We start from the raw sequence: 60,948 nt of genomic DNA on the forward strand, positions 1-60,948 counted from the left end.
CAATCACATATATGTTAAAATCTTACGTAGCATTAGTTCAAAAGCATATGCTGTGCAATGCGCACCCTAGGTCACAGACAATCGGCTACATCACTCAATTCGTCACGCTTAATCTATTCAAGTATCGTCAGCAAAATGACTTAATAGCATCATATTTACAATGACATCCGGTATAGCGATTCTCAATCTACTCTATAGTCTATGTCACTAGTCAAAAGTTATTCGAGTATATCGAATTTGCAGTATCGAGGTAACCTATTATTTTAACCCAGTGGTCACCAACACGCGGCCAGCGGGCTGCATGCGGCCCGCGATCTGATTTGAGAGAAAAAACGATTAGTGAAGCATTCTGAAATAGAAAAATATGGATTTCTGTTTAAAAATAATGTTGTGGTGCAAAATAAGATATTCTCCTGTGGCGAACATCACTCGTCACTAGCTGTAACAGCTTCGGCGATGGCAACAGCCTTCCACCGAGGGAAAACCAGCTGATATTAATGTCACAGACACTGCCAAGCGACCGAGACGCCTAAAACGGCTTGGGGCTTCCTCACAAATTCAATAATTGCGAGCTGATAGTCTTCCAGAGTTCCAAGTCTCGATAGCCCCAATATCGATTCTTCAGTCGCTGAAAGGCGTTGTCAGGTATCGTGCGAGGCACATAGTTCAAAATAAAAGTGTCGATCATGATACTTTTTGTTGTATTTGTATTTCTTTATTAGAATATTATTTCTTTTGTGGTAACTGTGCCCGTCGCTCATGTTTGAGAGCACAGCGTTGTACTGACGTAAAGTTTTTAAAAACGATGTGGCCTATTTTTGTCGCAACATTGCATTCTTGCACCCCGCGCCCTTTATACTAAATTTGAAAAGTGGCCGTGTGCCGTTTTGGGTCGGCAACCCCTGGTTTAACCCATGCGAAAATATATTCATGTGATTGGAGTCCACATGGCCAAGGAGTGATAGTTATATATTCCGAAGTTACCAGTCAGTGAGCTAGTGAATGGTACGTGAAGGCAGTTGGGTTCATCGATTAAGACCATAGGTCTGATGAGAATCGACCAGGGACATCCATGGGATCCTCGCACAGAATTAATCGTACCTTGTGGCAAAGCCCATCGACCAGCTGAAAGCTGACTAAATACTGCAACGCAAGAAGCGAGAATATCAGCTACTGTTCTAGCTATAGCTACGTCATGTACGGGTTAAATGAACGACAGCAACCGGTAGTGGTCGACATTTTACTAGACGTCGGTTTCTCAACGTCATAGATCCGGTCAAAAGAAACCAACTTCATAACGGTGAGGCATAATGATCTATCAGTAACATACGTCTAGTTGAGTAACTTCGCCCTCATATTGCTAAGCAGTTTCACTGGTACGCAGTCACAGAAGTGCTATATTGACAGTAATTATTTTTTCTTACAATGGATTTCAATGAAGAGATTTTCGCTTTTCGTAGCAGTCTATACCTAGATGTTTTACGATTATGGCTGTACGCAATCGCGCATTTAGACATATCAAGGAAGTGGACGTCCTCGCTCATGGTTAATCATATGCGATAGGTTCATCGAAAGGGAGTGACAGTTCAATAGATAAACTTCCAATAGAAATGATCGCGATTCTCCGAAATTGTGATTTCAATAGTCACGGCATTCGTAAATCGGACGAAGGTTATTAATCCACCCTGACTGGATATGCGAGGTCAAAACGAGATATGGATAAATATATAGGATGGGTATATAAATACATACGATAAGGAGATATAGTCAGCATACGTACCAATCTTTGTAGGTGTAAAATGAGATTTGAGCAACGAAAAAATAATCAGATTTAAAGTAGCATATTTGATATATCAAGTACAGAATATTTGATCTTGCAGAAATGTAGACATCTACATTTGCAAACATGACTTACTGCTTTGAAAGATTGGCCGTAGAATAATATTGATATGTCAAAATTGGTTACACAGAGTCATACAATTGAATGAAATATAACCACTGAGTTGGGAGCGGATATAGTTTTACGTCTCGTGGTATTGCTCGAACTTTACTTTAGTCTAGTATTTTGCCAAATCTATTACGCCTGTGTTTTGATGAATACGCGAATTTTGTAAGTCCGCAACGCTATAAGTATCATATCGAAGTGTCAATAGTCATATTGAAAGCTATGACCGCATTAATATCGCATTTCTCTCCCTACCCTCCGAGTCAAATCATTTTATTTGCATTTCATACGGAAGATCGTTATGCGACATAGTACACACCATGCCTGTACAATGTACAATGTGCTAGGGATGGTGTGAACGTGAGGTTCACGTTGGCGTTCTGTGGGTGAATCTCAGAAATTTAAAGGTTCACGTTCGCAAACGAACCTTCGTCGGTTCTGCACTCTGAACCTTTTTTATATATTACAATTTTCACTTCATTATAACATCTTTGTTGAAATTTATTGCATTTTAATTGCAAGCCACTCTATCAATGGGCTGGCAGCATGAAAATCAACACTCAACTAGCATTTACTTTGACAATCGAAAAAATTTTACTTGAGTGTGTTACAAACGTTTGCTCGAAGTATCCAGCTTTCCGTTTGTGAATATTTAAAGACTCTCTGCTGTGAGCTTGACCCGCAATCACACAACATCAAGAGCGAAATACACTGCATGCAGGTAGTCATCAGATGACGCTCATTCAACCAATCAATGAAGTTGAAATCGTTGTCTGATGTAAAAATTGTAACAGGCGTACGGGGTCAATCTTGATTTCATAACTATTGTATGATAAAAACCAAATCCGTGCGATTGGGGTGTTGGTACTGCTGTAAAACTTGTGAATGTGGAATTATCGGTAGCAAGTATAGAGACCCGTTTTACACTCTGCTCAATATCATCGTAGCAATACGCAAACGCCATAAACATTGTCCGGTCCGGCCTGGACCGTTAGGGCGTAAGTTTATATTCCCTTACAAGCGATGGAAGATATTGATTTTATAACATTTGATTGCCCCAGTTTGTACATTTGGCGACGTCGCTAGGTATCGTTTAAATCAGTGGTTCCCAACGTGGGCGATATCCCCCCCCCCCTTCCCCAGTGGGCGATTTGGCGGTCTAGGGGGGCGAAAATAACGAAGGGGGCGAAAGGGAGGCGAAAACGGACGAAGGGGCGATAGTGGGCGAAAACAACGAAGGGGGCGATGCCTCGTTAAAACAGCTATATTGGAGTCAAGAACGTAACTGCCGCACCCCAAACCCCCAATTGGGGGGGCCGAACTCGAAGGGGGCCCAAAATTATTTCGTGACTTAACATAAATTATAGAGTATTTTATTAGGAATTCATGAAACTTTTTTAAAAAATTTCGCGCTGCGCGCGATTTAATATTGTCACGTATCTTGATTTTGGGGTACCCTTCACCCAACAAAAATACGCATGATTTATGGAAATGGAGACTTCGGCGTCGACGCACCAATACATATGAAGGTATAGACCATGTAACATGCAACTCCGAGAAGTGTGCCAGAACGATCAGCAGCGAGAAGACCTTGGACGAAAAGGAATGCCCTTGTGCTGACCGAATACTTCGATATACATATATGTTTAATTGTCCTTATGCGCGCGTTTAGCGCGTTTAGGCGAAGTACGATTTCTCATCAAACAGTACATGAATTAGGGTATAGCTGATATGTAACGACAAAGAGCCCACTAGTTGAGGGGGACTGGAGTTTGGTTATCACCCTATCGGGGTCCAAGACCAAGGTTTTTTTTATGGGGGGGGGGGGCTGACGAAGTGCTGCTACGGTCCTGATGGGAGTCAAGTCGGAGAAATGACCTTTTTTTAGTCAACTCACGAACTTTTAGCTGTAGAAGTGTAATTTCGAGGTCGAGTCGAAAAGTTGACATTTTTTTATTAGTCAACTCGCCGTTAATCCCAGATTGTATGCCCATTTTTTAATTCCAATATTTGGGGGGGGGGGTGATCGGCGTGGAGCTTCAAAAGGGGGCGATGAGACGAAAAAGGTTGGGAACCAATGGTTTAAATTAATATAGGCTATTAATTCACTGAAATGTAGGATTGGAACTTGCAATATGACGTCACTGGACGTCATGAGGTGTACGTTCGCGTTCACACCTTCACACCAAAAAGAAACATTATATCTAGATCTGGGCTAACCAACACGCGGCCCGCGACGTAATATTCTTCGGCCCGCGACATGACTTGACGTTGATAAAGAACGCTTAGTAAAGCATTTCAAAATGCTGAAATAAGCTGTAATTTAAAAAAATTGTTGTTCTATAAAAGAAGCTATTCTTCTGCGCCAAACAACACGATTCCTCATTTTCTGATACGGCTTCGGCGGTGGTAATAGCTTTCTATGAAAGTTGACGGGGCACATTAACTTGACGTGCAATATCCCAGACACTGCCAAGACTACGCGTAGAAAACAACCTGAGGCTTCTGCACGAGGTCAAGCCTTACAAAGAGATAGTTTTCCAGCAAGTATACCGTGCCTAGCTAACCCCGATCTAGATTCTTTAGTCGCTGAAAAGTTCTTTCAGGTATTTTGCGCAGCTCATAGAATAACATAGAATGACAGAATTGATCATGATATTTTCGTTGGATTAGTTAATAAAATAATATTTTTTGTGGTAATTATGCCCTTCGCCCATGTTAGAGAACACAGCGTTGAGTCGAAGTAAAGTTGTAAAATAGTAGTTGTTAGACTATGTATGGCCTATTTTATCCCGATATTGAATTCATGCGGCCCGCGACCTATACTACAAGATTTTAAAAGTGACCCCTGTTCTAGACGTTGGCCTCATGCACAATGCACATCATAATATTCCTGCTTATAAAATTATTGGTTTGATTACTGAAATAGTCATAACACGTCACCAATGTTGAAGCCAGACTTGGACAACTAGATAATTCTAGTTGTCTAATTTCACTAAATTAGAGCGAAATGCCAGTAATCTAATTCTAATCGAATTTGTGAATTGTTCTTATGCTCCAATTGTAATTCTAATCTAATTTGTGAATTGTTCTTATGCTCTAATTCTAATTCTAATCTAATTTGTGGATTGTTCTTATGCTCTAATTCTAATTCTAATCTAATTTGTTAAATGTTCTTATGCTCTAGTTCTAATTCTAATCTAACTTGTGAATTGTTCTTATGCTCTAGTTCTAATTCTAATCTAATTTGTGAATTGTTCTTATGCTCTAATTCTAATTCTAATCTAATTTGTGGATTGTTCTTATGCTCTAGTTCTAATTCTAATCTAATTCGTGAATTGTTCTTATGCTCTAGTTCTAATTCTAATCTAATTTGTGAAATGTTCTTATGCTCTAATTCTAATTCTAATCTAATTATTCGTTATCCTTCAAGTGCCTGTTTGACCTAGGTATTTTGCAGCGAGTTAACAAGAATATTTCTCATGCACAGTAAAATAAAGTGCCAAGCCGCCATCGCATTACTTACACCGCTCAGAATTAGCAGTTATTGTGGGACGCATAATAACCATGCTATCATATAGTAGCTTGTTTGTTGGCTTTATTGAACAATTGTGACGCTTATCGCCTAATCATGTTGTTTGCGCCATGATAATGAATGATGTAATATGCATTGATCATTATTCGCGTTCTTCCAAATTCACAGATCAGATCGCTGGCAGCAAAATATGACCTCGCGGGTCGCGTGTTGATGACCCCTGGTATTGTGCAAAACGAGCAAAGCTTGGTATACAGACGTTAATCATTCTCATGGTTACGAGACTCCATTGTGATTTGATAGTAACTGAAATTTTTGCTGTATTTATTTCTAATTCACAATTTCATTCAATTTCCAAGTTTTTCCGAATTCAGTAATTCTGATTCTAATCGTAATCTAATTTGAAAAAAGCTGTAGCTGTAGCTCTAATTCTAATCTAATTCGAAAAAGCTCAATTTTTTTAGTTGTCCAAGTCTGGTTGAAGCAATCTGATTTCAGGCAATTCAATTACTAAAGCATGGTGAATGATACAATTCACGGTACCGTTCATTCTTTATTCCAATGTGCAAGTATCGACTTGGTTGATGTTGATTTTTGGCTATATTGCTAAATCACGAATCATATATATAGGCCTATATGCAGGCCGTGTTATTTTTGGCATTTCAGGAGCCAGATGCCAAAACTGCCAAAAATAAAAATTTGAAAATGCCAAAAATAAACAATTTTTGGCATATGCCAAAAATAAAACGGCCTGCCAAATAGTGTATTTCGTTCATGGTGTTGTGTTAACAGGACCGCGTTACAAGCGAGAAGAGCGTTTGTGAAAGGCAGGTTTCTTAATCTGGGTCCAGCCCACCCATTAGGGGTGAAAGCATGGTGTCATAAATGGTGTGGGCATAGCGAGATTGAACGGCTGACTGCATTTGGTTTACCTCATACTTTCCATTTGTCCAAAGGCTATTTTACGACCATTTTTGACCGGCTTGTCTAGCGCTAAATTTGATAAAACGGGTATCAATGAGAAGCTGCCGCATTAATGATTATTAAAATATAAATTATATTCTGCTCATGGAACTGAAACCCCCAAAATCAACCACGATTTTTGCATTGTGATCGAGTTGAACATTGTGACGCAACAAACTGTCTGGCTATTTCTGAGCTGAATAGTCTCGTTTTGCCAGACAGTCTTGTTGCGTCAATGTTCTTAAACCAGCTAACCTTCCCAGGACTCTTCCATGCGAGTTTGTAATATTAAAGCCACCTGAAGTGAATATATCAGTAGACTGAAGGAGAAATGATATTCGGGCTACTAAATAGAATGTGTTGAGAGACAACACAGGAAACTCCTGGAAAAGGATCGGGAAGACAATTAATTCCGCGACGAGATCGATGGCACTGGCGAAGTGATCTCATTTCATGATGCATGGAAGCCGGTTCGGCCCTCCAAAGATTTTGAAGCTCTGAAAACCTTTTGTGGGTGACTGGCAACATTCTTTCCCTAAACGGCTACTGCTGAAACCGACATTTCCCAGATTCTCTGGGCGAGAAATGAATTTAGGAGAAACTTAGCTGACCTGAGTTTGGAAGCACTGTTACAGTGCAAACGATTTAAGTCTATTCAACAGTTGTAACAATCAGCTGTTGAGCGCGTTTGTTAGGCTTTTCTTTCTTTTTTTTTTCGCTTATTGGCACCGATTCCGATGAATCTGCACTTTTTATGGTCTGAATCTGCACTTACTGCACATTTTGTGGTTTTGTTTGATATTATTAACCTATGAAATCGTTAGGTTTTTTCTTCTTCCTATTGTATGTTGGCACTGATTATAAGTGGATGCTGCACATTTTGTGGTGTCTTTTGACAAACTAGCCCAAATAAAGCGTTTTTGTGACTAATTCGAGGCTGAAACTATCTATTTAGAGGACGATGCCAAAACTGCCAAAACTAAAAATCGAAAAATGCCGAAAATAAGTTATTTTTGGCGGTTTTGGCATATGCCAAAAATAACACGGCCTGCCTATATGCGATTTGTTATCGCTAAGATAGGGTTGCCATACGTCCGGAATTTCCCGGACATGTCCGGAATTTCACTGAAAAATCTGCGTCCGGGAGGAATTTCTAAAATATGCCTAAATGTCCGGAATTTTGAAGGCTTGAAGCAGGCTCAAAAGTTTTTCGTAAATCAACATAAACAATATTATTTTCAAGCACATATATGCTATTCAAAATTGTTCTTCGCGCCCCGCGCGAGTTCTTGCGACGTATTATGATATTAGTATATGCACCAGGCACCACCCTAGCCAAAAATGTAATCAAAATAAATATAAATAACCATCACTTACTGAAATAAGTCTGATTGTAATCGCAATTTTAAGCTAACGGTCTATTCCTAGAGTTGGTTAAGACCGATTGGATGCTTCAATCACAGACAGTGGTTCCAAATCTTGAGGTCGTTCGCCTTTATCTGGTGATTGCGATGATGTTGGACGTAATTAGTTTCCTAGGCCGTGAGTAAGTTTGGGCAAGCTGAATTTTTTTATTAATCATGCAGCTGATCAAGATTTGAGCTTTGCGACGGAACATTTTGTAGTCGACAAACGCCATGAATACCCCACACAAACAAAACAAACAATACATAGTAACGAAGTGACCACTGATCATTCTTGAGAATAGCATAAAAGCCTATTATTCAAGTAGTAATTGGGAAGACTTTTATTTATTCAAAGCGAATTCTGAAGCTAAATATATTGAAATACTTGGTGGTGTCTTACAAATCTGCGCTTTCGATTTGATTTAAACGAGTGTTGAAAATCTGTCTCCACAAACAGAGGTGGTGGCAAATGTAATAATAACGCGTAACGCTTGCGACGACAGATTTGGGTACGATCGCAACAAATAGGGCATCAAAATTGAAAAACTAATTTATTTCATTGAACATATAACGCCAGGCCTGGACATTTCCATCAAGCAGCTCATATTGAAACTATTATGGAAAACAGTTATGGTTATCACAGTAGAAAATGGATTTTTATAAACATTACGAAGTCACCGTGATTGTTGAATCCAACTTTTTAATTTTACACAATCCCTAACAAATCACCTCTATACAGCAAAATATTTGTATCAGTAGGATATTGACAATTTAGCAACTAAATTGAGTCAGCACAGTAGGATATGTCATCTCAGACGGCCATTCTGTTCATGTGAGTTCTACTAGTAATGAAGCGAAACAGCCTCGTGATTTTCCTAATTAAAAATAAAAATGAGGTTATCAACTATTTTGTAAATTTAGAGGCTTCGCGGACCCCCGGTTGAGAACCCTTTGTGTATGTGACGTCATATTGACGGACAATGTGTCAACCCTCATTTTAAAAGCCGCTAGTGGGCGCTAAAGAGTGTCCGGAATTTGATTCACAAAAATATGGTAACCCTACGCTAAGAAAAGTAGGATATCTTAGAAACGAAGACTAATATATACAATGAATAACAATACACGATAAGAATGTGCTGTTAACAATGACAGGAAGTATTGTGCCTAATGCAGGATAATATTTCTCCGCAATAATATATCTTGTATGTTCCACTCAATAATTATATTCCCAAGGTGGCGCTCGCGGATCAATTGCGCATCGTGGTTAATTTTTATCAGACATATTAAGTATGGTTACCATACGTCCTCTTTTAAGAGGATTTGTCCTCTATTTGACTTTTTTGAAAGCGTCCTCGGAGGACTCCCCTTGTTTTCTCTTTTGAGAATTTTGGTCGAATTCGCGGCCAAATTCGACTGATATGCCGTAAATCAGCAGCGAAGTACGCTTCGGCGGGTATTTCGGGAGCTGAGCCAGTAAGTTGACCTTTTTTCTTAGTCAACCGACCACGAACTGTCAAAGATTTACCATTCTTTCGGGATTTTCCTCCGGTTTTGCAAGTCTGTAAATTCTGAAAAAGTGTACTCTTTTCAGATTTCCAAAATATCGTAACCCTTATATTAAGCGTTTGTGATGAAACGGTTCGTACCGTTGCTCACAGGCAAGCTAGGACGGAAAAAATCAAATGTCCATAGATAACATTTTAAATCAAATGCAGAATACTGTTGATCATCATTTCTTTTCGCACGTCGCGGTATTCACTGAAACTCAATTGTTTATCGTTCTGACGGTAAAAGAAACATCGTTGTAATTTACTCATATATCTATGTATAATCTATATACTTTGACTGCGAAATTCGTCCATAACAAACTGTTTGTATTCTTGCGGACTGCAATTATACCAAGCTGAAAAATAGTCATTTGGTACTTTCTATTCATATATAACTTAATAGGTTATACGTCCATTATACGAAACTACTAAAGATGTTTTGGAATCAGGAATTTAGAGTTGTACACTGTTTTCCAATACTTCTTTCATAACTGCACCACCGCGAATTTGATTTTTAGATTTATACAAAACCACTCTAACATGAAGACTATACGCATATGCGAGAACAAGAGCGGTGACATTGCATGCAATTCCAGCCAGATTTTGCACATCGTAAGAGCAAATTACGGGGGATATGCTGGAACTACGACGTACGTGCGTGAATTTGTTTCGTTAAATTACTTTTAATAGCATAATCGCTCGTGTAGCCTATAGCTTTCCACAGTAGGCTATGTACAGGATTCTGTTCATACGCCGCTTCAGTTTGATGTATGGGTATGTAATCTAGATTACTGCAAATACCCGAGATAAATGGTAAATAAGGCGAGAACCATACAGCTTACCGACTACGCAAATCAGCTGCCTAGCCTACATAAAAACGGACGGAGCGTTTTAAATATGATGTGGTCTAAAATTGAGTTGAATTTCGGAAGACATTTTGGCAGCAGCGATTTTTCTCAGAAGGTCACCATATTCGAATTGCAGCTAAAAGATTCAAACGAAAAGTGCTATTTGAGTAATCGATCATAGTGATAGGGAGGAAACGTCACCACTTCTTAACCTTATGAGAAATTCCTGCCGCTGATTGCTTGACTGTTGCCATTTCTCGACGCGATCGAGGCAGAGAAATAGATAGCTGTCATCCGATATTTGATGTGAGTGTGCCCTACGAACCACAACGCTTCAGTTCAAGTGAGTAGGCGCACGGTGCCGGTGGTCGTCGGACGATGTTACAACGAGGACTATAAGCAGTGGTTGATAACGGTACGGGTATGACGCTTCACAGAATCATGCCTGACTGATCGTTGTCCAATGTCCATTGTATCGGCTGAGAACTCGTTCTGTCTGAAATTTATTCTCTGGGTCGAGTGCAAAAGTGAAGAAATTGGTGTCATAAATAACGCCAAGGGTTACAAAGCCATGACGCGTCATCTCGACTTTGCAAAGATTGATTACTGGAATAAACTTTCGGTGGAAATCTTTGAGAGCCGGTTCGGAATTCGTATGCGATGGCTTTCTGGGCAATGTGACTGCTTCCAAACTCTTTTTCAAACTCTCAATCGCAATTCGAGATCACATCATATTTATAGCACAGAGCCCCTTTAGGTCATTTTCCTAATGACGACTGTGATATTGAGATAGTGCGCGGTCTTACATCGGCTGACACTCTTTAACGTGCACATCGTGATTATGCAATATGCATGAATCTATAGATCTATCTCAGGGCCAGCCAACCCGTGGCCCGCGGGCCACATGTGGCCCGCGAGAAGGTTTTGAGTGGCCCGCGAGGTAATTTCCGAAATTTCTAATATCATCAAAAATGGATTGCACAGATTGTCAACTTGCAAGGCCAACCAAAATTTTGATTAGTCTGGCCGCAACACTTGAGATGTGATGACTAAAATATCAGTTTCGACTCATTGACAGATCCATCAAACATTCACATATTGGTAGCCTATATCTTCGTACACGACAATAAAGCAGAATAATTTGCGATAGATCTATCAAAGGCAAGCTTAGCGCAATATGTTGTCACTCGATTTCTTGTTTTTAAAATTGTTGCCCTTTTGTGAAAATTGAAGAATACCCAATGTATCAGATTGAGTCTAACTATATTCGCGACTACGAGACAAAGTGTCGTTCAACATATGCGACCTTGCGTTTGCGCTCGCAGTAAGACCGTCGACTATGAAACCTAGGCACGAAATGGTTGACGCATGCTGGTCGCAGCTTTCGATATCGATATGTCCATGCGCCGAATAGCCCAGCCCTCGCAAACTTAGTCCAACGATATACAGCAGGCCCGCAATATAGTCAAGTGACAATATTATTGACCTATGAACTTCAAAAAATTTTCGCGCCTCGCGCGGATAGTGGCCCGCGCAAAAGTTCGTCAATCGAATGTGGCCCTTTGGCTGAAAAGGTTGGCCACCCCTGATCTATCTGCTGTTTTCATCACAATGGGCAAACATAGACGAAAATTACCATGCTCGACATTAGTTCTGTATTGTGAGATGCGCAATCATGGTCAACTTGGAATATGCCTTTCACCAATATGGTTAAAGTATTTTGGCTACTGAATTCACGACATGATGCAGATTCCGGATGCTGAATATAACACGGTTACCATATTTTGGAAATCTGAAAAGTGGACACTTTTTCACAATTTTCAGACTTACAGTACTGGAGTAAATTCCGGCTCCAGAAATGAACACTTTTGTTGAAATCTCCGTTAGTTGACTAAAAAGGGGACTACTATCCGGCTCAGCTCCCGAAATAACCTCCGCAGCTACTTCAGTGCTGATTTACTGTATCTCAGTCGAATTTTACCCTATATTTAACCAACATTCTCAAAAATAAAGAGGAGAAATCCTCTCAAAAGAGGACGTATGGTAACTAGGGCTGGGCAAAATCGAGTACCTGAGTGATTCGATTCTGAATCACGTAATATGCTTCGTGTCGAGTCGAGTAATCGAGTATCACTCATTATGACGCCACAATAGAATGTACCATGCCGAAGTTTAAATATGTACCTTTTATGCCACCGTAAAGAACATAATGCCTGTTATCCGTCACATTAATGATACTTTGGTATTTTTTCGACCATACCGATTTCATTGCACTTCTTGACAATGTTGTGGGATGATCATGACTTCAGAAATGTGTTATTTCCAGTAACGCTCGTAGCTTTGTACTATGACTGGTATGCTGCGACACGGCCAATCAAGGTTATCGGGCTTCCTCAGTGAAAAAAATAGTATCAAAACTATAATTCTCGTTGGCAAATTAATTTTCAGTTGCGTGGAGCATATACTTTCAGTACTCGAAAAAAATCGTCTTTTACTACTCGACTCGAATCATTGAAATTAATACTCGATTCAGATTCGAGTACTCGAATCATTGTGCCCAGCCCTGATGGTAACCCTATAATATAATGCATTATCAACTGGAAATGTGCATTGTGCTATAGTAAACTAATGATATAATTGCAGAGGTCGTTGGGTTGATACAGTCACAGACGGTCCAAAATAGTGTCCGGAAACGACGTACAATAACGTCGTGGTGTCGAGTTGAACGAATCTATATTTTCCGCAAGGTGTGGCTTTTCGTCGAGAAGGAACTGCACAGCATCGACATCTTTTGGAAAAGTAAGAGATTCATGTCAGAATCAATCTTCGTGTCGACTCACTGCATCGAATAGCGAGTTTGATTGCGATCCCTGCCCCAGAATATATAAATATCTGGAGGTTCAGTACAGCTGCCTTCTAAAAGGTAACGTTGCATTGTTTATACAATTACTCAAACACAGATCAAAACCATATGCATATGAGCCTTGAATTATTACAGTAACCTTACCTTTCTTTCTATTTTTTGTTTGTTTATGTTAGCTATATGCTGTCTTTCGGGGACAATGACCATATATACGAGTCCGATATACCTTATTATGATTCCGTATTTGTCGACTTCCAGGTTTAGCGCGACTCACTGTTAGGCTCTTATCAAGACAAGGCTCACGCCGATCAAATGGCGACAAGACGTCTAGATTAACCTCCAACAGTTTGAGGGAATTCAAGTCGACTTTGGTCGAACTCGAACACGCAACCTATTTGCGTTGCAGCTGTGGATAGCCTACTACCGCTATGTTATCTCGCCAACCGATAGTTTTGGTGTAAACAGTCATTCGGTTGCTGCCAACCGTGAATATCTTACATGCTATTCAGGAACCTATTAAAAAGTCTTACAACGTCTAGGCGAAAACGTATTTCAGCTCATTGGTGGAATGATGGCCGTTCTGTAGTACAATGTATATGCAAGAATACAATAGCAAGTAAATATAAATATATTGCTAGGTCTTGGCGGGAACATGTGCCACAAATAATCAGATCAGTTACAGGTGGAATCGCTTAATTGAATATAGGATTATGATCGTTGAACAACTTCTATCGAGCTTCTGAAACTGCGAGCAATCCATACCCTCTGTATTGTTCTTTCTGGATTATTAGAAACAACAAGATCTGACACCACTACTGAAAACCATATCACAACCTACAGTCATGGGTACGGGAATTCCACCGCTACATCGACCGAAGGAAATATAACTCCAGGAGGTAATTAGGCTTGATTAGATAATTGCCGGCAGAGCATTATATTTTCTAAACCGTCTTCACGTGTCGTTTATCATTGTAACACACAACTGCCGACAAGTGTAACGCCTGCACAACGAAGACGTTGCGTAGCCACTCAGTAATCATATTTTACAAGCATCCCAAAATCAAGACCACTTGCCACGGATTGTTGAAAATAGGCACGTGCCGCAGCGAACGTCCTAAGAGTGTGGCTCTGCAGTCTCCCTGGGAGTGGCATTCTACAAAATATGTTGGTCCATTATTATTATATAAGTATTCCAGGAATGGATAGTTTGACGCTGTAAATAACTTTGTTGATTAAATTCCCAATGAATATTATGAGACGTGTTCGCATAAGGAAATGATTACAACGCAATTGTACGCCGTTATACGCAGCCATGGGTACAAACTACACAAGTATCAGTCAAAATAAAGCATTGGCGAATTCGGTACAGCAAATCGAAAAACCAAGATGCCGCATATTGGTGTTATTGAACAGTTTGAAGTTTCAATACAGACTCAAATTCATTCCCTCATAAATAATGCATCACCAGTCTCAAAATTATAAGCACCTTCTTTAGATTCCCCGCCACAACAACCACTGCAGCATTAGACTGTGATATATTTCAGATTCAAAAACAACGTAAATTAATTTGGTGTAGTTGGGTTCAAGACATAGAATTACGTCGTTCAAAACTGTGCATCGAAAGTGCTCACTGCTTTCATTTTGAACAAGAACAGGTGGCCAGCATTCCCGGTATACTACTTATGAGATATCACATTTATGCCTTCGATGTGATGTTTTATCTCGCTACTCTTTGATTGGATTAATCGTGCTACCGATAGTCATGATGCCAGTTTTGCGAATTAGCCTGAAGTTCTCACTGACTTCCTCTCGCAAATAACTATAAACTTTATTTCAGATGTCAAATCGTTGGAACCAGGCATTATAGCTGGCATCGTGCTGTGTGCGATGTTCGTTGGCCTGGCATTTGCGGTCTTCCTAATTCAGTTGAGAAAGTAAGGAAACATTCTGTTTTTCATCGATATTCTGCGATGTTTATATCGATCCAATAGTACAACATGTGATTGTTTAGTATGTAAGCCAAAGATGTCTTCCTATAAACTTGTATCAGTCGATATGTCGTATTGAAATTGACTGACTAACGCGTGAACGTCCGGTGATGATGTGTTCTATGAACATTCTCAACATTTAGTGTCTTGAAGGATTAGATAATGGAGTTATTTCATACTAGAAAACTAGCATTTGTTAGAAATGTGCTGGATAATACAATCATTTTTCAATCGACTCGCAGTTGCTTTGTAGGCCGGACGTAGGCTAATTGGCTGACGGGCCGTATATTACACACCCCTGACATAACTCTAGCCGGATATCGTTACTGGCATATTCCAGAAATCGCGACGGAAAAAGCAATGAAGAATCTGGTGCGGGAGGCAAAGAAAAAGCTATCTATGTGATGAGCGATACGTACCAGGGTGATGCCAGTGACGCTGGCGCAACCGATGCGACATATTATTCAACCATAACCGATGCAAATCAGTTCACATCAGAAAACCCATACGATTTCGCCGAACACGAAGACAATACAGGAACGATGACGGATAATATTATCTACGCATCTTTTTGAGCTTGCAATTTGATTGGATGTGGACCAGCTATTGATTATGTCCTGTGGTATTTTCTCTCCTGTATGCAATTGTGAATTTTTCATGACGATGGTTTGCTTAACATCATGACTTGTATGACTTCGATCCAGGAGCGGGCAACATACGGCCCCGACAAGATTTTCATCGGCCCGCAGAGAGGTTCTACCCAGCAAGTGAAATTCTAATGTGAAGGTATTGACAAATTTTATCCCTCACAGAATGAATGCAAATTTTCCAACACGTGAAAGATGGTCATTGGTCATGAAACTACTTGTTGTGTTCGGGTGTTTACATATACATTTGCAAGCAAACATTTTCGACCATGAACATTAACAAGATAATGCTGCGTTTCAATCTAACTGCCGTTCACGTGCAGTCTTTGCCAAGGGTTTCCATATCCGACAAAAAACCAAAGAACTTGTTGACAACTTTGATCGACTAGAGATATCTGATTGACTTCAACAGCCATTGAAGTACATTAGCTTGATCAATTTAATAAATACTGTTCTGGGCTATATTGTGCTTTACATATTTACAGTTAACATTATATACGATTTTTACCTTGTATAGGCAGATAAATACTCGATTCATGTAACGATTCTGTCATAGGTGCCGACTTTTATCCGATCAAGATAGCGTAATGGTTAAGCGTCCGGCTTCTTGATCGGTAGGTCGTGGGTTCGATTCCCGGCCGGGTCAGACCAAAGACCTGAGTAGTAACTCTGGTATCCATGACTTCCCTGCTTGGCGCTCATGCATTACTGGGATAGCATGGAGGGGTGGTGCATGACTTAGAAAGTCGTAACGGCTATATCTGCACTTTCTTGTCCAGCAGCATATGCACATCATGCACTCATGGTATGCATATGCGCTGATCGTGTGTATGTATATCATGAGTCGGTGTATAATATACGTACACTGTATATGCCGCAAAAAAATATCAAGGACAAAAATAAACTACGTCCTTTCCTTTCCTTTTATATTTGCATGGGGTGGCGGCAGGCGCGTAGCCAGGGGGTGTCGAAACCCCCACCTTTTTAAACGCAAAACCCCTTCCTTTTGAAATGACCATTCTGACGCTAATATTCAGTTGCAATTCAACAAGCCGTGTTATCAGTGTTACGCCGGGCCAATTAGCGAGATTATTCTGTGCACGCACATCGCATCACACAGTGTAACGCGACGCGATCTCCCACTGAGATGATTGGGAATGTAGGTGATTGATCGTCACGCACTCGGCATTCGTCGCTGGACTGAGCACTGAGCAGTAACACGGCGCGACAATTCTGGAACACGAAAGACAGGCAAGAATGATGATCACAAACGCGCGCGGCCAATCAGCAATTATTATCCCTTACCGCAATGGGTTTTTACTTAGTAATTATGGGCACTGGAATAAATTCCAACTAGCAGGCACACACAATAAAACACTGTTCAAGTTTGGACACAAAAATGGTTCACAAAATATTTTAAACGCGGCTTGCGGCCCTCAACGATGCAAATAATGCACTTTAATTTGTAAAAGGTGAACGTATATTTGGTCGTCAAATCGCGATAGTAGATGGCGTTTCTCAGTGCGGGCGATGAAATCTACGTTTCTAGCGATGTGGTCGAATTTGTACAATGTAGGATAATCAAGCGCAATCAAGGATAATCCAAGAATTGTCATCGAAAAACTCGAATAACTCCGCTTCTAGGGCTTGGAATTGAGTCAAATTTGTTTTGCATCATTATTGAAGACAGCGCAACAATTTTATGGGGTTGAAAGAAAAATTTGAAAAAATTTTTTTTTTGCATTCATAGGCAAATTCGAAATTTTCAAACTCTACGAAATCCGCGAATATTGGTTGGAATGAATTCAAATTTGGTGTGCGTCGTTTTTTAAGGCAACCTAGCGATTTAATCACGTAACCCGCAAGATTCAGGAAAAAAAGTTATTTTTGAACAGCCCTACTGTACATCTAATAGGATTGTCAGTTTGCTGAAATCAGCACCAGTACGCTGTGCGAAATACATAGTATTGATCAATTTGATCGGACTGTACAATCGGCCGGCAAGGTTGCGCTGATAACGAAATTGCACTCATGCCGCAAACCTTCAATAATTACAATTACAGGGTGCGCTAGTCATATACCTAAATACCCAGATTCGGCAATGACAACGAGCACAATTTGTTTCGACGCGGGCATAAGTTTTAATCAAAAAGATACATAGACACTAACAATATTACATTAAGAGATTGTTACTGTTTGGCGAAAGTGATTCTGCAGACGGTAGTAGGCCTGCATGCGGGGCGCTAAATCATACCGCCGCCGATAGTACCAATGAGACATCGATGACCCATTTCGTATACAAATTATTCTCACTAATTTTCAGTACGCAGCATCGATAATACGAATTTGTGAATTGGCATTTCACAAGGATTGGAATTCTAGTTTTGAATGAGAAACTTACTGGCTAGGCACCTAGGATTTTAGTACCGACAACGCGCTGGTTATTCAGCCCGGGACATACGGCAGACGCAAGTCCCGATCAGCCAATCGAATTTGATCGTGAAATGATACGATTTTAATTATCGAGGTGTTATTGCTGCAAGAGCATTATTGCTGCACATGCCGCAACCTTATCAATAGAAATACAAATCCAGATGGTTTGAAATTCGATCGTCGACATAGTTGTGTCCGTTAGAGTCCGTCCAGCAATGATGTTTATTGAAACTTAAAAAGTTGACGCTGAAAATAATCGAATAAATTCATAATTTCCGCCACCCAGAATCTCTTGTTGCATCAATATATGACAACATAATTCAACATGCACTGCACAATGGACAGTGTTAAGATCAAACACTGATAAGTGTCTTCGAGGGAATACTAGTGTGTAAAGCAGACAAGAATTAGTAGCCTGATGATAGCAAAACGAGAAAGCGCGCATCTAGGCCTAATCAGTAATTCCTCAACTTGCGTATGGCACAATGGAGTTCCGAGTCTGACATCGGGGCAATTCTTTGCAATTGAATATGCGCACTTGGCGCAGGAATGACTTTCAATTCGCAGGAATGCACAAACACACTGTCCTATTTCACGGTCCAATTAAATAGGCTATATGACGACACTCACACAAGAATTATTTTGTAAACGAATATGCGTGCAAATACAATTTAATTGAGAGAAGTATAACGTGAATTCGCTCGTCCGGTAGAGAGAGCTGATGTTTCTGAGAGCACGCGTGTCGAAATCGACGTCGTAAACGAGGTCGCGTCGATTGCATGATTATTAATCACGGATTACAATTTATTTGGCCGTTAAGCAGTTAAGCACTAGTTTAAGCTGCGTATACAATGAGTCGCGCGCGTATCGGTTAATAGTAAATAGTTGGCATTTACGCGATAATCACAGACTCGCTAATTGACAGCACAGACGGCGGGCGTTTAAGCATTTTGTATGGGGTGGCCGCAACCCCATAATTATGTCATGGGGTGGCTGCGTCACACCATCACCACGTAACTCGGGGCCTATGGATTCTGTAATCCGGCCCGCCAACTACTTTATTTTCCCATGACAAGCTCGCCGACCGGTGAAGTTGCCCGCGCCTCTTTAATCTGCTAATTTAGCTGTATAAATTTCCAACTGCATACAGATTGATGGCTTAAATGCTAGCAAATCTTGACAGGATATGTAATGGAAGTATAAACCAATACTCACAAAATGCTCGAAATAATTTATATACAGCAGCCCAGCTTATACGCACGCGGTGCTGGTTTGAATGTTATCGCGTAATATTGCTCACTTGAGGAAGGTGTTTTGGTTATTCAGTAAGTCTTGTTGTTTATTGGTTATTACAGTTCGCCCGATTCAATTTTGGCGTTTTTCTCAACGGCTATTCATGCGATCTATCGGACGGTAAAAACTCACCATGCAGCATTTGTATAGTTTCTGTCATCAGTTGTTATGTTTTTTTGTGTTCTCATGTATTCTTCTTTAATTTTCATTTCGCCGGTGTTTGAACTGTTAATTACTAGGCCTATTATTAAAAGTTGTCAGGGGCACTTATCACCCGTTAAGGTATTGTGTGCCACGGACGCAAACAAATTCATGAAAATGGCAATCAGATTATTCCATAGATAGGCTACATAATATGAATAGAACAACGGCAGCAACAGTGGGTGATAGCGCGGGTTAAGAACACATCAAGCAGATTAAAATTAAGGTCGAGTACACTCGACGCGCACAAATGTGCGATGAAATTGATGTTCCGGACATACAATAATGAAATGGTACGTCGTTTCGGGTATATGACAACTTGATCAGGTTCACACCATATCTCTTATGACAACGTTCACCAGGTTTCTAATGACACGAGTTATGACTCGACTGAACTCAAGTCCGACTCGATTCATGATTTTCTGATGATTCGACTTGACTCGAGTCATTTTCTCAAAATACGGAAATGACTCGACTCGACTCGAGTTAATCTGTGTATTGACTCGACTTTGACTCGAGTCATTGCGCATGACTCGAACCAAGTCACATGAATCGAGACTCGGACGGCCAAAACCGACATTTCATTGTAATTTCGAAGAATAGTGAAGTATAACCACACTATTGGGATTTCGTCTATTGGTACTGGTACTTGAAAACGCAACCACAAACTGTCAAAAGTGGGGGAAATTAGTATAATATAAATTCGAACCATATGATATCAGCAAATAGAGCTATAAAAAGTGGGTTTAATAAGACTTCAACAGGAAACTGAGCAGTCAACACAATGACTTGGACTAGGACTCGAGTCATAATACCACGACTCAGACTCGACCCTCTACTCGCTGACTTGGACTAGGACTTGACTCGGCGGTGAATTGAAAATAACTCGACCTGACTCGAGTCAAAACTATAAAAGGGAGATTGACTTGTGACTCGGAGCCTTTTGACTTGGTTACAACAACCCTGACGTTCACAAAAGAGGCAGTTCACAACCGACTTTGAACAGATAAACTTCAGCTTGCAGTGTCCAGTGCGGATCCGGAACATGATGGAATCGAAAAGACGGTTGGAGAGCATCGGTGATCAGTTCTGACAAAGCTCCAACAAGATTATTTCTCGCTACGTTACCATTACCAAAAACTTGAAACTTGCGATAACCAGCAAACAGCTTTTCTATAAGGGTTTACGATAGCAAAGCAGTGAAAGAGGATCAGTAATGTCAAAAAACGCATCGCGAGGGCCAACCAACATCATTCTGCAAAACGGATTAGTCAGTAAAATACGCCATAAGTAGCAGAAAAACTGAGGATATCATCATATGGGCTCTTTGCGGCGTCTCTTAATTGTTTGGATATCGCACTTTCAATGATGTGTGCGCATTACAAAATAACAAAAATAGCCGTCCTGGATACGTAGGTATAGACCTAGTGTACAAAACAACACTTCAAATACATCACAGTCAATGTTCCCTCTAAGCTGCGCACGTGCGCAAATGCGCAGTGCTGAAACGGTCTCTGCGCACAGAAAATCTACGCTGCGCACAAAAAATCAGAAAAGATGTTTTTTTTTTTATAGTTGTTGCGCCCTGTTGGCCAATGGACCACGCAGGTGCGCAGATTCGTGAAAATTAGAATGTAACATTGCCAAGGCCAAATAGTGTTATCGCTGAAGTCTGAAACCGAGGTACAAGTGCGTCCCGCAAAGGTAAATATTGCGCTCCGTGCAGAAATTATAGTGCACAATCACCTGCGCCTCACCGAAGTTATTTCTTTATTATGGCCTCGTACACGTGAGCGATACTGATATCATTTCAATAGCGCATTATTTTCTGGGAATGGCGAAATAACATGGTTTAACAAAGTTATAAATAACAATGGGCTAGCTCGAAGTTAATCTGCGAGAAACTAACGAATGATAGTCTTCCTCGCGTGGCATGAACATTGCGTAAGATTTACTCAGTACCGTAACTTTCGCACCCCAAACCCCCCAATTGGAGGGGCCGAGCTCGAAGGGGTCCAAAATTATTTCGAGAATTAACATAAATCATGGTGTATTTTTTGAAATTTTTCAAGAATTTTTTTTTCGCGCTACGCGCGTTTCATTATTGTAAGATACCTCATTATTGGGTATACCCTTTCCCAATCAAAAATTAGGCATGATTTATAGAAATGGGCAGTTGGGCATCGGCCATTACCGCACCATGACGCGCCAAGACATATGAAGCTAAAGGCTATGTAACATGCGAATCCAAGAAGTGTGCCAGAACGATCAGCAGCGAGAAAACCTTGGGCGAAAAAGACTGCCCCGGTGCTGACCGAAAACTTCGATATATACAAATATATGTGTAATTGTCCATGTCCATGGGTGCCGAAATGGCTGGCGTCGAATGTTCCTGTCCTGGCGATCCGAGTCCCGCAACAAGACAAATGCCATATCGAGGGAACATTATTTTCCAGTTAAGAAATAGCAATTTGAAATCGTGTACGTCTTTTACTTCAGTACGCTTTGGCGATTTCAATATCTTTTGACATAGCAGATAGGTGGTCATGAAATAGCATCATGTAACGAAGTCATTATATCAACGGGTACGCCTGAAGATATTTCATTATCATTTAGAGGGCCTATCTATTCCAACACACCTCACTGGATCAGCTATACCGGTAAATCTGAATATGTGAGCAGGGAGAGGATAAAAATTGATAGCGATATATATGCAATTCCCGATCATATTGGCCGATGCAATCATGAATTAGAGAAATTTTTTCGCGCATGGCGCGTTCGACGCTGCTACTAAATGGGCACCCAATGTACATGATAAGTACCGGAAGAAGCCAAGAGCCGTAGGGGGGTCTGGGGGGCGAAGTAGTTGGTTTTATCACCCTATTGGAGGGTGGTTGCGCACTGTTGTCCGAGGGCCTGCGCAGTGAGTTGGCGTGTTTGCGCAGACTCTTGAAAAATTAGAGGGAACATTGTTCACAGTTATAAACTGATAAAACCATGGTTCTAACGATGATATAAGTTGGTATATTTCTATGCTCCCTCCCTTTGTTTTAATGTCAGGATATATTGGCATCAACCCTGCGTAGTGCGTATGCGTTGTGACTTGTGAGGAATGCAAAAGATTTTAACTGTTACGTTGGAATAGCGTATGCTTCATATTATTAAATCGCGATTAGGGTTGCTCTCGAGGCGGATGACCTCATTTCCACGTAACCTGCATACAAGGGCTTCGCATTGGCGTTTTCGCTTCTGTGAATAACTATAGTTTTTGGTCTGTAAAATGAATTCGCACTTTCTTGCCTTCTCGGAATTGGGTGTCAATGTTAGCGACCTGCTCCTAATGGTGACTAGAAACCACAACAGCGAAGTCGGGGGGTTTGTGGTGGCCCATGAACATCCTCGACATGTGCTGTCTTGAGGGACTATTTAATCAAAGTATTTCTTGCTAAAAATCTCAACATTTGGTAGAAATGTGCGGGATAATCCATGCATTTTTCAATCAACGCAGAATTGCTTCGTGGGCCGGATGAAATCATCAGGCCGGCCGTATGTTTGACACCCTTGTCCTAGCGACTCTGCACAGTTCATAGTGTGTACCAGTAATCTATTATAATGTATAGGCGCGTATTCAGATGTGTATAGTGGTCGACTTGAGGTTCCACGGCGAAGGCTTGCTGATTAGCTCTTAAGTGTTCCCCGAGTTAGTAGGCTAAAGGTTAGGAAGCTCTACTCTAGATTCAATTGAAAAGTTTAAAGTGACTAAATTTACGATAAGAATATATTGATGTGGTTAATTCTCGCTACCAGAGGCCAGTCAAGAACGATCAACCCGCAAACTACAGAAACAGCGGATATTGAATCGAGGCATGCAACTCTCAAACGAAAGCAAATACAGTGATGTCATATAATGCTGGTTGTTCACCAAAAGAGAGGTCGGCTACTCGGTGGCCGCAATCTGGTTCAGGACTGCAGTAGGAGCAGGATTTCATCGAATTTTAATGAAGCCGAACTGGATCCGGATTTTGAATTTGCTTTGAATGTTGCATTATATAGCAGGATTTTCCGCTATAATATGACAAATTTACTTATGGTTTTAGCAGGAATATTTCCGACACTGAATTGGTAAATTGACTGCCGGATCCTTTCGGACTCTGAATTGCAAAATGGGAATTTCCGCATATCAGGGGTCACCAGCCTCTTTCAAACAAAGAACTCATCTTGGGGATTGATTAATGCGACGGGGTACCAGTTACTCCCGCCGTTTATCCGTGCTCAGTTGGCTATCTTCACTTAGACATTCAGAGCTCCGGGCAGAGTTTCCACGCACTACCAAGAACAGAAAACTCTCACTCACCGGGACTCACACCAGCGTCTGCGGGCTCAGTTGCGATGCCGCACTGCGCGCTGAAGCGCTAATCTCCGCGTCGAGACTAGGGAATATTGACTAAATTCCCGTTAGGCCTCCGCGTAGACCAAGGCGAGCTACGCCCCGATCGAAAATGTCGTTGCTATGGTCCTTAGGGTCGACTATCCCATTTTCAACTGCTGCTCATATGAAACCCTTCTCCGCTTCGACCTTCAAATCTCTCATTTCAATATTTGCAACTGCGACCGCGGGCGACTCATTTGGTGCTCGCGGGCTACTGGTAGCCCCCGTTGGTGACCCCTGCTGTATATATTCGGATTCCGCAAATGCGTAATCTAGCCATGATGACAGCGGTTTGATATTTCGGTTCCTAAAGACGCCAGAAAATCAAGCAAAACCATGCCCTTCCTAAACTCACCTCAAAAAGTAGCCAGCACGTTCTATTCGCGGATCACAAAGCGATTCATACCTCGAATTCAGTTCTGCCATATTACGTTTGCTACTTTAGTCAGCTGCCATCACGGCTTCTCGACCTGTGGTCCATGTAGGCCTGCCGACTAGTGTTAGGGATCCATGAAAGGTCTATGTTGAAACTAGAACTATAGAAGTACATCGGTCTGATTTGCATGATCTGTCGTTATCTTGGACTACGCCCTCTTTTTTGTCGCGTATACAGATCTCTCAGTTCTCACGATAGGTCATAATAGCCAAACGGACGATACGGACACTAGCAGACCTTTTCCAAGTTATCATCTCCCCACATTAGCCTAGTACAATCGCTTTCATGTTATAGCATTTTAATTTACAATATACATAAAACAGGCAGATTTACATAAAATAAAATGTGTGTGCACAACACTCATCCCATATTGCATTTTTCTCATAAAACTTTGGAAAATATACTTTGTAAAACAACAGATATATAATCTGGAATCTCCGGCCATCTTCACAAATCTCTTAGCACAAGAACAAAAGACGACTATGATTGTGTAAAGTAAAAACACTGCAAAAATATTCATGTAATATTGAGGCAAACAATCACTTTCGTTTGATTGGACCACGAGAATCGCTCTGATTGGAAACACCCAAATCTGACGATTAAAAATTGCACCAGAATGGCGACCAACAGAATATGAAACAATGATTGGAATTCATGGCTCAATCACTTCTTCAGTCTGAAAAAATAAGCAAATTCGATCAATTGATAACTTCTCAAATCAAGTATTGTTCATAATTCTGATGCTCATGCGTGACAATCATTGTGACCAGAGCATGACAAATATCGGATTTTTTAAGAGGATAGTGATCAAACAGATAACTACCACCTTCAATGATAACAATGACGTATTTGGTAGATGTTTAAAAGATACAGTATGTGACATTTGGTTCATGGCTTATTTCCAAAATTTATGACTGAATTTGAACAGATTCACAGCCATTACTACGCTTGGACATGAAATAAACTAGAAAATGCCGACACCAATCTCTCATATAAAAAATATTGACTCGATATTATCGACGAACGGATAATATAATCAGTCGTGCTTCAATTGTGACGAAAATACGCAATATGAAATGATATGAAAGAATCCCCAAAGAATCTTCAAGAACAAAAGTAGGCCTCAAAGGCCGAGAAATTTTTGTGCCAGACATGAGCTTTGTGGCTTTAAATTGCTAAGATCGCATGCTGCCAGAATCAAACTTGAAAAAACTATCAGACTAGTTCGTAGTGATCAGGGTCGTTATGACTCGAGTCACGATTTTCTGATGACTCGAGTCATTTTCCTAAAACAGGGAAATGACTCGACTCGAGTCAACTAGTGTATTGACTCGACTTGGACTCGAGTCATTGAGCATGACTCGGACCAAGTCATATGACTCGGGACTCAGACGGCCAAGGTTAATTCATCTTCTTGATTATATGCATGCTCGGTTGAACATCGTGGCGTAGTTGGTTAGGAGTTGACATTCTGATTCCAACGACATATCACTTGCTGGTTTCGAACCCCATTGAGGTCCTATTTTACAGTTTTGAAAAAGTGAAGCAAAACTTTTCGGGAAAAGCCCGTCGGTGCCAGCCGGTTAAAGGTTGTTAGTTCTATTTCCAGATCTAGTTGCTACTTTCGAAAAATGACCAATTCCAGTTCTAGTGCATTTTATCCAGCATTTGTACAAGTTTGGTCAGAATGCTGGATAAGTACATCACATCACAACGACAGCATGCAACATCGAAACGTACGTTCTGATTCAAAAAGATACCGACGGATATCCAAACCCCATTGTCTGAAAAAATACCACACCAAGTAGTCGAGTGCGATTTGATTGATGCTGCATCCAGAATTTACCGTACCGATCAACGTGCAAGTTTTGCTACATTACTCCATGAAACATAAGCACAACGAAGATACAAGAATTGATTTCATCAATAGGGCCGGGCCAAATCGAGTACCCAAGTGACTTAATTCTGAATCCAGTATTAGATTTCGAGTCAAGTAACCGAATATCACTGATTATGACGGCAGGACAGTATGAATGATGCGGACCAGTGTCGGAGCCGTAATTCAAACTTCAGAGTAAGTATCAAGCCGCATGGAAACACTCTGGTAGGCTAGGCCAGCTTATTACGAAAATTTCGAAGTAGCTAGCTCTGGATCTCACCATCCAGCTAACTCAAAAGCATGCACATAGACTTGTATAGATTCTATGTCGGTTATTTGAGCATTGATAGAGGCAGATTGACGAGTGCTATACATTGAAATAAACGGGAATTGCTAGTATCATCACTACAGCATACTATAATGTCATTATGTGACAGCTCTTCAGTCTTCATACATTCCAGCACTTAATGCACAAGTTTGTGAGGGATTATACGTCCAGTAATATTGGTAACATTGCAATTTATACCCGACTATGAGTCGTTATTTTGATGTCAGTAAAATTGTGTAGAGATTTACTTTTCACAGAGACAATCTATGAAGGTGTATGACCAACGGAAGTCAAAATATATCATTGTCTGACGGGTATTCAACGACGCGTTCGACGCTAGTCCGCAAAAATTCTCTTTCCCGGTTTTCAGAAGCGGCCTTGGACGGCAGTAGACATAACTAATATCCCTTATCTTAGCATTCATATACAGAAATTGGCTATAACTAATTCATAGAAACAAACACCTGTCTATTATATTTTTGTGGCATATTCCTAGGTTAATCAGAGCCGCAAGAAGGCTAGCTCGGAGCCGCGGTTGGGAACCGCCGACGTGGACAGTTAAAATAAGTAGGTCACCTTTTATGAGACCTGAAAGAATACAATGCCAGTTCTAGACCACATTAAACACAATAAAGCTAATTTGGTGTTTTCTGACAATAATTGTGCTATGTGTGATGTGTTGATCATGACTTCACAGATATGTCATTTCCACCAATGTGTGTGGCATGATTTATCGAAGGTTCAAGGCTCCCAACAGTGGAAAATAGCATCAAAACTAGATATTTCATAGGAAAATCGACACTTATTGGTAAGGAGGGCACTATTTTAAGCACTCAACAAACTCAATCTTTTACTACTCAACTCGAATCATCAGAATTAATACTCGATTCAGATTTGAGTTCTCGAATAATCATAGTGCACAGACCTTGACGAGACTGAACATTGAACAACGATTAAATTCAGTACGAAAACAACAAATATTAGTTTGCAATCTGCAAGGACAAAAAATTATTCTTCGAAATTGTAACAACCGCGACTCACATTTTTAGAATATACTTCGACGTCCGAGTCTTCGTCCGTGCTTTCCGTTGAAAGTCTGAATTTCGTATTATATTTATTACTTATTCGGGGTGTTTTCCTTGCCGTAACAATACTCACGGTTTGAAACCTTGCTTCTCCGGGGGGCTCATGATATGCGTGCGCTTTTTAGGCTTTTTGGACGTCGACAATATGCCTGTTTGGAAAATTGCGAGAGTTAGTTTATCAGGAAGATAACGACTACCGTTCACTTGCAGAGGTGGTCAGTAATGAAGAACTCAATTTTTACATACCTGCATATCACTACTTCTACTGGTACTCGAGTAGAAATTTAGGACATTACTTCTAAGTCTACTTGAGTACTAACCAGGGCTGTAATGACTGTCATGTATTTTTGGTGACTCAACTCGAGTCTAATTTTTCAAATGCGTAAAATGACTCAACCTGAGTCAATTTGTGTATTGACTCGACTTGCACTTGAGTCATTTTGCATGACTTGAACCAAGTCATATGACTCAAGACTAGGACGGCCAAGACAGACATTCCATTGTAATTTCAAATAGTAAAGCCATCACATTATTGGTATCTCGTCTATCAGTCCTGATACTTGGAAAATAGGGCCGGAAACTGTTAAGACTGAGGAAAATTACGATATTATTAATGCGAGCCATTCGATATCACTCGAGCATAGTTGAAAAAGTGGATTGAACTCCAAAACTGAACAATGAACACAATGACTTGGACTCGGACTCCGTGCTCTACTCACTGACTCGGACTCGACTCGGTGGCGAATTGAAAATGACTCGACTTGACTCGAGTCAAAACCCTACAAATGAATCTGACTTGTGACTCGGAACCTTGTGACTTGGTTACAACCCTGGTACCAACGATGATCAATTTAACCACATCTCTTTACTTTCATGTATTTTATTTTCTTCATATATTATCTTTGCATTATTTTCAGTTTTCGGTGAAAATAGCTAATTTCACTCACTTTCGTATTCCTTCATCCTGCGGGCCCGAAGACGCATGCACGTCACCGAGATAACCATCGCGATCATCGGCAACGCGATAAGACAGACGATGATGATGGTCGCGGCCGACTCGTCGTTGCTGACTTGAACTTCTCCTCCCTTTTCCAGGGCCACGGAACCCGACGTTTTGTTAGTCGGTAAATCGAGAGAATTATCAACTTCTTCGTTTTTCTGCGGCGAATCAAAAATCTTTTCCTGAAAAATAACAAACGAAATATGAAAAAAGTGGAAACACGGCAAAGCACGGACGATAGTAAAAAACAAACCGACCTGTTCTTGTTTTTCTTCATTATTCTGTGTGGAAAAATAAAGACAATATAGATCAACAATAAAAAAAATTGAAGACATGGCGAGACATGTAAGGAAAGCATCAAAGATAGTGGAGCAGATACTTTTGGATGTGAAAAGAATAATATTTACGGTGGAAAATTATAATTATTAATTATCGGGGCGATTTTTTTTACCTAAAGAAGGAACATTTTGCCTTAAAGAATTAAAATTTTGACTTTTTTTGACCTAAACAAACTGAATTTTGACCAAATTTTAACCTAGTTATCTTCATTACTGGTTGGAGCTGGCTATCCTAACGAAGTAGTTTGGCCTGGAAACACATTTTTGGCTTAGAAACAGACCAATTTTTACATGAAAAAGCTAGGAATTCAAAGAAATCTGGCCCTATGAAGAATTTCAGAAGTCACAATACATACTATGGTGGAAATAATTAAAATTTGTTCTAGTAGAACGAAAGATACTTTCCTACATTCTTGCGTAGAAAGTGCATGTCATTACTAAGTAGCTTGCCAAGAATGGAAAAAGAAAGTTCAACAGCAGCAGTTGTTGGCTGACATCACTCAAGTTGTGCGTACATTGCTGGATACAAACCGTGTCGCTTCATTCTGACCATGTTGTCTACATCACAATTTTCATCATGCACTTCTTAATATAAGAACTATGCAACGCCCAAGAAGTTATTCTTCAGTTAGGATATTGCGGTGCGTTGACCATAACTCCATGTCTACCTATCTGTTTTATTTGACCGTTTGATTCACAATGAGCAGACAATAGGCCGTTTACAACGGTAGGCCTATAAAGTAGGCTACAAGCTGTAAAATATCATATGATAAGTTCACCGACCGTGCAAAATCTATGATGCAAACGAAATGCAGACGTAAATAACATTTTGACTTTGTGAATAATTTTGTCAAATTTTTACCTAACGCTACAATTTTGACAAATTTTGACATGTCAAAAGAATCGCCCTATATTACCATACTACCCTATACTATAACTTCAAATCCAAAATTTACGACTTCAATAACATTGTTTCTACTGATTGGATTCTAGCGAAATTCGGTTGTCATGGATTTATTAGCAAACCCAAAAATTTGATCAGCTGTCTAGTGAAATTTGAAGAAAAGTTATCTTTGAACAGCTCTACTGCTCGGCATCATTCCGGATAATAAAAAAATTGATAGAGATTAATTTGTCACGACCGTGACACAGGCCCTATTTCGCTCAGTTTTCTTGACGCTTACCCTCATGAAGGTGATACAGACTTATGCTAAACACTACTTTTCAAATCTAAAGTGTGACAAGATTTGTCTATAAAAACATTTTCAGTAGAAGCGGGGCTTCCGAGATGGAGTGAATCTAAAACTGATAACATATCCCAGACTCCAACAAATAGATTAGTTAAAACTACATCAAATGGGTCAGTCAGTTGTCACTACCGTAGGTGGCAGCTATGATAATGTGACTGCTCTGCTGTCAAATTCCTAGCAATGAGATTAGTCCGAAAAGGTTCTGCCTTGAGAGGTAACAATTCTCAATTTTTTGGAAGGGTTTGAATTCACCCAATAGCAGAGGTCTAGTATATTATGAAATACTTCGGAGCCGGAGCTATTTTTCAAACCGCTGGCTCCAGCTCCATCTCAGTTAAAAATGCTCCCCCCGCGGCTTCAGAGCCCAAATTTGAGGTACAAAAAAGTAAGTGCTTACTCACTTCGCTACTAAACACCTCTCATGAATTGTATGAAAACGGCTATCGAGGTCAGGAATTACAGAAACGGTGAAACGAAAGAAAGAAACAGAAATAAGTTGCAGAAACAGAAGAAAACTGAATGATAGAAAGAAAATATAAAATAGAAATGAAAGAATTTATTGGAAGAAAAATCGAAAATAAAATTATGTTTGAAGACCTTCTTGGGGGGTACAAAACTTCAATATGCAATTGAATAGTGTATTCATATTGAGATAAACCCAAATGTTTTCGGCTGACACTCGTCAGCAACTACTAGAGAATAGGAAAGAACATTCTATATCAACAATCGGATTCATTTCAATATGAATATAGCATTTAATGGAATACTTTATTAAAAACACAGGAAATATGTGAACACGAGCCTGTTTATTGAGTGCGGATGGATCGTCAAACTTGAACAGCTTCCTGTTGGTCAAGTCACCCACGAACACCTGTCAATATAGAAGTACCATTAGAACAGAGCAGCAGACAGATGGTGAGTAGCGAGCGGACCTTTGCCCCGTCGGGTGGCGTTGAGACGTCATGAGGGTCGGTGAGGGGTACGTCGTGAGCAGGCTGCCATCGGTCGACCACCTGACCGCTCGTCCAGTCCACTGTGAAGCCGCCGGCATGTTCAGACGTCAACAAACCAGGACCGTTGACTCCGAAAACGACCCCGCCTAAGAATTGAATTGAGGATTGAAAATTTAAATTTAAAGCCAAGTCTCAGGGTTATAATTACTCGAGTCGGGATTTTTTGTGACCTGACTTGAATCGAGACATTTTTCAAATGCGTAAGATTACTAGACTTGAACCAAGTCATGACTCGAGATTAAGACGGCCGAGACAGACACTTCATTGTAACTACGAAGAATAGTTAAGTCGCCACATCATTGGTATTTCGTCTATCAGTCCTTATTCTTGGAAAATACAGCCAGAAACTGTTAGGACTGAGAAAAATTACGATATTATGAATGTCGGCCATCCTACATCACACGAGCAAAGTTGAAAAGAGTGGACACAGCAGTGAACACAACAACTTGGACTCGAACTCGACCCTCTACTCCGGGGGTTCTCAACCTTTTTTTAGACACGCCCCCCTTTTTGATAGTGAAAAATCTCGCGCCCCCCTTATCGTCATATCAAAAAATCCAACCAGGATGATAGCGGCCCCAACATATCGTTTGAGGGCATGGAAGGTTATGACTGTTGATTAGATAATTCAAAAATATGAAATTCGGTTTATATATAGAGAAACATGCGTGAATTGGAGGTGAATCGCGCAGGACGCGAAAATTTTTTTGAGTTGACCGCGTCTTCGCGGCCCCCTTCAGATGCTTTCACGCCCCCCAGGTTGAGAACCACTGCTCTACTCACCTGGACTTGACCCGGTGGTGGATTGAAAATGACTCGACTTGACTCAAGTCAAAACTATAAAAGTGAGATTGACTTGTGACTTGGTTGATACCCTGGCAGTGAGAGATAATTTTGTAGAGTACCAAAAATATACGCTTCTTACCGGTAAGAGTTGATTCATTAACGAGATTTATAGTTTTAATACTATATTACGCTGTGGAAGTCTGTAAAGCTCGATATTTGATATCGCAGCATACATATTTGAACAAATCATGTTAATCATCCTGATCTGAATTGATAGAGTCACGGTATTGGACAGACTTGTGTACAAACGACAAATCTAGTTATCTGACGTTCAACAGTCAACTAACTACTGGTTTTGTTTGAGCAGTTCTAGTTCTAGCTTCAGTTGCTCATTTTGTTAAAAATAATTACCTGCTGAACAACTAAATTTACGATACCGTTGTACTGTTTTGTGTTATCCCACAGCTATTGCTAGGTAAGTCATCAATACCAATGCCGGTAGTGGCGTAGCATGGGGTGGGATTTGGGAATCGACGACCCTTCCATTTTTAGTGTGATTTTAAACTTTTTGACTTTTGATTTATATTTTCTGATTATTTTATTATTCTTATTTTATTTCATATTTAACCCAGTCCACCCATGTTTCCATGGCAAAGTCCGCTACTCATCTTGGTAAATCAAAGATCTCTCACCTTGAAGGGGGGAGTACGCGATCGCGAATATCCTGGTCCCGGTTTTCTTCTTGTCCTGGAGTACTCGAGTCAGGTTTCCGTCCTTGGTGAAGCACGAAATGCGTCCGTGCTCGCGATCCGCGACGCAGACCTCGAGTCGTCGCGGTCCCGCAAGCACGACGGAGTGCGGGATCAGGAACGCGTACGGGTCCGGTGCTGAAACTGACCAGGCGTTCAGTTGCAACTTATTACTATAAACTACAGATTGCTCTTAACTACAGATTACCATAAACTATGGATTACTATAAGACATAGATTGCTATGAAATATAGATTACTGCACACTGTATGAAAAGCAGTGTGGTGTACCAAGGTTGCAGTGGCTCGACAAATTTTTTTTAACCGGTTGGCATGGCAAGCTCTTCCGAAAAATTTTGCTTCACTTTTCAAAACTGTAAAACATGACCTCAATGGGATGCTAAACCAACAAGTAATATATCGTTGGATTGAGAATTTAAACACGTAACCAATTATGCCACGAAGCTAGACGAGAGCAAGGCAACCGAGCGAGTATATAATCAAGAAGACGAGATAACCTTGTCGTAAAAATGTGCATGTTTTGGTTACTTCCTTATAGAGCCACAACGCATACCTAGTGCGAATAAGTACGTGCTATTCACTGCGACAGAGATATCTTCTGTAAAACAAGTCATGAGTGACAGCCTTTGCTCAACTAATTCGATAGAAAGTATCAATATATGGCAGAGCGTTTCACCATAAATACGCAGCCATTTGCATTTTTCGAATCTATGCGACACTAGCTTTCGATCAAGACCAGTTTTGTTATATTTTAGCGCTTGCGTCGCCAGTATATGATTAACAATTATGATGCGTTTGCCCACTCAGCAACAAACTACACCGTACACCCCAGTGTAACAACTTGTGTTGCGTGTCTATCAGCAGGTTAGTAATCTATATTGAAACCGATTGTGAGCTCACAGTCGTTCGCGGTGGCCGCTCTCCCCCATTGACGGATGAACTTTCCAGAGGGTGAGAATTTCATGACGCGGCCATTGCAGTAACCGTCCGACACAAAGATCGTGCCTGAAAAAGAAGTGCTCACTCAAATACTGCTTATCTTCAGGGTATCCAAGCGGTTTGTATTTTGCAACTTTTATGTTTGACAGTTTACAGTTTTTCAGGCTAAACCAAGCATTCAGACTTGTACACGCTAATGGATTTTCAAAATTTGCAACTAGAACAAGGCATTTTTCAGAACTTGATGTGTGGATAAAACCAATGGCTGTATAAACGGAACAAAACATATGTAGTATGAACGATCAAGATACAAAATAAAGCAGATATAGCATAGTACTCCAAAACCATCAAAGTCACAAGTCACTGTTTCCATATAATCTCGTTTAAAACTTGTTTGTTGCCATTGTTACATCACGAATTACACGGTCTGTGTGTTTTGTGATACCAAATCCCTAACTCCTAATCCAAAACCTCTAATCCAAGTCAATTAGAGCATGTAAACAGCAGTCATCATCACCCATAGGCTAAACAGTGATCGGGTAACGGTATGTCGAAAAAGGTGGCGAATGAAAGCCGACATGTCAAGAACATTATGATCGACAAAAATTTGTACACCCGAGTCAGAGGTAAACCCATCTTTTTAGTTTGTAGTGAACCAGTCGCCGTGCTTAATGAGAATAATTCAAGACGACAGTATGACAAAAATCATACAGACATGTAATTTCAAAAGACCTTCCAGAGAAGCTAGCAACAACAAGGCAATTTTACTATGCTACACACCACTCGGGATGTAGCGACCATGCGTTGTATTATCCCAAATACATTTTAGCGCCAACCGTTAATAGGAAAATATGGCTGGGACACGCTCGGAAAAACTAACAATCCAGTTAGCTGACGGTCCACAAACTAGAAGTTTCTTGAGTAGTTCAAGTTTTAGTAGTGGATTTTGAAAAGGGAGTAGTTCTTGTTGTAGTTGCGGATTTTGAATATTGAGTAGTTCTACTTCCAGTTCTTGTCGTGGGTTTTGAGAAGTGAGTAGCACTAGTGCTAGTTGCGCATAAGAAAACTAGTTGAAACCCCGTACTTTTGAAATGCCGATTATTATATCTCCAATAGTTCTTCGCGATTTCGCAATCCATATTATGAGTTGCTAGCTAGTTTTAGCTTTAGTTAGTTGTGGATTCATGAAGGTTCTAGTTCTAGTTGTGAGTTTTGAAAAGCCAGCAGTTTGCAGCAGTCTGGTTTGGGGGTTGACGTGACTGAAGTTATAAGACAAAACAGGTTTCCTGTTGAAAATCGCTTTGAATAAATCATTGGGCTAAATAATATTTGTTATAAATTAACCACACCTTCTACATCAACAGCTATGTCAGTCGGTTTACAAAAATGCCCGACGTCACTCCCCGGCACCATCCGAACCCCCAACGTAAGCGTCGGTTCCTTCGCGCCGTTGGCCGGATACTTGAAAACCTGATGCATGGCGACGTCCGTGAGCCATAAATTGCCTCGGTGGTCCAGCGACGCTCCGTGAGGCATGAAAAACTGCCCGGCGCCCCACGAATGGAGAACGGACCCGCGGTCTGCGTCCAGGTGGTAAATTGTGTCAAGTTTGATCGGATTGTTGGGTTGCGTGAAGCGTTCGTGACGGTCGAAGGATCGCGAATTCCAACTGAGTAAAAAATTTTGGATTTCTTATAAATATAAAAAATTCAAACTTTTTACTAGTTTAACCGATTGGGTTTTTTCCGAATAATTTTACTTCACTCTTTAAAACAGTAAAACACGACCTCAATGGGATGTGAAACTAACAAGTAATATATCGTTGGATTCAGAATGTCAACACGTAATCAACTACGCCACGAAGCTAGATGAGAGCAGGTCGACCGAGCGAGTATATAATCAAGACGAGAAACCTTGTTGTAAAAATGTACATGTTTCGGTTACTTCCATATGGAGTCCACAACATATACCGAGAGAGAATAAGTATGTGTTAATCACTGCGACAGAGATGTCATCTTTTAAATAAGCCACGAGTGACAGCTTTTGGGCTCATCTATTTCGATCAATACTATCAATACATAGTAGAGCGTTTCACCATGAATACGCATAAATACTAGGAGTGGTGTGAATCTCTGAAAGGTTCATGTTCGTGTGAACACGAATCTTTTTGAAAGGTTCTGTGTGTACTCGAACGTGAACCACATGACGACGCGTGACGTCATATTGCCAATTCCAATCCTACATTGCACTGAAGAGATAATATTAATGTGCACGATACCTAGTGACGATATAGGTCACATAATGCCACAATGCTGAAGTACATATTGACGTTGTAAACGTCGCCAAATGCATTAACTGGGGCAATCAAATGATATAATAATCCCATAAAATCAATATCTTCCGTCGCATTGCCAACAATTTCGATGAAGCCTTGCAAGGGTCCAGGCCAGACCGGACAATGTATTCGGCGTCTGAGTATTGCTACGTTGATATTGAGCAGAGTGTAAAACAGGTTTGTATACTTGCTATCGATATTACCCCATTAACAAGTTATACAGCAGTTGCCAACACCCCCCTATCGCACAGATTTGATTTTTATGATACAATTAACATATGAAGTCAATATTTACCCCGTACGGCTGCTAGATTTTTACATCAGACAACGGCATCAATTTCATTGATTGATTGAATAACCATCATCCGCTGACTACCTACATGTAGTGTATTTCGCTCCCGATGTCATGCGATCGCGGGTCAAGAGCACAGCAGAGTCACTAAATATTCACAAACGGAAAGCTGGATATTCCGAGCAAACATTTGTAACAAAGCAAGTAAAATATTTGAGGTTGTGAAGGCGCATGCTTGTTTAGTGTTGATTTTCTTTATGCTGCCAGCGCCATGCATAGAGTGGCCCGCAATAAATTTCAAATAAGGATGTTATAATGAAGTGAAATTGTAATATATGAAAAAGGTTCACAATGCAGAACCTATCAAGATTCGTTTGTGTGTGAACCTCTAAATTTCCGAGGTTCACACACAGAACGCGAACGTGAACCTCACGTTTACACCATGCCTAATAAATACGCTCTCAGACTGCGTAAGTGCGTATTTATGGTGAAACGCTCCACCATGTATTGATAGTATTGATCGAAATTGTTGAGCAAAAGCGGTCACTCACGGCTCATTTGAAACATGATCTTTCTCTCGCAGTGAATAGCGCCTACTTATTCGCACTAGGTATACTGATACATAGTAGACTCTATGAGGAAGTAACAAAATATTATCCATTTTTACAAGGTTTTCTCGTCTTCTTGATTATATACACGCTCGGTCGACCTGCTTTCGTTTAGCTTCGTGACGTAGTTGGTTAGGCGTTGACATTCGGAATCCAATGATATATTACTTGTTGGTTTTGCATCCCATTAAGGTCGTGTTTTACGGTTTGAAAAGTGAAGCCGAATTTTTCGGAAAAACCTGCTGGTGCCAACCGGTTAAAAGGCCTTCTTGAAGGTACAGAACTTCAATATACAATAGTACATACATATTGAAAGAAACCAAAATATTTTCGGCTGACGCTCGTCATGGGTAATCGTCAGCAACTAGTAGAGAATAGGAAAGAACATTGTATATCAACAACTCTATCAACTAATATGACGTCACCGGCACGAAATTTCGAATATTCAGGGCGAAATGATCGCTTTAGTTCATCGCTGTACTATTTTGAGATGGTACAGGAACTTCCTTTGTAGGCAAATGAAACATTGTGTGCCAATAAGTTGACTTTTATCAAAATATGACATTGTCAATCAATTTGGTGTTAACAAAAGAAATTAGTGTAGGCAACCATCTAAAAAATATCACATTGACCTTGATTCACCTGGATTATTCGAAATTTCATGCCGGTGACGTCATATTTTGTTATACGATTGTTGATATACAATGTTCTTTTCTATTCTCTACTAGTTGCAAAAGATCACCCCTGACAAGAGTCGGCCAAAAATATTCGGGAGTAGTTCAATAAGAACATACTATTTAAGTCAGAGGTCTCGAACTCAAATGTGCTCGCGGGCTAATTTCCTAGTTTCTAATGACGCCACCGGCGTCAACGTATAATTCCGAATAGGCCTTATTTGACGGGAGCTTGCAGACAGGCATTCCACAAACATCGTGAAAATGTCATTTACTATTGTACTATTCACGCTTGACATGGAGTTATAGATATCATGTGAGAGGGTGAATCATGATTCATGACATCGTGAAACTGTAGGGTTATAATATTGCAGCTGGTGGACCTTTGACGTGCCGCAATTTTATGTGGAATATTTTAAAATCTACAGAAGATTAATCTGATATCATAGCATTTGAGCGTTGTAGCCTAGTCCTGATTTTGATAAAGTCGTGATAAGTATTGGTTATTTTTACTGTCATTGTCAAATTAAATCTGTAGTTGATTTTGCCTTCAATTATTATTGGAACATATCAATGACAACTTGTATATATTCATCATTGAGCCACAGTAACGGCATTGCTTCTTAGCCTTTTTAGCGATTGTACCCCTTGTGCTTCCAATAAGATTTCTCGCTGCGTGTTTGAGACCTCTGATCCCAGTTATACTGAAGTTCTGTACCTCCAAGAAGTTCTTTATAGTTTTCAATTTTTTCAATTTCTTACTTCCAAAATGTTTGTTGTTTCTGAAAGTTGTAAACTTACGTTCTGTTGGCGCGATGGAAAACATAAACGGAACCGTCAGCAGCCGCAGCCACTCCCCCCACTTGCCCCATCACGTAACCGGCCTGCATTTGGGGGTAGGACAGATCGGCAATGAGCCCTTGGTAACGTGGCATTCCGTGACTTCGACTCTTTGTGGCATTCGAAAGACCGGCCAGCTCTGAAAATTTACGCAGTCAAAATGTGTTACATGTTACCATTTTATCATTATTTTTCATGAAAAAACCATTTCCAAACATGATATGAAAATATTTTCCGTGAAACGCTGGCCAATGATACAACCGTCAGGTCATCAAGGCAGACTCTGACAACCAGAAAATTTTCAGCTATTAGATTACGATTAGAATTATAGCTACACATTTTTTTTTCAAGCTAGACATGAATTAAAATCAAGTTATTTCCATAGAACGTAGCTGTTTTAGATTTATCAACAAAGCGATGACCACCCGCCATTCTAACATGTGGTTCTAGAAGTCGCTATTCGAAGCACTAATCCTATTTATACTTGAAGAGGACTTTATTTGTTTGAGTAAGTTTTAAAAAGCAATTCCAAATGATTGGGTATGTTTCACAGTCATAAGATTAATCCTTACACGCTTTTGACATCGCACCCACTGCTTCAGTGCTTAATTTCACTCCAAAAATGAGTATTTTGATTGTAACATTTTGTTTCTGTTCATCTTCAAGACAAAGTTCTATGGAAGTGAGATAGAAACATGTTACTCCTGCACCTTTTCAGCCCCAAACTAGCTTTCTGGCGACAGCGGTTATCACGATATGGCGAATTTAGCTATTTTCGGCGAAGTTGCACGGTCACTAGAGAGTGCAGGAACCAAAAATTAGCCTTTCATTTTAAAATGAGAAACATAACTTACTCTGCTCAATTTCATCGTCAGACAAGATCGGGTTGTCATTTTCTTCACCTGTCAAAGAGAAAATTGCTCGTAACAAAAGGCTCGTCGCAATCTATTTCTCCGCAATCTTCACACATTATCGATTGAGCCCCTTTGGGTCAATCATCATTAATACAAAGGTCAATAAAAATTATAAAATGGAACCTTGGAGTCCCAAGCTGCGAGATATATTGAGTCATCATTATTTTACATCGTGATATAAGATACCAAAACAGCAATCAAGCTAGTCATCAGACTCAAATTACTACCATCAGTGGTTCTCAAACTTTACAACAAAATTCACAAAATGGTCACTTCACAAATTTTCTAACTGACTCGTGAATATAATCTACTTCATGGTGAGTGACCATAGGCGCCGACTTACGAGGTTACGAGGTGGCGCAGCCACCTCGTCACCATATTTACGAGGTGGCGGCCACCTCGTACGAAATGCTCAAACGCCCAAGTTGTTTGTGACCAGTAATTAGTAATCAGGCCAATCGACGGGAGCTCGTTAGAGACGTCTTCGTTTTTGATACGCGCGTGTGCCAGGCGCGTAGCCACGGGGTTCGAATCCCCCTGTTTGAAACGCGAAACCCTGTCAATTTGAAATAACCATAAACTCCATTATTCAGCAGTGTTCCGTGCGGCCGATTTGCGAGAGGCAAGTTTTCAATCAGCGCGAAGAGTCTGTGATGATATGCCGCTGAGATGTCGCGAAATTAGGTCAGCCATTGCCGTCCGCGTGACAATCGTCGCCAGCCTGAATTATGGCATCTCGGACAAGCCTGATTCCGCTGGCATGAACAATCGCATCTGCAATAGGCACAGTTCAAACTATATCATCGCTTGTCTGCGCAATCGCATCTGCATTGGCGGCTTCTGCCTGGTGTGCACGATATCATCGTGTTGACGATTATACGCGTATGATAAGCATGTCGACGAGTCCGGAAGTGCTGTTACTTAGCGTCAGCGACTCTCTGATCGGTCGTGAACGCGCGCTTATCAACGCGTCGAACAATTAAATACGCACGCTTATCAATGCGTCCTACGTCTTATGTAGCCTTGGCGACGATTTGCGCAAGTCAAAATGTACAAGTTTTTATGGAATATGTGCTATAATGACGCCGATTTCAGGTGGTTCAAACCTTACCTCTTTTATAACTCAAGCCTTATCACAGCTTCTGATGGTTATGTTCAAGTATTAGCGGAAAACAATTACGCATGTACGCACGCGTCGCACATGTTTGCGGACATTCGATGTCATTCAGTTTCGAGATGTCACTCTTTAATCCACACTCTTTAATCCATTGGGAAGTAGGAGCCAAAGCATGGTAGGCCCGAGACGCGGTAGTTAGGCTAGCGATATCTTTCGTACTGGGCCTATTGCAGATGCGATTGTGTATAGGCCAGTGACGATATCGTGTGCACCAAGTCAATGCAGATGCGATTTTGTAAGCCAACATTATATCGTGCGCACCGGGCCTATTGCAGATGCGAATATTCAAGCCAGCGCAATTAGGCTTGTAGGTGACGCGATAAATCAGGCCAGCAACAATTGCCGAGAGCGGGGCAATGAATGACCTAATTTCGCAATTATCTCAGCGGGACATCGTGTCGCGTTACATTTTGCAATGGAATGCGTAAGCACGAATCTCGCTTATTGTCGACACGCCTTTCGTTAATTGGCCGCGCGTAACACTAATATGACTTATTGAATTGCAACCGAGTATTAGCGTCGGAGAGCTCATTTGACAAGGACGGGGTTTCGCGCTTCTAAAGGAGGGGCTTTTGACCCCCGAAACCCCCCTGGCTGCGCGCCTGGATGCACTTCAAAAATGTTTAGCAAACGTAAATCGAGAAATGCACCAATGCCGCCAAAATCCCTGTTTTAATCTGCAAACAATTGCCACGATGCTAGCTTCTCAATTAACGCGAAACCAGAAACCGCAAGAGACAATTGCTGATTGGCTGCGCGATTTCGCGTTTGTAATCATCATTATTGTCGGTTTGAAACCTCATATTTGAGAGTTGTCGTGTGTTACTTGCAAACTTGCCAGCCCAGTGCGAAGTGCATTTCGTTACTCACGCGACGCATTGCTCGTTAATAACATTGATGCAACTTCAAATTCTCAGTGACGATAATTCTGATTTTTGTTCGATGCATACCGCTGACGGACGAATGATCCTACCGTTTTAAGACTCCAATTAATAACTCGACTGCATGGTTTGATATTAATGAGTGCAGAGCCGGTATTAAAACGTCACGCAAATGGTTTAACGCTGCACCGGCATGTAGTGAAGTGCGTTTTAGTGTGATGATGACGTCATCAACAGGGAACAATTATGACGTCACAAGACTTCGCTACCTCGTAAAAAAATAAAAGTCGGCGCCTATGTGAGTGACGATATGATTTCAGCCACCTTCGAGTTATGCGTTGCCTGATAAATTATACATTTACCAGGATTTGTCTTTTTCTGGATCATGAGAATGTTTTGGAACTTGCTTCGAGATCAGAAAAAAATCGTCCGACGGACCCCAAAATGACATCGGACCCTAGTTTGAGAACCACTGAGCCAGATAATTCAAGATTTCCAGTTGCGTAATGACATTAATTCCTGCAAAACGCAGGTGTTCCGATCATAACACTGGCTAACAAAAAAAAAACTTTTTTTCGAGTGCTAAAGATATTTTAATGGTTTCTAGGTATGTTTGGGCTGCCGAGCCCGAAAACGACATCCGTCTCTCTGAGTTGGCTCTACTTTTTGAGATATCGATATTTTATATTGATTTATTTTTATTTATTTTATTCAATCGTCGTAAGTAGGATACTTGGAAATACGCAGATTTGTGCCTCACTCTGAGGAGGAACCCAACTCAAAGACAAAAACTGCCCTTGAACTGGAGCTTGAATAACATTTTACCGTACAAGAGAGAAAGAATTACTTCCGTATTTTAGCCAACACGACGAACATTTTTACTGCAAAGAAATCGAAAGGGTTTAACTCAAAACGGAGGTATATGTTCGATTAGCGAGCTTTGGCAGCTTACTAACTGAACTTTGAGCGTTACTGAACTTAGCGTTTGGGCTTTGACGGCACCTGTTTTTGATTTACAAAAATATGTTGTTTACCGCTAATATCACGTAATTTTTATAATTTTTGCTTGATTTTCAAGGCTCTTTGTGGTGACGATTGCGTTTGCAACGATATCGCTTCAGAAATAGAACAATACTGTATGCGCACACTTGAAGAGACAGATGTGAACTCATTGAAGTTGTAGTATATAAAGTGAAATTTACCTATGCATATTCGGAAAAACGAATGTTATTTTCGGATTCAGCGACACAGGAATGTCCTAAAACCGCAGTACACAAAGATTCATAGTACACAAAGAACATTTTACCTATGTATAAAGCACTTTTCGAGCCAAAAATATGGAATATTTAAAAAATCGAGCTAATTCAGGAAAATTATGTCATTTTTTGATTCCGCGACCAAAAAATACACCAAAACTGTTGAAACTTTCTTGACACCAAAACGTGCGTCGACCAGTGTAATCTAATAAGTGAAATATTTCTATGCCCCCATCCTAATTCCAATCTAATTTCCGACTTTTCATTACTATGCTACACGAAAACTGTAGAGCACAGATTGGTGAACAGACATTTCCAATTCTCGTGCTTATGATAATCGGTCTTTGTGAATCCCGTAGCTCAATTCTGATTTGAATGGAAAAGACTGCAGCTATAACTTTACTTCTAAATTTTTTTAGTTGTCTATAGCAGCTGCTAGTCATAGCAACAATGGAACCAGTCAAGTCAATTTGATTAAAATAGAAAAACAACCTTCTTCGTGGTGATGGTGGTGGTGTTCCATCGGTACCGCTGGAATCGCGGCTTCTCCGTTCATAACCGCGTCAACAGAATCTGAGCAACAAAAATAATCTGAAATACCCAGGGCTGTAACCGAGTCACAAGTCAATCTCATTTTTATAATTTTGGCTCGAGTCAAGTCGAGTCTGAGTCCAAGTCATTGTGATGATTAATCAGTTCCAGTCAAAGTCTTGTTAAACCCGCTTTTTATGACTCTGTCTGGTGATATCGAATGCTTAGCATTTGTAATATACTAACTCTCATCACTTTTAGCTGTTTCTGGTTGCATTCTCAAGTACCAGTATTAATAGACGAAATCCCAACAGTGTGGTTACTTTACTATTTGAAATTAGAATGAAATTTTGGTCTTGGCCTTCTGAGTCTTGAGTCATATGACTTGGGTAGAGTCATGCCCACTGTCTCGAGTACAAGTCGAGTCAATAAACAAACAACTCGAGTCATCAGAAAATAGTAACTCGAGTCGTTACAACCCTAAAAAAACCTGTTTCGTTACCTTGTCCTGCGTACCCCGGATACGGGGCCAGATCGTCGGCAGTGTCTGGAATCTCGACGTCGGTGTTCATGCCCCAACAGTTGAGGTCTTGACGGACGGCGTTCTCGTCGGAGGTGTAGAACATCAGATACAAGTTGCACATTTCATCCGATGAAGAAGCCCTTTTAGAAGAGACATGGAATAAGGCGGACGAACGGTAGTGGTCGAAACTGAGTACAGGCCTGAGCGTATCGATTCAGAATCAAGTATTAGGTTTTGAGTCACGTCGAGCACATGATTATCAATATTTATGATGTCACAAGAGTTTGATTGATGTCAAAATTATAAATATGTAGGCTACTTTTTACAGGGTTGTAATGAGTCGAGTCATGGCTGGGCTCGCAATATTTTGGTGACTCAAATTGACTCGAGTCATTATTTCAAATGCGTAAAATGACTCGACTAAGTTCATTTTTGTATCAACTGGACTTATCGTATGAGTCGAGACTGGGACGGCCACTAAGACAGACATTTCATTGTAACTTTGAATAATAGTAAAGTTTTTCGTCTATCAGTCCTGATTCTAGGAAAATAGGGCCAGAAACTGTTAAGACTGAGCAAAATCACGATATTATGAATGCGAGGCATTCTATACAACTCGAGTCGAAAAAAGTGGGTTGAATCGGAAGTAACTGAAAACCGAACAGTGGGCATAATGAGTTGGGCCCAGACTCGACCCTCTACTATCTGCCTTGGACTCGGACTTGACTCGGTGGTGAATTGAAAATGACGCGACTTGACTCGAGTCAAAACTATAAAAGTGAGATTGACTAGTGACTCAGAACCTTGCGACTTGGTTTGCAAGAAATGTGTTGGATATTGCAAGCACTTTTCAATTCACTCAGAATTGCTTGGGGCCGTATGTTTGACAACAACAGTTTTCTGAGCATCACTAGGCCTAGAACACTCGCTCCTTGCTTACCTATAAACCGCTATTTCTACTTGCAATTAAGAAATAACTGCTACCTCTACTAGAGCACCAACTATATCTACTTTGTTGACCCCTCTGCCGATAAAACCGGTCAAGGACTTACCCTGCTGTGACACGAACATCTCTTGTGTTGTTATAATTGCATTGAGCGATCACAACGTCTCCCGAACGGAGGACAATTTCACCCCCAACGCGTGGGTAAAACGACTGGGGCCACTTCGGGTTCCCTTTTCCGATCATTTTGTATGCGTCGTCCCGGTAACGGTAACCAGTGATGACGTTTGCTGGAAGGATTATGGCGTTCACAAAAAGTAAAAACTACACAAAATAAATATAGAAAATTTACACAACGGAGCAGACTTGGATAACTAGATAATTCTATCTCTCTGATGAGACTAATTTAGAGTGAAATTATCGTAATATACCGTAATTCTAATATAATTTGTGAAATTTTCTTTGCTACAATTCTAATTCTAATCCAATTCGTGAAAGATTTTTATGCTCTAATTTAATTCTAATCTAATTTCTGGTAATTTGAAAGAAAAAAACTGTAACTATACTAGCCTAATTTGGAAAAGAATGTGTAGCTATAATTTTAATTCCAATCCAATTTGAAACACTAGCTATAAATTTACTGCTAATCGAATTTGTAAAAAACTGAAGATATTATTCTAATTCTAATCGAATATAGAAAAAAACTTTATACCGTACCGTAGCTATAATTGTTCTTTTCATCTAATTTGAAAAAAAACTGTATCTATAATACTAATTCTTATCCTATCTTTTTTTTAAATTGTGTAGCTATCATTCTAATTGTAATCGAATTTGGAAATACTATAGCTATAATTTTTAAGAGTAGGCCCTAATCGAATTAGGAAAAGAAAACTGTAGCTATTATCTTAATTCTAGTCTAGTTGACAAAAAAATGTGCAGCTGTATTTCTAATTCTATTAAAACTTGGAAAAAATCTGAGTACAGCAGCTAAAATTCTAATTCTAATCTAATTTGGAAAAAAAAACTATCTACGGTATAATATTAAATCTAGTTTAATTTGGAAAAAAACTATACCGTAGCTATAATATTAATTCCAGTGTAATTGAGAGAAACACTGTGTAGCGATAATTTCACTTCTAGTCTAGTTTGGAAAAAACGCTGTGAGGCAATAATTCTAATTCTTATCGAATTTGGAAAAAACTGCATGCGGTAGCTATAATTGTAATTCTAATCGAATTTGGAAAAACTGTAAAGCTATAATTGTAATTCTAATTGAATTTGGAAAAGCTGAAAATTATCTAGTTGTCCAAGTCTGTAGTTGAGAGACTACTCACCGAGGTCGTGTGCGTGGGTCCGAAACGCAAACACGTGCATCGGGCTGGCCAGCTTGTTGACGCAACTGACGGGCGACGCCACATTCGCAGAGTGCGGCGGCAGGTTGATGTCGAACGCACCCATCAGGTAGATGCCGGCAAAGTATTTTGGCCTGAAACACCAGCGCAAGTTTCGTGGGGAGGCGGTGATAGGCTACAATCGAGTGCACAATCAATATCCGCACTTCCAAATAAATTATTCCTCAGAACATTCAAATTCAAAATTTGTCCTTCCGAAAACCAAAGTTTATTTTGTTCACATCGTCATTCACACTACATATCAAATTGTGGATCAAGATCAGTGCTTCTGAACCTTAAATAACTTGCGGAAGACTTACGTCACATTACAGGGAAATCCAACGATGGCCAAGATGGGCGTATCAACACAAATCAAAGTAGGGTAGAGGAGTTCAAGATGAGACATGCAATTTTTTCATAAAACAATTTTGTGATGGACAGACTTCTTCAACTATGCTGCTCCGATTATGTCATTCTATAGTCCTACCATATTAACAAGGCAAACAGATACGAGGTTGGGCAGAAAAACGCCAAAAACTACATTTTCATAGTCTGTGCAAGTTATATGAATTCATGTTTGTAAGGGCACACCTAGATCATAGTATTTCATATTTAACAACAACATTACTGGAGCTGGTAAAGTGCAATATTAGCAGCGTAATAATGCACTTAACTCTGAAAAGTGATAGACAGTTAATTTGTTATTGAAGTTAATACAATAATTGAGGTGTGGGGGTAAGATGAGACAAATCCATAGGGGTAAGTTGAGACATTTGAGCAAGGATTTTTGTATGTTGTTCAATATACCGGTAACTCGGAATATATCCATAAATAGTACAGATCACAGGCTTTCCATCGGTACCAAAATTAATCCTCGGAAGGCATTACTCTCTGAGTAGCATTGAAATATCAGAAAAGTGTCTCTATACTTGGCCTCCTCACCCCTGCTTATGGATTAAGTGTGTGTGTGTTAACCTAAAGGGAACCCCTGAAACTGCATTATAATACACCAAGTGTTCATTGATACAACGGCTCAGAATCACTGATCCAGATCTTAAATGAGGAAATGGTTCTACATGAATAGTATCAAGTAAAACGTAAGGGCAGGCACTTGAAATTGAAATACTTAAATTTCGTATTCAAAAGTAGCGTAGGAATCAAATTCAGGGTTGTAACCAAGTCACAAGGCTCCAAGTCACAAGTCAATCTCACTTTTACAGAATTGACTCGGGAGTCAAGTCGTTTTAAATTCACCATTGAGTCAAGTCCATATTCAAGTCAGCGAGCAGAGGGTCGAGTTCGAGTCATTGTGTTGACTGCTCAGTTTCCAGTTAAAGTCTTGTTAAATCCACTTTTTATAACTCTGTTTGGTTTGGTTTTCGAAGTACAGAACTTCAATATTGCAGCAAACAATACGTTCATGTTGCCTAATTTATTCCACTCGAAGCTTTTCGACTGGCTCTCATCAGGAGCGAACGCCAATAAATGAGTTTACCCAAGTTCTTTCTATATTTCGAACTTGGCTAGAACCTCATTTACTGGCGTTCGTTCCTGATGAGAGCCAGTCGAAAATCTTCGAGTGGTATAAATTTGGCAACACGAACGTATTGTTCGCTGCAATATTGATATCGATTGGTTTGTATTTATAATAGACTAGTTTTCCTTACTTTTACCAGTTTTTTGTCGCATTTTCAAGTACCAGTATCGATAGACGAAATCCCAATAGGGTGGTTACTTTACTATCCTTCGAAATTACAATGAAATGTCGGTCTTGGCCGTCTGAGTCTCGAGTCATATGACTTGGTTTGAGTCATGCGCAATGACTCGAGCCCAAGTCCAGTCAATACACAGATTCCATAAAAGATAAAATGACTCGAGTCAAGTCGAGTCATCACAAATCGCGACTCGAGTCATTACAACTTTGATCAAATTTTAAATATGAATTTTCATGATAAAAAAATAGATTTGAATAAAAAATTAAGATTTAATTCTTATTACGCACTCATTCAGACGAAGTTGAAAAAAGTTACAAGTTTGAGGTCGAACTCACGTTTGCCTGGTGACGTGAGCTGTAACCCCGGCGCACGAACCCTCCCTGAAAGCTTTCGCGAAATGCATGTTGACCACGATGTAACGAATGTTCGAACCTTTCCCGATGCTGAAAATGAAAAAACGTTATCCGGTGTGACATCACACAAACGGCTCGGGACCGACCTGAAACCGACGTCTTTAGGGAGAGCGAGTTCCGGTGCGTTTCGCGCCCAAGCGAAAATGGTCGTCGGATTGGGGCACGGTAGACCGCATTTCCTGGGTAGAGATTAAAGTAGGACAACTATATAAGTGTCAGCTTTTCGAAATTAGATTACGATTGGAATTACTGAATTTTTGATCCATCTTTCGAATTAAGTCATATACCGCCTATAGGCCTACCGGTACCATATTAGATAGAAATAGCTACAGTTTTCTTCCAAATTAAATTAGAATTATAGCTGCACGTTTTTTTCAAAATTTGATTAGAATTAAAATTATAGCTACAGTCTTTTTCCAAATTAAATTAGCATTAAAATTATAGCTACGGATTTCTTTGAAATTTTATTCGGATTAAAATTATAGCTACAGTTTGATCCGAATTCAATTAGCATTAAAATTAGGCTATAGCTACAGTTTTCTTCGAAATTTAATTCAAATTAAAATAATAGCTACACCTATTTTCCAAATTCAACTAGCATTAAAATTTGAGTTGCAGTTTTCTTCGAAATTTAATTCAAATTAAAATTGGAGCTACACTTTTATTCGAGAATACACTCGAATTAAAATTATAGCTACACTTATTTTCCAAAATCAATTGGGATTACAATTATAGCTACAGTTTTCTTCGAAATTTTATTCGAATTAAAATTATAGTTACAGTTTTTTCCAAATTCGATTAGATGCAAGAATATAACTACAGTGTTTTTCCCAAGTTAGACCAGAATTAAAATTACAGCTACACATATTTTTCCTAACGAAATTTGAATAAGAATTATCGCTGCACACTTTTTCCAAATTACGTTAGAATTAGAATTGCTGAATTCGTGCAAACTTGGAAATCGAAAATTGAAGCAAGTTCATTTCCTATCAAACCAGAGCTCAATCTCATGTGCATAAGAATGGCAAGTGTATGTACACTAGGGCTGTTCAAAAATAACCTTTTTTCCTGAATCTTGCTAGTTACGTGATTAGATCGTTAGGTTGCCTTAAAAAAACGACGCACACCAAATTTGAATGCATTACAACCAATATTCGCGGATTTCGTAGAGTTTGAAAATTTTGGATTTGCCCAAAAACGCAAAAAAAATTTTTTATCAAAGTTTTCTGCTAGCCCCATGAAATTGTTGGGCTGTCTTCAAAAACTATGCAAAACAAATTTGACTCAATTCCAAGCCGTAGAAGCGGAGTTATATCCGTTTTTCTTTGATAATTCTGGGATTATCCTTGATCGGTAGATAATCCAATAATTTTCATTGAAAAACTGGAATAACTCCGCTTCTACGGCTTGGAATTGAGTCAAATTTGTTTTGCATAGTCTTTGAAGACAGCCCAACAATTTCATGCGGTTGGCAGAAAAATTTGAAAAAAAATTTTTTTTGCGTTTTTGGGCCAATCAAAAATTTTCAAACTCTACGAAATCCGCGAATATTGGTTGGAATGCATTCAAATTTGGTGTGCGTCGTTTTTTAAGGCAACCTAACGATTTAATCGCGTAACCAGCAAGATTCAGGAAGAAAGGTCATTTTTGAACAGCCCTAATGTACACCAATCTCGGTTCATTACGCACTATACATTAATGGTTTTCAAAAACACTTTTTTTCAAATCTCACTGGCTACTTTTTAAAATTGTCAGGTTGGCGAAAAAAAATCTGCACACCAAATTTTGTTCAAGCCCAACCAGTAGCCGCATTGCTACAAAATAAAGATTTGGATTGGTTATATAAAAATTCGAATGGAATTTCTTCAAAATTTTCTGTTCGCCCCATAAAATTGTTAGATTGTCTACAGAAACGATTCTCACCAAATTCGGCTTAATTCCAACCAGTGGAAGCGGAGTTATTGCAGTCGAAAAATTTGGATTCAGCTGGCCACCGTAAATACTATTCTATTCAAATCCCAATTTTTCGACTGCAGTAACTCCGCTTCCACTGGTTGGAATTGAGCCAAATTTGGTGTGCAGCCTTTAATGAAGTAACCTAACGATTCTATCAAGTAGCAAGTACAATTTGAGAAAAAAGTCTTTTTTGAAGAACCCCACTATATACAGTAGGGCTCTTCAAAAATGACTTTTTTTCTTAAATCGTACTGGCTACTTGATAAAATTGTTAGGTTACCTAATTTAAGCCTGCACACCAAATTTGGTTCAATTCCAACCAGTAGTCCCATTGCTACAGGAGAAGAAAGTTTCTATTTATTATATAAAAATAAATAACAAAACATTTGAAAATTTTCTGTTCACCCCATGAAAGTGTTAGGTTGTCTATAGAAACGATGTTCACCTAATTTGGTTCAATTCCAACCAGTGGCAGCGGAGTTATTGCCGTCGAAAAATTTGGATTCGAATAGAATAGTATTTACGGTGGCCAGCTCAGTCCAAATTTTTCGACTGCAATAACTCCGCTTCCACTGGTTGGAATAAAGCCAAATTTGGTGTGTAGGCTTAAATTGGGTGACCTAACAGTTTTATCAAGTAGCCAGTACGATTTGAGAAAAAAATCATTATTGAAGAGCCCTAATGTTCAGGAAAACCAGAAATTAGATGAGAAATGTTTCACTAATTTGAGAAGATTATTCGAATTAGTCTAATTAGACCGCTAGAATTAGTTCTAGTTGTCCAAGTCCGAGACTCACCAGTAGGGTTCAGCAGAGTTCAGAGTCGCGCATCCGTACACGAGCATGTGGTGAGTGTGCGACATATCGGCGTGCGGAGTGAATTTCACTAAAAGAGTTTGACACTGTTTCAACTTCATCTCACAAATGCGATGCAATTTAAATAAAAACAAGAAAATTAGCCTCGCGGCACAGTCCCGACTGCATTACGGCTCAAGACGTAGTTAGAACAGTGCTATAGGTCTACATGTGAAGTGGAATGGTATCTTCATAATGAAATATGGTGATACGATTGTTGATGGACAATGTTCTATTCAATTCTCGACTAGTTGCTGACGATTGCGCTACTCCTGACGAGTGCCAGCCGAGAATATTTAGGTTTATTTCAATATGAATTTATTATTCACTCATCTAAATTGAAGTTCTTTACCTCCAAAGTGACTTTCAATATACCGTAGTTATGCAGTATTATATATAAATTCCACACCGGAAGAATATCGTTCCTATGCGCAGTTAACAAATCAATGGCACAAAATTTGTGTGAAATTATCGAAGATTGACATTGACATAGTTTTCTTATAGTTCACCGAAAAAAATCATGCAAGGGGACTTAAATTCAAGAGCTGAGAAGATCAAAGAAGTCGATTCAGAGAGAGGGACATACCTTTGACCGAAATACATAAATAACAATGATACAGATAAAGAAACGATAGGCATTACTAATACAACTTCAGATGATTATGTTAGGTTACTATTCCGTAGGTGTAAGTAAATATTTTCCTTAGATTTTGGGCTATATTATGGGAGTGAAGATCGATGTAGCATTTACAAAAAAATTCAGGCAAACTCTTCTGCGCGGAACTTGTCACATTTTTATTCATAACAAACTCACCGATCGAATATGCCTGATCTTGGAATGGAAGTTCGAAGGCCGTGCAGAGATATTGATCATCCTGTAGAGATAGACAAATTTCATCTCACACCATTGATCTCCAACGAAGCACGCCAGACTACATATGACCAGGGCTGGGCATGATGTAGGGTTACAATGACACGAGTCATGACCCGACTCAAGTGGCGAGTTTTAGACTTGGTGAAGTTAGGCTACCATATTATTGGTAGGCTACTTCGTGTATATCAGTATAGGCTACTGGTTGGTAGGGCTGGGCACAACCCCTCTCCTCCCAGACTTGACCTCGGACTCGAACCGGCGGTTAAGTGATTTACTGGGGCGGCTTTATTTGACAGGCCAAAATAAAGTCAAAATTAGGTCAAAATTGTAGCGTTAGATCAAAAAATGTCAAAATTGTTTACAAAGTCAAAAACTTTTTGCAACCTGCATTTCGTTTGTATCGTAGATTTTGCACTGTCGGTGAACTTATCAATTGACATTTTACAGCTTGCAGCCTGTTTTATAGGCCTGCCATTGTGGACCGCCCATTTTCTGCTCACTGCGAATCTTAAACGGTCAAATGACACAAATAGGTTAACATGGTGTTATGCTCAATGTACCGCAATATTCCAACTGAAGCAAGACTGCGTGGGCATTGCATGGTTCATATATCAAGAAGTGCATGATGAAAAATTGTGATGTAGACACCATTGCCAGAATGAAGCAACACGGTTTGTCACCAGCAGTGTACGCACAACTTCAACGTTGCCAGCCAACAACTGCTGCTGGTGAACGTTCTTTCTCCATTCTTGACAAGCTACTTAGTAGGGACAGACACATTCTACTGAAGAATGTAGGAGAGTATCTTTCGTTGTACTACAAAATTTTTTCATCATTTCTACCATAAAAGTGTAATGTAACTACTGGAATTCTTCATATGGCCAGATTTCGTTATTAAAATGAAGTTTTTTCGTGCGAAAATTTGTCACTTTTCGAGGCAAAAAAGTGTTTTCTCAGGCCAAACTACTTCGTAAGGACAGACAGTTCCAACCAGAAATGAAGATAAGTTGCACAATTCTAACATTATGCGGGAAAACACCTAATTTGCATACATTGGGTCAAATTTGGTCAAAATTTTGATTTTAAGGGTTAAAAATTGTCAAAATTTTGATTTTTCTGGTCAAAATTATGTATTTTTCAGGTCAAAAAAATCGACCTAGTGCTAATGAATTAGTAATGATACGAGTCAAGCTATAATCAAACGACATTGACTTGTGACTTGGCTACAAGCTCACAACCCTGGTAGGCTGCTCGTATCCAATGATTTGAATCACTGAATTTATGCAAGTCTTGAAGCTAAGAATCAATTTGAACAAATAGTGCTACATTTGGAAAAAGCGCAACAGACAAACTTGCTTAGAATTGTCAAAATTGAGATGAGGCGATCTAGGTTGTGACTGGCCCATTTATATATATATTCTATTCACAGTATATTTGTTATTTAGGCAGCCCATCATATTTTCAGCAACCCAAAAGATGACATTTTTTGCCTTAAAAAAACACCAAAGTAGATATTTGAGCATCCTCAAACTCAGAGGACTATTCACTTTTTCAAAGGAAAAAAAGAAGACAAATCCTCCTAAAAAGAGCTGGACATAATTATGGACTTATGGTAAGTAAGCCAAACGTTATTTGACAAGAAAGAATAGGTGCAGTAGGTTGTCCAACCTGTTCTGTGTGTATGGATGGGAACCGGACATCCACCTCAGCAGTTGATGGACTTGAGTACCTGACTCCACTTCTCTCTTGGCATTCTGTGTCATCTTGCGGTAGCTCCATTGCCGTCTCTCTATCATAAAAGGGCTCCTGCACTCCTTGGACTGATTGATCATTTCCGACCACCAAACAAATCTCCATGACCAGCAAGAACATGCCAACATATTTTGAGCCAGCCATAGTGGCGATGGTGCTATCACAGTTGAGTTGCTATTGCACTGAATGCTGCTTTTCAGGTAATTGTCAAGTCATAACAAGCTAAAATGATCTAGTGCTGTAGCAAAATCTACCGTACAATCTGAAAGATTCGTTTTCACGATGAGTTCAGTCAACACATAACATACGTCACATACGGCAGATCGATAATGTTCCTAAATCTGACACCGAATTATAACCATATATGAATTATTGATAGCATAGCAGCGAAAGATCGATAGATTCGACTACAAAAGCAAACAACAAATATCATAAACTGATCCAAGATGCCGCTATTTCGGAGCTGGTCCATAATCCGCTGCAACTTCTCTCTATATTAGTGTTAACCATTAACCAATATTCCCCAGCTAGAGGCCTGAAGCTGGAGCTGGACCTGGAACTGGGCATAGAAGTTACCATTACCGTACCAACAAGATGAAGCTGTCACACAAAATTCGATCACACAAATCGAGGGGTGATTACTAACGGTAAAATGTAGCAACAAAAACGACATAATCACCGTATTGTCAAAAGAATGATTTCAAGTTCAAGTTTATTCATCAAATTCCATCGCTTCAAAACATCACAAGAATGAAGTACAATGAATGAAAGGAACATGTCGAAACCACTAGGAGTAGTCTTTAAGATCAGACACCCACCTGGGCCTAGGCCAGGGGTGGGCAAACTTTTGAGCTCGCTGGCCGCATTGAACATCTGAATCCATTCGCGGGCCGCACTACATAAAATTGGGATTATTAACCAAAACGCAATATTGATATTTAATTATATAGTGAGGACATGGAGATAATATACGTAAGTGCTTATTTAAAACAAGTCAAACATTGCTTTGATGATATCGTACACGCGTCAGAAACATGTAGTGGCGAGATTTCATAGGCTGGCGGACCTCAAAAACCAATTTGTCAAAATTGTAGAGATGGAAGTCGGTTGGCCCGATTCTTAGAACAGGATTGAAATTTAAATCTGTGAGCACTGAGCAGCGATCTGTACATAGATTTACTAATTCCACTTTTTGTTCAGTTCCAGGACACACAATGCTGACAGCACTACAACCATGTTAGCTTCAAACACGCTTCTACTATGTGTAGATAAATATAAATACCCCTATTCTACGCATACAAACTAATCTACCTAAGACACGCCCGACTCGTTTTTTTTTATAAGCACAAGACTGAAATATTTAAAAATGGAGTGACCAATCTGAAATCTCACTCGTGATCCAAATTATGTCAATCTCGTTGCAGCTATCCCGCTGTGATATTAAGTATTTACATTAGATCAGTGATTCTTAAACTTTTTAAGACACACCCTCCCCTCTTATGATGATACAAGATTTCGCGCCCCCTTATCGTCATATCACAAAACGCAACCAGGATGCTAGCAAACCTAACGGCTAGTTTGATGGCATTGAAGGTTACGACTGTGGATGATATATTTTTAAATATGTAATTCAGACTAAATACAGAGCAACGACTTTGAAATGTATGTAAATCGCGCGGAGCGCGAAAATTTTTTTCAGTTGCGCTCAGCTTCGCTTCAGATCCTTTCACGCCCCCGAGGGGGGCGTGCCCCCCAGTTTGAGAACCACTGTCTTAGAGTTATCATGGTGAAATATACTAAGAAATAGTTAATCAAGTCCCTGCATTAATTCGATTTTTAGTACGCATTTTATCAATATTTAAAAATAGTTTCTTTAGACTCTCGCGGGCCGCACAGAACGGTGTTGCGGACCGCATGCAGCCCGCGGGCCGTAGTTTGCCCACCCCTGGCCTAGGCGATGTAAAGACAAGGCATGCAGCACGCACCCTGAATGAAAGTAAAAGAAGATAATATTAAATGACAAGCGATAAAATCAGGGTGACAAGTGACGGAAGGTGAGATCGATATGTCAGGTCGTGGTCCGGTAAGGGTGAGAGCTTACTAATATTTATGCAGCAGAAATTGCTTGTATTTCGACTTGAATTTGGACATGCTAGACGACTGTCGTATATAGCCGGTCGGCTTATCCGGATGGCGCATCCGGATTTGAACACTCATCTATGGTAGAAGTAGAATGTGGATGGAACTTTGTCCATAGCAACGCTCATGCAGATCCGTCATCGAAAACGTGTCCAAAAGATACAGCTATATTAGCAATTTACAACGTAGCGTCGTAAGGTATTGCTATGTTACAACTATATGATTTGACACATGTAATATTTCAACAAAATACGCGATAAGCTCTCGTGTTACGATTGGTGCTGTTGCAACCGATGTATGACCATTGCACAACATGTAACAGTCTGTTACCTCTATTTGTGTCAAATTTCAACGAGATACAATGTCATCAGGGTCCAAATGCCTCCCTGCCCCCTGTCACCGGATTCGCGTCGGATAACCGAGAAACCAACTTTGTAACCGACTCCCCACCCTTACACAAGATGTATTAGCGCGTGAACTCCTCTATTTGTGCCAAATGTCATTGAGATCCAATTCCCAATAGGGTCAAAATCCTGCGCAGCGGTCAGAAGCCGGTTACAGAAACTCATGAATCCGGTGATCGGGGGGGGGGATTTTGACCCTATTTTGACATTTAATCTCGATGAAATATGTCAGAAATAGAGTTAGTTCAGACGCCGATACATCTTGAGAAATGGTGATAAGTCGGTTACAAAGTTATTTTCTCGGTTATAGTAGATGCGAATCCGGTGACGGGTGGGGGGGGGCGCATTTGGACCCTATTACGACATTGGATCTCGATGAAATTTGACATAATTTCAGTCAACATACTGTTATATCTAGTGCAATGGTCAGAAATCGGTTAGAAAAACGTTTGGTTTTCTCGGTTAACTGACGTGAATCCGGTGATGCGGTACGGGGGGGGGGAGGGGGGCAAATTTTAACCCTATTTGTGCATTGGATCTCCATGAAATTTGGCGCGAATAGAGTTAACAGCCTGTTTCATCTTGGATAATGGTTAGAAGTCGGTTACAAGTTAAAACTGCATCAATCGCAACACGAGAGCTTCTTACACGTCTTTGGTTGAAATACTACATCAGTTAAATCATAGTTTTATACTTGGACACGTTTGCGGCGACGGATCTACATGAAGTTGGCCATAACTTTTTCAGATATTAAAGAATCTAATGAGTCAAGATCATCACGACTTACTCCAACCTCAATATAAGCGCGAACACAATCATCATTTTGACAACTGAAAAATATGTAGGGTAGCCTACCGACACCACACCACACCACACCACCGACCTGCACAAGATGAATTAATCCACTAAATCAACAAACTCTGCTCATACAAAATTTCATCAACATTCACTTGGAAGAATTGGGTCAAAATCCCCACCCTAATAAGATCCTTAAATCCTAGTTTCCATGTACACTGCTGGATTCACGTCCGGCAACCGGAATAACGTGTCTGCAGCCTATACTTTTGACATTTGCATAACATGAGCTATAACACTCTATTAATTCGTTGTAAAACTCACTGACAAAGCCAACATGTCGATTCATATCACGAAATCACAAATTCGGCCGTTTTTAGAGGCAGTTCGCTCCAAAAAATTAATTTTAGCCCTTGGCCCTTTATTTTTAATATTTGGCTTTTTTCTGGAAGCAGTTGAGACATACCATCGATCTAGCTATTCAATTAAATGTATCTCGTAAATTAAGCTGCTGACAATATTTATGCCAAAGTCAAAGATTCGAGTGGAAACACTGTAGAAGATGAGGATTTGCAATCGTTTTTGTAGAAAGTAGACTGTGTATGGGAATTGTAAACACATATTTGTGAAGAGGTGGACGAAAAAGCATCTCACACGGCTGATAGCTAAGTAGCAGAAAAATTCTGAAGAGTACCCTTATAGTACTTAATGATTGATAAAAATTTGAAAAAAAAAGCAAAATAACCGTACAGGTTTTTGGTGAAAAACCGAAGAATTAAGTATATAAGTTGAATAAGTTTCAAAAGTAAAAATCCATTAATTTTTATTTAAATTCATAAAATTTAACCACTCTCATATTATACCACAAAAAGTATTATTTTACGATTTTATGCAGTTATTGTAGTTGGATCCAGGGAAGTTGTAGGTATTGGATTTTGTGTTCTACTAACAGTATCAGCAATATAAAACTGGAATTCCATGTGATTGACAAAATGTCTATGGGTAATGTTGCAACTTTATTAATGTTATTGAACAATTTGGTCTTTTTTAGCCCATATTACGGCGCTGTTTGGCCCTTTTTCTCAAAAGATGTCTGGCAACACTGCAATACGACGAAAAACCATATTCAGACATGTGACGTTGGTCGCCAAAGACCTTATAGAATATTATAGGCGATAAGCGCCAATGTTGTGTGAATAAAACAAACTTCTGCTGATGTCGACTCTGCAAATCAATTGCTGATAAATTAGGGTTACCATACGTCCTCTTTAAAGAGGATTTGTCCTCCTTTTTTACTTTTTTGAAAGTGTCCTCGGAGGATGCCACTTTGTCGTCGATTTTGAGATTTTATCCTCTTTTCGTCATATTTAAAGCAAAATCCCACTGAGATGTCGTAAAGCAGCACCGAAGTGACGACCCGGCGGGTATCTCGGGAGCTGAGCGGGAAGTTGACCTATTTTTTTTAGTCAACCACCCGACAATGTAAAGTAAAAAACTGGATTTCGGGCACCGGGCGAGAAAGAGGACCTTTTTTTTCTATTTTCCATTTTTTGAGAACTATGCTCCTTTGTTTTGCAAGTCTGAAAATTCTGAAAAAGTGTCCTCTTTTTAGATTTCCAAAATATGGTAACCTATCATAAATTTAGTTCATAGGCCTGCTGACATGAATCGCAAGGGCGATTACTGCATCAATGAAATCGATTGCAATCATATGATTATTTCTGAAACGTTATATATTACTGTTACGAATGTAGCCAAATCACCGAGTAGTCGATTACGATTATGATTGCATTGGAAAATAATCATGATTATTCACAGCTTCAGCCTGCAACACATATTCCCAGACAATACTCTAAACAGGATCGAGCAACATACAACCCGCGGACCGGATTAGTGATTCTGAGCGGTCCGCTGAGAGTTTCCGGCCGTACATTACAATGCGGCCCACGGCCAAAGTGTACCGCAATTCCCTGCTACTTGATCATTACGTCAATTGATAGTGACTGTAGGTAAATTCGTTCGCGCGTGTGTGCGTGTGTTTGATTGTAGTGCGAGAGTGGCGCTTACGCGTAAGTTCGTCAACACAAAAAGGAGTGAAATACCCGAAGGGCTCGGCAACCTTTCGTATGCAACGTGCCAAAATATCAAAGACGTCAAATATTACCAATAATATTTATCGTTTCATTCAAGCACGAAATCCCATCACCCGCTTATCCGCAGCTGTCATCTGTTGCGCCAGTGATTCTTGCAGTATTGGTCGCGAAGGATATAAATTTCGGTCGCTACCGCACTAGACATATTGCCTAATGTAGGTAATATTTGCATCATTTAATTTTCGTCGCGTAATGATTGATCTTCTGTGGTTGCTTTGGTCGTTTCCAAGTCCACTGTGCTCGGTACCATAGCCAATAAGCTACATAACCATCAAAGATGTCACGATGATATGACCACCCATGTATCATACAAGTCGGTTTGATGTCATGTTAGGGTAGGTCTTACACTAGATTTGTCTACACGCTCCAAAGATCGCGGTAAAGGTTGTCTTTGATCCAGAACACAGAGTCCAAATTGACTTTTCGACATGGGACTCATTTGATACGTCCAACTCAGGCTGCGGGTTCGGACTATTCGGCGACTGGACTGTGGACACTGGACATACCAAATGTCGCACGCATTGACCAACACGCGGTGGTTATTATACTTCAATGTTTTATCGCCGTCAGCCATTTCGCAGCGCGCACTGCGCACGGAGTCGCATGTTGCCCGAAACATGTGTCTCATCCTAGCGTGAAAATGCCACTCGGCGAAATGTAGGTAAATAGTCGCGCATAGTGCGCGCCCCTAGACTAAAGCATCTAAAAACGGTTCCATACGATATAAGGTTGTCGTATATACAATTTGGGGTTTCCCACATTAAAACCAAGAAATTAGATCCTGGTAGACCGCGCGAAGCACGTAAAAAAGTTTTCAATAAAAATAAAATCTGCCACAAAAGATTCTGTTTTATGTTGACTTACGAAATAATTTTGGGTCGTCTACGAGTGAAAAAGCTTAAGTAACATGGTTTGCAACAAACATGGTTATGGTATGTCGAACGCGTCAAATCATTTGGGGTCCCATGAAAAATCATCTCGCGTGCCGGAGGTTGCGACCCCTGCATTAAGCTACCGGCATTTACGCATGTACTCAACCGTACTGAATTGATATCCTGGTAAATTTGGAAAAATCCCAAGCCCTCGTTCGTATTCGTACTATATACTTTATACAAGGGGCGCCCAATATACGACCCGTGATCACATTTTGCCACATTTCTCCAGTACTTTCTCAATTGCTCACTATACGTTAAATTATGGTACATAAGAATACCATAGTGCATGATGTGCATATGCCGCTGGATAAGGAAAAAGAACATATAGCCTTATTTGGCTTTTTAGGTCTTGTTCCACCACCTCATGCTAGCCCGGTAATGCTGATCGTCAAGCGGGGAACCCGTGGATACCATTGTTAATAATCAGGTCTTTGGTCTGACCGGCCGTGGATTCAACTCAACATCTTACATATCATGAAGCCGGACGCTCCACTATTACGCTATCTTTTCTATACCTGGGGTTGCATTTAAAACAGAAGCCAATTTAAAACAAATATGTTTAAAACAAGGCCCTTGTTTAAAACAATTTTTAAAGCCATGACGTCACGACACCCTCTTTTCTAAATCATCAGATTTAAGTTGCTGTCACGCCGGCGGCCAATATCACTCGCT

General features: G+C 40.1%; 2 protein-coding genes across 4 annotated transcripts; one reads left to right on the forward strand and one right to left on the reverse strand.

The window, feature by feature from the left end:
- Positions 1–8,727: 8,727 nt before the first annotated feature.
- Positions 8,728–16,658, forward strand: LOC145440952 (uncharacterized). Its single transcript, XM_080318747.1, has 5 exons — positions 8,728–10,046; positions 12,992–13,167; positions 13,899–14,003; positions 14,945–15,041; positions 15,436–16,658. Exons 1-5 carry the CDS (start codon positions 9,937–9,939, stop codon positions 15,668–15,670), a joined length of 723 nt encoding a protein of 240 aa, XP_080174873.1. The 5' UTR covers positions 8,728–9,936; the 3' UTR covers positions 15,671–16,658.
- Positions 16,659–24,815: 8,157 nt separating this feature from the next.
- Positions 24,816–54,135, reverse strand: LOC145440935 (peptidyl-glycine alpha-amidating monooxygenase B-like). Of its 3 annotated transcripts, XM_080318718.1 has the most exons (22): positions 53,767–54,135; positions 52,039–52,099; positions 51,168–51,255; positions 48,501–48,593; positions 48,337–48,444; positions 46,230–46,381; positions 45,005–45,185; positions 43,932–44,092; positions 43,391–43,471; positions 39,525–39,572; positions 38,632–38,809; positions 35,271–35,590; positions 33,883–33,987; positions 32,906–33,106; positions 31,347–31,513; positions 31,217–31,285; positions 29,084–29,107; positions 28,774–29,008; positions 27,900–27,975; positions 27,783–27,837; positions 26,275–26,318; positions 24,816–25,210 (listed from the first exon to the last, which is right to left on the reverse strand). In XM_080318718.1, exons 1-21 carry the CDS (start codon positions 53,992–53,994, stop codon positions 26,283–26,285), a joined length of 2,667 nt encoding a protein of 888 aa, XP_080174844.1. In that variant the 5' UTR covers positions 53,995–54,135; the 3' UTR covers positions 24,816–25,210; positions 26,275–26,282. The 3 variants fall into 3 exon arrangements, with proteins under 3 accessions (XP_080174844.1, XP_080174861.1, XP_080174854.1); XM_080318735.1 differs by lacking the exon at positions 29,084–29,107; XM_080318728.1 differs by lacking the exon at positions 26,275–26,318.
- Positions 54,136–60,948: the final 6,813 nt, after the last annotated feature.

The sequence above is a fragment of the Botryllus schlosseri genome, chromosome 1, assembly GCF_051294905.1.
Source record: "Botryllus schlosseri isolate E-star chromosome 1, Bs_hap1, whole genome shotgun sequence".
NCBI classification, from domain to species: domain Eukaryota; kingdom Metazoa; phylum Chordata; class Ascidiacea; order Stolidobranchia; family Styelidae; genus Botryllus; species Botryllus schlosseri.

Coding starts and splice junctions, on each gene's coding strand:
- LOC145440952 (XM_080318747.1), top strand. CDS start 9,937: ATGAAGACTATACGCATATGCGAGAACAAGAGCGGTGACATTGCATGC. Junction 13,168..13,898: donor GTACAGCTGCCTTCTAAAAG/GTAACGTTGCAT, acceptor CTGGATTATTAG/AAACAACAAGATCTGACACC. Junction 15,042..15,435: donor TTCCTAATTCAGTTGAGAAA/GTAAGGAAACAT, acceptor GGCATATTCCAG/AAATCGCGACGGAAAAAGCA.
- LOC145440935 (XM_080318718.1), bottom strand. CDS start 53,994: ATGGCTGGCTCAAAATATGTTGGCATGTTCTTGCTGGTCATGGAGATT. Junction 51,256..52,038: donor AGATCAGGCATATTCGATCG/GTGAGTTTGTTA, acceptor AAACTCTTTTAG/TGAAATTCACTCCGCACGCC. Junction 27,838..27,899: donor GAGAAGCAAGGTTTCAAACC/GTGAGTATTGTT, acceptor TACGAAATTCAG/ACTTTCAACGGAAAGCACGG.